Genomic DNA, 72,089 nt, shown 5'->3' with positions numbered 1-72,089 from the left:
ACTTTTAACTTGCTATCATGTCACTATTTTCTTCATTGTTGAACCATCTCTTGCTCTAGGATTAATCTTTGTCTAATCTCATCTTGATTCAGTATCTTCCAACCTCTTTTTCATATTAGTGTTAGAGTCCATATCAGGTTTGGCACAAACTTTGAGGCTTGGTACTTCAAATTCATCCTCTATACCATATACTATGCTAAGTAGTGTCATTCTAGTACCTCCATGGTCCAGGATCACTTCTAGGTGCCTTGTTCCCTAATTGCACCTAGAGTATTCATAGAGGGTATGCCAAACTTGTTATCTAAACTCTGCTTAGAATTACTAGTATCACCATCATCATGACCAACACTCAAACTTGGCAGCTTAGGGGAATCATCAACCTTTTCATTCCCTTTTCTTGATACTTTTGAAGAGCTAGCAGGACTCACTCTTTCATACAACCAGCCACTCCATGGCTTCTCACCATGACCTACACTAGGGGACTATTTGTGTCCCACTCAAAGCCTGCAATTGTGCACCTGCATTTTTTGTAGTTGCATTCTCTCTTCCATCAGTCCCTAAACCATCTTTCACATAAGCATACCAACTTTCCATTTCATCAAAAACAACATCTTTGCTCACCCTCACTTTACCTGTGACATGATTGTGACACGTGTACCCTTTTTGCTCAAGGAAATAGGCAATGAACACACATTTTTTTGCTTTTGGGTGAAGCTTACTTCTTAGTTCATCCAGCACATGCACATAAGAAATACATCCAAACACTCTAAAATTTGATACATCCGGTTTTTCACCACAGAAATTCTCTTTTGGTGTCATATCCTGTACTACAATAGTAGGAGTCATATTCATAACGTAAATACTTGTAGCAATAGCCTCAGCATAATAACAATGAGGTATGTTTGTCTCATTCATCAATGCACTAAAAACTTTTGCAATGTTCATGTTCTTCTGCTCAGTAACCCCAATTTTCCACGGAGTATACTTACATGAAAGTTGCCTCTGAATTTCATGTTTTTTAGAAAACCATTGAATTCATTGGAGAAATATTCTCCCCCTCCAACTGACCTGAAGCACTTTACATGTTTCTCAAAAAAAAAATCAACCATAAACTAGAAGCTCTGAAAGTGCATAAACACCTCACTTTTCTGTTTAGTGAAATAGACCCTTACCTTCTTGTATGGTCATCAGTAAAGCTCACATGATGTCTACATCCACCCATAGATGTAGTCTTTGTCATACTCTATACATCTATATGCGCTAAATCCAATGCATTCCTACTTACATGCTTATCATGAGGAAAGGATGCTTTTGCATGATTTCCAAACTTAAAAGCTTCACAAACTTTCTACATTTTTGCAACTTTAAATGTTGGAAAACTTGTAACCATTTCTTTAGTTTGCATCATCTTCAACCTTTGCAAATTTACGTGACCGATATGTTTCTGCCAAATGTCAATATCTGCAACAACTTATGCACCTTGTGAAAACATGGAAATATTCACCTCGGGCACATTCACATGCAAAGTAAACATCCTACCCACTTTCTTTCCCTGCGCAACCAACCTTCCATTCTTGTTATGCTCTTCGATAAAGAAACCATCAAAGTTAAACCTGATCTACAAGCCCTACTCAACCATCTGCCCAACAGAAACCATATTCTTTGAGATATTGGGTGTACACAATACATCAGCTAAGAACTTTACTTTACCATCAGCCATAGACAATGCTACATTTCTTGTAAGCATAATGGGATGTGCAGTATCATCCCCATTCTCTACATAACCAGGACTTTGCAAGTCTGCATTTCCTCAAACCACTCACCATGATTGGTCATGTGATTTGATGCACTGAAGTCCACATACCAGACATTATCGCGAGATTTTTCCACATTTGCAGACATAGTATTTACCATGTGTTGCACCACAAATAGCCTCTCAAGGCTCATCTACATTCTGGCTAGTGGTTGCATAATTATTTTTTTGCCTCATGTTCAAAGTGACCATGTCTTCCACAACCCCAGTATACTACGTTTTTCGTGTTACCCTGCATTGTTACATTGCGCATTTCCACGACCTCTTCTCGACTCCCCCTGCCTCAAAATTTTCCTCAACCACCTGTATTCTATCTTTGATTGTTATTCTATTGTTGTGCTTGGTAGTTGCCTCTTCCTCGACCTCCTCCATGAATTGTACCACGTCTCTTCCTCTTCCTCTGTTGTTGAAAAAGACATGTTTAGAAGATGGATTCCTGTCTTTAATTGTTTGTATTATGGACCCAAACCTTGCAAAAATACTTTCAATTTATCATCATCATTGAGTGTAACACCAATCAATGCAAGTGACTCACATATATTCTTTATCTTCAATGAATAGTCATTGATAGATAATTTTTTCTTTTGTATTGTGTTCATCTCAGTCTTCAATTGTAGCTTCCTAACCTTTGTGTTGGTCACATCCAATGACAATAAGGTTTCCCAATCCTCCTTAGGGGTGTGAGAATCTCGTACGTGCCCAATCATAGTGTCCTACACACTCACAAAAAGCCAATACATGACCTTTTGATCTCCTTGGTTCCAATCTTTAAACAACTTTATCTGCCCAAAACTTGCACGATAGTGTATGCTCTTCATTAATGTACTCCCAGTAACCTTTACCCATAAGGGCATTGGTCATTCTGAACTTCCAAGAAATTGTTCTTGTCCTGCTTCTCACAAACAATCTGGTTAAGTCTATCATTGTTGATGACATGTTTCCAACCCTTCATCAAGTCCTTCAGCAACCTATTAAAAATAGTCAATTGCCACTTGTAGCCACAATATGCATACATACACTTGTTTCACAATACCAAATGGTATATGTGAGCATTGTAACCAAATTGAAGTTTTTTGCACCTCCAAAATGTTAATCTACAGAATCTTGAACCTTAGCGTTTTTGCATGTGAACGCACTCTAACTCCAAAATGGGGATCCACACACATCCAAAAAGAAAATGTGGCTACATAGTTTTAGTCCAAAGGATTGAATAGAATCCTAAGATACACAATCTCTAAAAATAAGCACCTCAATCAGAGATCATTTGATGATGGCTCTTGAGAATCCCAATACCACTTTCTCTGCTACTCCTACTTGTTGCTCCAAGATCTTCAAACATAATCAGACTTTGATACCATGAGCTCTTGCAAGCGCGCGTACACACACATACATACACACAAAGATGGAGGCAAAACATGTTCTTCTTCTAATTCATTAACTCAAGATAAGAGGTCTACAAAACGTAAGGGAAAATAACAACATAAAAGAAAACTAGTACAATGGTCTAGTGTGAACCGCTAGTGGGTGAGGTGAATAAGTGTGTCATCACTTTAGTAGGTAGACCAACTCGGTGTAGTACAATTGTAGTATCACACGCGAAGATATGTGTATCCACCAAAGCGTTCCAATGATGGTGACTGTTGGTGATAGTCATTTAGGAGTCATACATGTTGAGCTTGACATCTCAACAATTTTCAACTAATTGTATCCACTATATCCATCTAGAAGGATGTACATCTCATGTCTAGCTATGTTATCAAGCATCATATCGATGAAGGGTAATGGAAATGGGTCTTTGATCTTCTTAGCTATAGCCAACATACACTCTAAGCTTGCCATTCTTCCTAGGTACCGCTACTATTAGAAATAGTGTGTCATTGATTGCCACTTCAGTAATGGATCCCACCTTCAAAAGGTTGTCTATCTCCTCCTTGATCTTCTTAGCATAGTTTGGATTCATTCTATATTTTTGTAATTTGATTGGTCTGGCAGGAGGTTTAAGTGGTATTCTATGTTGAAAACAATTTGGATCAAGTGATTCAAGATTTGTATGCTCCCAAGAAAAAACATCTACAGGTTTTTCCTTGATCTCTTACTTCATATGCTTGTTGATCTTTATAATTTTTGGATCTAATTTTGTGTTTAGGTTCCACTCCTCTGCCTCCTGATAAAATGGTAGTAGCCAATTAGGTAGCCCACCTTCCTTATGTCTGTCCATTGATTCTACCTCCTTTTTTTGTATCCTTGTAGCATATTCATTATCATTGTCCGCATTGGTGGCTGGAATCAAATCTCCTTCAGATAATGATTAACCACTTCCTTCTGGTGTCTAGCCATTTGGATTCTTAAACCATGTGTCAGCACTATCTAGTCTAGTCCTTCCAAGGTTATTGCAATCTAAAGCTATCACTGATGTGTGTTTTGATTCTTCTATAGAAGATATTCCATTCAAACTAACTAATTGTTCTCCTTGGTTTGACTTGGTGAAATTCCTAGGGTACTATTGTTGTTGTTCCTATGCTATCGTCTGATCGAGAAGAATTGGGTTCAAGTCAATTTCAACTATCAAAAATATATTCATGGAAACTAGCATATGCTCTATTGTCTTGAAGTGAATCCTTCTAGTTGGCCCTTGTATGGTGAGTTTATGGCTAGCATAATCATGTATGACCCCTGCATTTCTTAGCCACAACCTTCCCAATAACATACTATAAGCACTTTGCACATCCATTATCTAAAAACTCATCTTGAACTTCTTTGAATCCACCTTGACTTGAATCCTTCTAGTTGGCCCTTGTATGGTGAGTTTATGGCTAGCATGATCGTGTATGACCCATGCACTTCTTAGCCACAACCTTCGCAATAGCATACTATAATCTCTTTGCACATCCATTATCAGAAAACTCATCTTGAACTTCTTTGAATCCACCTTGATTTGGAGATTTTCAATCAGACCACTGGCTTGCACAATTCTTTGGTCTACCATTTGAATCATGAATGGTGCAGGCTTTGTTTTGGTTATTCTCAATTTTTGTCCAATATGCTCACCCAAAATGTTTACACTAGCACCCCCGTCCAAAATGACTCTTAATAGTGGCTCCCACTACTTTCGTACCTTATAGTCAATCTCGATGATGGGTACCTCATCATCCTTAATCTCATACCAATCACCTACCATTGCATCAAAATATTTCATTTGCTTCTTGATGAATTGTGACACCTGTGGAAAAGTCTTTTTGATATCATCTAGTTTGATGGTCAGTCTAGATCCTTTCACACACTTTTACACAGATCTTGTCTTGCTCATTTTTAGAACTACTATCTAAAATTGACAATCTTCCTTCTAGAAAGCTATCCTCATAATTCCATCCTTGTGCTAGCCTCCTCAGTCTTCTGGCTCATGGACCTTTGATGGAAAACTAGATTGTTCTTATTAAATAATTTTTGCTTCTAGATCTATTTTATCAGCGCTCTTCACCTTAGGTATGACATGTAAAACTTCATTTGGACCCTTCATGCTAGAACCAATTTTTGGAATATCATATTCCTTCTTAGAGTCTGCTCACTAGAACCAGCCCTTGGGATTCCTACAATCTAGAGAGAGTCTAGACCATCAAAGATTCTATTGAAAGCCTCTAAATGGATCTAGCCAAGACCCGTTACTCCTCCCACTAGTCCACTTCTTTGGTGTTCCATTTAGCCTTCCAGACTACCCTCTACTTTTTTCACTTCTTGCTCTCTTCACTTTTCTTAGATAAAATGATTGACTCCTCTAGAATCTCCTCGATGACAACACCAAACTCTTGGTGATCTCACACACTGGTATTGGCTCTGTTGTCTTCCCCTCAATCACTTGAGCTTTCACATTGTTAGAATATTGTGCTGCAAAGTGCCCTATTTCCCACATGTGCAGCATCTAAAATTTCTTCTAACAAAATCAGCTTTGTCTCTTTTCCATGACTAGAAAAATGTAGATATCTTTCCCTACCATCCATGCCACTGGTGTTGGCTCTGTTATCTAGGTTCTCAATCACCTTCTCTTGCTTGACTGGCTCAGGGTTGGTCAATGCTATCACAAACACGTCCTTCCCCTCCTTCAAATGGTATATCTTGATCTTGCACTTGTTCCATAAATGACCAAATGCAATATGTGCATTGGATACATTCATCTATTTGATGATCTTTGGATTTTCAACTTATGCATTAGGATCCTTTCTTCTTCACTTTGGATAGTTCTTTAGAATAGTTATCCTCAGACAAGCTGGAGCTAGATGATGAATCTCTTGAAGAAGAATATTCACTGGAGATTGAATTGGATTTACCTTTTTGGTCCTTCTCCTTCTTGGCATGTTGCTCCAGTCTTAAAGCTCTCTCAACTAAATCATTAAATTTTCTCATCGGAGTTGGCACCTCTTGCTCTTGAACCCACTAAAAACCATGCTCTTGTCTATTAATCTGATGGGGGTTCATGAAGTTGTCTGGTGAGTTCTTTGATCTTCATTATTAATGATTCTACAGTTTAGAGGATCATTGCCAATGGTCAAAATTACAATTCGATTTTCCCAAAAAACCCGTACCTTGCGCTTTCAGCTTTACTTAGCTGTTTGACTGAGTAGTCAACACTCTCCGACTAGAGAAGCTACCGACATAATGAAATTGGTTAAACAATGTTTTTTTCAAAAAGTTTCTCTTGTACCACATAATTGGTTATCTACCGATAGCACTTGGATCACACTTGACTTTAGCCTAAAAGTTCAAAAACTTGCACAAAAGTGGTTTATTGTTGGTATTGATAAGCAGGGGATGAGTTTGCACTACTTAACTTATCTCCTATTGAGGCCACTACTACCACCTCAAATGACTGCAGTAGTCTCAAAAGCAGTCAGACTACTTAAAAACATCACAAGCATAAATTTTGGTGGATTTTGGACGCCTCAAATGGTATCTTTACAAGTATTACTAAAGACATTACTTTATGGCTGGATCTTGTATCAACTGAGTTTGAATTAGTTTGTGCAAAAAAACATAAAGTATGTTTGGATTTTCTTAAGATCCACTACAATCCATTTTGGCTTTTAAAAAACTTTACAGAGGTAACACTCAACCTCCCCAAACAAATTTCCCATCTTTTTTCTGATGACAATACTCATCAATGATGATATTGGGTTAAAAAACATTTTGAATAAAATGATCAAGATCGCATTTAACAATGCTAAACTGAGAGGTCTTTCTCACTTTCTCTTCCAAATAAATCCAGATGGATCAAAAAGACTAACTTAGCACATATCACTCACTTTGGTGAGAATAAGCTATATGACTTTATTTCATAGCTTCTTGACACATTTTGGTGGCAATTACTATAACCAAAGCCTTGGAATTCCAATGGGATTTTCCTACTCACCCCTTATGTGCAACCTATACCTAGCCCAATTTGAGTATAAATGGTTTCTTAAAACCATGGAAAACAAAAATATCAACCACAACCTTTCCCTTTTTACTCATACCTATAGATACATGGATGATATTCTTAGCCTTAATAATAGAACCTTTCATGATGAAATCACGTCAATATATCCAAACTGCCTTAAAATTGACCCAACTGTGGATAACATTTTTGATACTCCTTCAAGATTCCTTTGTACCTCTATACAATTCCTAAACTTCTCAATTCTACTACACAACGACTGCAATGGTAACTTTGATCTCTGTTTTATTTGGAAAAGGGATAACCTAAATATCTCTACTACCGAGTTTATAAAAAAGAAAAGTAATTGACCACATAAAGTTGCACTGAATACGCGTATTAGTGTACTCTACATGATTTTGTATTCTTCCTTTGATTGGTTCACGGCATGGGAAGATATCAATCATCTCATTAACAAATACTGCCTAAATGGTTCCAAAGGAACCAACTTAATTAACACTATCACTAATGCTATCTCACACAATAATTGGCTTGACTTAAGAATTAATCATACTAATCTCATAACATTAATAATGCAGTAGGCCCATACTCAATGGGCCTATTGTCGATTCATTGAGTATGGTGCCTGGGATAGGGTGGGTACACACACACACACATCACTATCTGCTATGATTTGCCTTTTCTCTGACCTGACCCTGTCAACACACACATACAATCACATAATGCACTATCTTCTGGTAGCCTATTGGAACCTTGGGTCCTTAGCCTAATTCATTCTTGGGCTACCGCTATTTCAGTGATGGAAACTCCCTCTCACTCAGCTAAGTTTTTTACCCCAGTTAATGGGTGGGAGAAAACCCCTATGGATTGTATAGATACTAGCTATTGAATTACTCTTGGTTCTCTTACCGAGTTGGGGAACCACCTGGCCTTTGTTGCTAATAAAAGCCCCCTCTTAACCTTTTGTGGGAACTCAACCCTTAGAGTTCTCTTGGGGTATGATGGGCTCTCCCATGATTGAGTACACCACATTTATCATGGTGATCCCCCCAAGCGGGCTGGGTAATAAATCATTTTACTAGGCTTTTCAATGGAAGTTTCTCTCTCTCTCTCTCTCTCTCTCTCTCTCTCTCTCTCTCTCTCTCTCTCTCTCTCTCTCTCTCTCCGCCCGTACCCCCTGCAGGATGAGTAGCTCATATGCCTTAATGCTTTCATATAACTCTGTTGTGCGGAATTCTCCCTATCCATCTCTCTCTTTCCTACCTATGCCTCTATTATCTACCCCTAGCAACTCGGTTGTGTAACTGACTATCTCAGACCTTCAACCAGTTGTGTAAGCGGATCACATGGAATACTTTACTCAAGAAATTGATGGATGAACCTCTAGGAGCTACTACAAATGAAGGTGAGGGATGCTATGGACCCTCACTTAGCCGGATCTGCATTGTGTGTGTCTAGGAAAGAGAGGTTGAGGGTATTTTTTCTCTATCGAGTACATTGTCCGGTGGATTGTTTAAACTACTTACTTGCATGGAGCTAGTCGAACAAGATGTGGCCTCTTAGGTTGGTGCCTGAACATGCTTGGGGTTTTTAAAAAGAAAAACTTAAAGGACCTTTGGGTTACTACTACTTAACCGGTTTATTTGGTTTTAATGGTATTACTTTGTTGCCTGATGAAAATTGATCTACTTGAGGGTTATGTTTTTTGCCACCTAGACTGTTTGTTATCTAGCTTGAAAACATGATCTTGGACTAATTATTAAACACAATATTACAAAAAAGGGTTTTTTCTTTACTTGAATGTTGGTTTTAACATCATTGGCAATAATTGACATCTAATGATTAATAGGGGAATCACTGCATCCACTTCTGTTGATCGAAAAAGCCATGAGTTTTATTGAGCAAGATGTATAGATCCTTCTCATGATACGGTTATGAAAAATAACTTTGTAATGTTGTTGGCTTTAAGTTCAAAAAGATCACACTCCACTAATTTAGTATGTAAATATACACTATACTTATTGTGCACTTAGATGTATGTAAATGACGCTACAATGTATGTTCTCTCTCAAAGTTTAGCCGATTCTGGTTATTTTTTTGAAACTAATTTTACGAACTCTGTTTTTATTTCCAAATCCGAGTTTAAAATAAAAAATGGCATCCTGGTCGCTTTGTTTGTAATTTGAAAAGTACCCTTAGTTGACATTTCTAAAAATTTTAGTCTAGTTTTACAACTTTGATAGATATTAAGCACTCAAGATACCTTGCCGACTGGTCCAAGAAAACAAATATGATTTATAAACATATGCCTTTAAAATGGATTTGCAACACACTGGACTCTATGTGACAAAAATAGGGATCAGAAGGGGTAGTGTCCTTCTGATCAGAACTTAATCTAAGTGAATAAATATATAAAAATCCTTAAAAGATTGGGGTAATTAATAACCTTTTAATGAACTTATAAATCTCACTTGGATCTAAAAGGAGCGATGATCTTTTTTATTTCAAGTTAAAAAAAATCTAAAAAGAACTAAAAGAAACACTCCTTACACTTAGTCTATTGGGAAATAACTTTATATTTGCAAAAAGACAAGTAAAAAACTCTATATTGATGGTTTCTTTGACATTCACAAAGGATTCGGATAGTAGTTTATGTTTAAAAAGGGTGTAAGTTGGACATGGATAACAACTGATAGGGTTTGTTGACACTTGTACGTATTCAAAGCTAACAAATATGTTGTCTTGTTTACATGGATGCAAGTGAGGAATCTATCTTTTCTTATGATCTTTTTGGCTTAGTTGTTGTCCGTCAGTGATGTTCCTGACCCCTTTTTTACTCTATAGACAAGCATTCTAGGTTACCCCTTGTACAAAAACACTAAAGAATAATACCTCATTCTCACATTAATGTACAAAGATGAGTCAAAGATTGAGTCGTTTTTGTGCTACTCCTTGTCCCTTGTCTAAAGCCAGTTGTCTTTTGAACTGTTATATTCTTTTGTGTATAAGTATTAGTTTAAAAACAACACAACAATACACACAATCATGGAGACTGCATGGCATCTGATATATATATATATATATATATATATATATATATATATATATATATATATATATATATATATATATATATATATATATATATATATATATATATATATTGGAGATTGTGCCTTTAGCAAGGCTTCTCTTTGGTAGTTCTCCTACGGAGACACAAGTGAATCGTCGGTTTGCATGAGCGGAAATCATCTCGCTTGCACTGGAGGCTACAATCACCTACGTTTGCATCTTGAGGGTAAGTCGTTGCCAGTCCTTAGCGACGAGAAGATCGCCCGGGAATGAACCTGGTTCTGAGTATGCACACTTCCTTGGTGCACCACGTTGGGCTCTCTTGCTCTCATCTTTTGATGTGCAACGAACAACATCATTCCCAAGCCAGGGTTAGGAGAGAGAGGGACAGGGTTTGGTAAGGAGAAAGAGGTTGGGTTTGGCATCATCCCAAGGCAAGGTTTGATGTGTTGAGCAAGCAGGGTTTGGTGAAGAGGAGGATGCAAAAGGTGCGGGTAAAGTGGAGAGCGAGAGAATCTTTTTGACTAATGCATTTTCTTTAAGATGGACCCAGTATGTGCCAATCATTTTCTTCAATAGCTCAATTGGAGTTTAGTAAATTCCAATTCCTTATAATCATGCTTCATTTCTTGGATAGTCTTGTTGTATTGTTCATTATTTTCTTGCTCCTCCATAAGAACATTTTGGAGCTTTAGGACTTCATATTTCCAATTGTCCGTGTTTCTAGTCTCCCGTTCCAGTGATTGTTGGAGCTAGGAAAGTACAGTTGACTCCTAGCTATCTTGGGCTTCAATCATTTGTGCAACATCATTTACTATAGCATTCCACCCTTTTTGTGTGGTGGCCATAAGAACATTTTGGAGCTTTAGGAATTCATATTTCCACTTTCTGTGTTTCCAGTCTCCCGTTCCAACTATTGCTGGAGCTGGGTAAGTGCAGTTGACTCCTAGCTCGCTTGGGCTTCAGTCGTTTATGCAACATCATTTACTATAGCATTCGAGCGTGTTTGGGTGGTGGCTATAGAACCATTTTTTATGGAGTCCACATCCTACTTCTCAATGTGAAAGGTCAGCACGCGTGCACGACAGAGGGTAGATGCAGTTTGAGCGAAGTGTCCATTTGCAATTCACCCACAAGAGGTTGTTTCCATTTTGGCAATCATGGTGGTGAGATATAGCTCTTGACAAGAACCACTCTCTCAGGTTATGAATCAAAGTTAGTCAGCAAGATTATATCAGTACGGTTTTTGAAGCATCAAAGCAAGAACCTGATGTACTTTAGCCACGTTGAAGCAAACCCAAACATCAGAGACCCTAATGCACATCGAGCTTCTGAATAATCAAAACAATCACAAAGAAGACATGCAGAGAGGGCTCAAAAATTCTCTCACTCACATTGTTCTTGTCATGCAAATGACAAGGGCAAAACCAAAGGCAACTGTGGAGGTAGTGGAGAGGTAATGAGTCATGCAGCCGGAAGCACACGCGTTCATAATCAATGACCAAACAACGTAGAGGAAAAGAGCCTGCAATAGTTACAAAAACTGATGATGACTACCATGGTAAAGCAAGGAGATGGGAGGCATAAACTGACTACAAGGACAAGCTCAAATGTCGAGAGAATAAAGTAGATCACCATGACAAGCCTAGACATCAAGAGAAGGAAACTGATCATCATGAAAAACCCAAATATAGGGGAAAATGGTATGAAGATAACCTTTACCACATTTAGAGGAAGTAAAAGGGATGATATTGATGTTCATATCCAAGATTTCGAGTTCTGTGTTGAGCTCAAAGACATTGATAAAGATGACTGGGCAGAGTATTTCGCTCAGAATATAAAGGATGCAGCTCAAAATTGGTACTACCATTATCCAACATGTAGGCTAAGAACACACGGCAAGATGAAGAAATCATTTATATTGGAGTATGGTGAGTAACCCAAATCACCAAAGTCTTTACGAAAAGCGTCATACTTTTCACATGAACATTCTGGAATAGCATTGTGCGATAAAAAGTCATTGCTGTAAATTAGATTTTTAATAAGTTGATGATATGTCCAACCTATCAAGACATTTTCTAACAGGTTATGGTTACCAAAAAGTATATCAAAACATTCACTAAAGATAGATTTGGGTGAAAACCAATCGAGGAGTTCATTATGGTATAAACAATATACATAGATATGATTTGACACCGAAGATTTGCTAGGAATACGATTCCTTCCACAGGGGCCAAAAATTACATGCATAGCAAATAAGTTACATGTCAAGGAGGTTTCGGATGAGGGGGTTCCTTCCTCTACCTTTAGTGAAGCTACGAGAGTTTCCTCTATTAAAGCTAGAAGAAGTGCTAGGTGTTAGGAAGGGTGTAAAAGAGCTATTGGGGGTGGTTAGTGAGTTAGATCTTTTGAGAGATGGAGAATCATCATCCTCAATGCATGGTTTGAGTAATCCAGTAGCAATTTTAACACCCTTGTAGTTGGCATAGGTGGTGAGATATGTATCGGGTTCATCTGGTTTGAGTTCGTTAAGAATGTCAAGCATCAAGCTTCAAAAAGTATTGAAAGCAATTTAAGCAATTACCAGGGATTTAGCTTGCCCACCCAGCGAGGAGCAAATAAGTGATAAATGGAAGTCTACATGTCTTTTCGGACAGAGATGTTCCAAATGACTGAGAATGTACCAAATAGCATGATCAAACCACATAATGCTAGACTCACGAAGGCTTTTGGGTTGAGGAATTTGCAAGCACATTTCAAGTAAGGTCAAAAGAAATTCCAGGTTGATTTTGTGTAGAAGTCAAGCTTTCTCTTGGTTGTAAGGATGTATAGGCTTGCATTAGAAGCACATTTAGAGTGATCGATGAAAATGAGGTTAAAAGGGGCCTTAATGAGCTTCCCTTTGTCCAAAAATTGTCCACCTTTTAGTATTTTGAATTTGCAATCCTCAACTATAGAAGCAGGTAGGTTGGCAAGAAAGACCCAAGTTTCACTGAGTTTGAGAAGAAGCCATAGATGATGGTCTACTCCAAAAGATTCTTCTTCAATTTTTCTAACTGGTAGAAATGGGAAGGCTTTGGAGACTTTAGGAACCATCTCTAAAAGGGTAGAGTCACTGAGGGTGCATAAATTATTTTGAAATTATTTAACAGCTTCTAGAGTAGCACAAAAGTGGCCACTAGTTTGTGGGACAATAGAGGTAGTAGGGATACTAACAGAAGCAGGATTGAGGCCACAAAATTTCTTGATAAAATTAGCAAGTTTAGCACCAGAAGAAGAAAATTGAGCAAGATCTTGATTGTATTGTAGCTAATACATGTAGTTGGGCAATATATTGAGAGATCATAGCTACCCCATCAGCGGTCTCTTTGTCTAAAGTAGCCAAAATTTTGACCCAATCGTTGAAGGAGAGCATATGTAAGATATACGATTTTTTGTCAACTGCTAGGACAAAATCATAGATAAGTTGTGATTCATCCAAGTTGCTTATACATCGAAGGACAAGGGAGGTAGCCACATAAAAAGGTTATAATGCTAACTCAAGACCTTGGGAGAGGGATAAGGTCTGTAAAAAAAAGTTTGAAGAATTAGAACGAGTTTATTTTGGATAAGAGATTACATTGATGTTTGGCTTTCTAGCAAGAAAAGGTCTAGTTCTAGGGGAATGGGTTTTTTTAGGGGGGTGATCCTTTCGGTATTATGTAATTTGTCCCATTATCCTTGCATGTTTCAATGGGTCATGGATGACTCTCATGCGAGCAGTCATCTTATCTTGAGTGTGTACCTAAAAAATTATTTAGAATCAAGGTAAGTAAAGATGGATTAACCTACAATCCTAAAACCGTCAAAGTTTAAAGACCATGATAGCCGTAAGCAGGAATCCAGAACTATAGCCTACGACCTAACACCAGTCAACCTAAATAGGAATTATAGGTAGTGGGTCCACCATAGCTCTATAGCCCTAAAAATATCTAAAGCCAACATCTCGATCCCCCAAAAGACTGGGAGAGCCTTGTGTTTAAGACATGTGTGTTGCTATTTTTAAACTAATACTTATACACAAAAGAATATAACAGTTCAAAAGACAACTGGCTTTAGACAAGGGATGAGGAATAGCACAAAAACTACTCAATCTTTGACACATATTTGTACATTAATGTGAGAATGAAGTATCATTCTAGTATTTTTGTACAAGGGGTAATTTGGAATGATTGTCTATAGAGTGAAAAATAGGTTAGGTACATTAATAAAGGATAGCAGCTAAGACAAAAAGATCCTAAGAAAAGATTGATTCATCACCTGCATCCATGTAAACAAGACAACATATTTGTTAGCCTTGAATACGTATTATAGGTGTCGACAAACCCTATTAGTTGTTATCCATGTCCAACTTACAACCTTTTTAAACTTAAACTACTATCCAAATCCTTTGTGAATGTCAAAGAAACCATACATATAAAGTTTGTTACTTGTCTTTTTGCAAATATAAAGTTATTGCCCAACAGACTAAGTGTAAGGAGTGTTTCTTTTAGTTCTTTTTAGATTTGTTTTTAACTTGAAATCAAAAAGGTCATCACTTCTTTTAGATCCAAGTGAGATTTATAGGTTCTAGAAGGCCACTACCCCTTCTGATCCAAGTGTTTCATCCCTATTTTTGTCCCATAGAGTCCAGTGTATTGCAAATCCATTTTAAAGGCATATGTTTATAAACCATAATTGTTTTCTCGAACTAGTCGGCAAGGTATCTTGAGTGCTTAATATCTATCAAAAGCTAAAAAATCAAACTAATTTTTTAGAAATCTCAACTAAGGGTACTTTTCGGATTTCAAACAAAGCAATCAAGCTGCCATTTTTTTAATTTTAAATCGAGATTTAAAAAAAAACAGAGTTTGTAAAATTAGTTTAAAAAATAACCAGAATCGGCTAAAATTTGAGAGAGAACATACATTGTAGTGTCATTTACATACATCTAAATGCACAATAAGTTAGTTAGCTTAATTGGTTTGCACGTTATAAAGCTAGTAATAACCAATAAGATAATAAGGTGTTCCATGATAATTGGCCCCAAAGTTAATGGCTATCAACCCTTCCGAAAACTCCCCAGGCTTTAGCAGGTCACTCATTTTCATACATAAAAAAATAGTGTATATTTATGTACTAAATTAGTGGAGTGTGATCTTCTTAAACTTCAAGCCAATAACAGTACAAAGTTCTTTTTCATAACCATATCATGAGAAGGAGCTACACATCTTGCTCAATCAAATTCATGGCCTTTTCAATCAACAGAACCAAATGTAGTGATTCCCTTATTAATCATTAGATGTCGATTATAGCCAGTAATGTTAAAACCGACATTCAAGTCAAGAAAAATCCCTTTTTTTGAAAACGGTATTTAGTAATTAGACCAAGATCATGTTTTCAAGCTAAATAACGAACAGTCTAGGAGGCAAAATACATAACCCTCAAGGAGATCAGTTTTATCATCAGACAACAAAGTAATACCATTTACACCAAATAAACCGGTTAAGGCAGGAGTAACCGAGAGGTGCTTTAAGTTTTTTAAAAAAACTCCAAGCATGTTGAGGCACCAACCTGAGAGGCCATGCCTTGTTCGGCCAGCTCCATGCAAGTAAGTAGTTTAAACAGTCCACCAGACAATGTACTCGATAGAGAAAAATGCCCTCAACCTCTCTTTCCTAGACACACACAACGCAGTTACGGCTAAGTGAGGGGCTAGAGCATCCCTCACCTTCATTTATAGTAGCTCCCAGAGGTTCACCCAGTGATTTATTGAGTAAAGTATCCCACGTGATCCGCTTACACGATCAGTTCAAGGTCCGAGATAGTCAGTTACCCAACCCATATGCTAGGGGTAGATAATAGAGGCATAGGTAGGAAAGAGAGAGATGGATAGGGAGAATCCCATACAGTGGCGTAGCAGAGCCATATGAAAGCATTAAGGCGTGAAAGCTATTGATCTTGCAGGGGATACGAGGCAGGGAGAGAGAGAGAGAGAGAGAGAGAGAGAGAGAGAGAGAGAGAGAGTGGGAGAAACTTCCACTGAAAAGCCCAGTAAAATGATTTATTACCCAAGCTGCTTGGGGCGATCACCATGATAAATGTGGTGTACTCAATCATGACAAAGCCCATCATACCCCAAGAGAACTCTAAGGGTTAAGTTCCCACGAAAGGTTAAGAGGGTGGTTTTATTAACAATAAAGGCCAGGTGGTTCCCCAACTCGGTAAGAGAACCAAGAGTAATTCAATACCCAGTATCTATACAATCCATAGGGGTTTGCTCCCACCCAATAACTGGGGTGAAAAGCTTAGTTGAGCTGAGAGGTAGTTTCCACCACTGAAATAGAAGTAGCCCAAGAATGAATTAGGCTAAGGGTCCAAGGTTCCAATAGGCTGCCAAGAGATAGTGCATTATGTGAGTGTATGTGTGTGTTAATAGGGTCGGGTCTAAATAAAGGCAAATCATAGCAGATAGTGATGTGTGTGTGTGTGTGTGTGTGTGTGTGAGAGAGAGAGAGAGTGGCCATCAACGAACAAAGAGTCGCCATGCTTACCACTGGCAGAAGGGAAAGAAACAGAGAGGAATGTCAAAAAAATTTAACTAATTCTTTATTTTACAAAATCGTGCAGACATACTGAGAATTAGGATCTCATATAAGATCTAAAAGAGGAAGATTATTGAAATCAAATCTATCATGGACCAAAAATAGACAACGATTGATAGTTTTAAAGCAACAAACAGTGTGATCAAGCAATCAATTATATATAAGTATATCTATCATTCCTTGGTAGATATCAGAGACTCTGAAGGCAATATAAGTTTGAATGTGCAAGAGTTACAAAATTTGGTAGAGAATATGAAAAGTTTGAATGTAGAAGAGCTACAAAACCTAGTAGAGAATATGAAAAGTGACTTGGAGGAATCAACTTCCAAATATGCCAATGAATTGGCCAATCACGTGATGTTGGAACACCTCCAGGAAAGTCAGGACGCAAGCAAAGGCTCTGCTGATGAAGAGCATGAGGACAATGACGACAACACAACAGAGCTGGATCTAGAGTCTAATCCAAAGTCTAACAAGGATGATGATGATGATAATGATATTGATGCCCCATGTCAGAGAGGAGCAACTAGCTAGGTCGAGTATACCTCAGTTCAATCCCAATAATACTCTGACCAAACTCTAGATAACCAATCAAATCAGACTCTAGATACTTAGCAGACTAGAGGGACATAAAACTAGTTGGCTCTGGCACAAAGTGATAAAGGAAAATTTGTTCAAATAGATAAAGATTTAGACGCTAACTCTAAAGTATCAAATAGATTTTTGATTGTGAACAAAAGACTAAGGCAAGAAAAGAAGCTCTAGATCTAGAGTTATCTAAATCATGATGATGGTTACATCAATCTCGAGAGATTTGACATGTTGTTTACTGCACCTTGGAGAATGATAGCCAAATGGAAGCACAAAAATATCATGATGGTGAGAAATTTCAACTATCTTTCCGTCTGAATGATTCAAATACTAGAAAGAATTGCAAAGTATGTGATTCCGCAAGTAGATATCAATGGTAGCCCTCTATTATGAAAAATGACCACTATGAATGTACAAAGACTGGGAATTCAATGCAAGATTATATTAGGGAAAAGGCATGCTCATAACTGCATGAAAGACATCATACATGAGATCAAGGCGACGATTCAAACCATGAAAATTGGTTGAAAAATACTTGACCACAGGGTAGCTTCTCTTCTAGAGAATAATGCATCAAGTAGCAATGGCGAGCTAACCAGAATGTCAGTTAAGAAACAAGGACAGTCCTTGAAACAATTGTTCCATCTGGTTTGAATGATTCAAAAGATGATACAAGCTGAAAATGACATAGTCATGAACTATATTGAGGATGTACCAAATTCACCTGTTTTGATGTATGCCTTGCCTAGTCAACCACCAGCTCCAAAAATGGAATGAGCATAGCAATGCTCGTTGGGTTTCTTGGAAATTAGTGCTTAATGACACTAAAAAGAAAGATACAACTTTTGACTCAAAGATGATCTGGTCAATTTCAAAGGAACGATGAACCAGTGGAAGGCCCAAGTAGGGCAATTGATCAAATACACAAATGATCTTCTTCAATTGTCTATAGAAATGCCCAAAATTCTAGAGAGAGAGTTGGTCAACCAAGCCATTCATGAGCCCTGGGTTTCATAGAAATGTATAAGATTCTCTTGAAAGCCAGAATCAAGGTCAAACATCCTGATCTAGCCGGGTGGATGACAATTGCATTATATGTCACAAGCTGGCAGAGCAAGGTTGACTAAGGGCAACAAGGAAACCCTGTATGATCAAGATACAAAGTAATATTATAATCTCACACCTTATATTGAAGTAGAAATGAGAACAAAGAGAAACTGGAGCAAGAGGCCATCTACATAATAATCATGAAGGAGAATGTAGGTTCCCAGATGCCTGACGGTGACCAGACAAGCACGGACCATTCAAAGTTTTGGGCCACCAACACTATTTACTTAGATGCCACTTGATGCGATTCAGAGACCTACATTAAAAAAGGCACCTGATAAGAGGAAATGTCGATGAAAAAGATGAATCCCTCACACATAAAAATTTTGTTATGATAAAATTTAAGAAAGAGGAGGAGAATGTATATGGGGGGATCAGTCCCTTGTCTACAAGTTGAGGGTTTCTAAAAGTTCCACCAACAGCCAAATGCCATGTGGAGGCAGAAGTCTCATAATGTGTGACTGCATTCACCAACCAGAACCCAGTGTTGATACCTATAAATAGGGCCCGTTCATCTCAATTTTGTCTTCTTGTTCTTTTGCTAGTTCTTGACTCCTAAGATATTACCTTGTAACTCTTTACACTTTGAGAGCTTAGGAGATTTTAGGAGCACTCAACACTGATCCTTGTATTATTTGTACTTTCTAACTCATCAATATAGATTTTCTCAATTTGAACCAGTTGTACTCTAAACCATATGTAATACCTATGGTGGATAGACCAATGAGGCATTCATTAATGTGAGAGCTTCATAACAATAAAGAGTAAGTAGATTAGAGATAGAATTCTCAATAGAAGAAATGAACTTTCTTGATTGATTAGAATAAGAGAGGGTACAAGTTTTGCACAGTGGCCTTATATAAGCTCAATGATGGATTAAGGCAAGAGAGATATGCACCACAAATGAAAAGGGGCAAGTAGCATGTTAGGGATTCCTACGTAGGAGGTTGTATCCATGCACATAGGGGTGCATGCTAGTATGCTTGGCTTTAGGGATGGGTCATGTATTGAGTGTAAGTTGAAGGTTTACCCTATTAGACATCCACATAAGTTGAAACTTACATGAAATGCATGGATTCTAATCAAGGATTCTAATATGGGTTACATAGGGTAACTACATATGGCTCATAAGATGATCTAATGCAAGAGGATAGGTCTTACCACCAAACTTTGGGTATGGAGTAGTATCTAAACCCATTACAATCATCTTCATAGTAGATAGTGTTGACATTCTCTTCTTCTTCTTCTTCTTATACAACAAGTACTTTGCCTTTGGAATCTCTTGGATTCTTTTGGTTCTTAGTCTTATCTTTGAAGAAGCACCAGTTGGATGCATGTCCCTTCTTGTTGCAATGAGGGCACACGTTAATGTGGAAACAATCTTGTGATTCGTGATTGCTTTTGCCACAATGTAAGCAACCTTTTACCTTTGACAACCAATGCATTATTTTGAGGCCTTGTGTAATCACCAATTATTTTTTCTTCATATGAAGGTGTAGGAATGGGATCTTTCTCCTTGAGACGGTTACAATATTATCAAAGCTACTTGGTAGGACTTTAAGAAGGAGGGCTATTTCATCCTCATGTGAAACTTGTATCTCAGCATAAAGTTGGAGGGGAGGCAATTCAGGCAATCTACGAGCACTTTGGGCAGTCTGCACGCAAGCACAGGTAATTCGGGCAAGCATGGGTAGTTCGGGCAGCTCGAGGTTTTTATGCCATGTGCCTCCAAAACGGTTCCTTCTCTACTCCTTAAGAGGTGACTTCCACCCATTTTTGTCCACACAAACATGATTAAGATGGCAATTAGTGTCACTAATCTCCTCCAAACTAGGTGATTGAGGACTCAAATCAAAGCTATAAACAGAGAGCTCCACGCACACACTTTGATGCAACAAGATGAATGCTTCCTCTTGATTCTTGGACCAAGAGTAGCACAAATTAATGCAATCGAAAGCTTGTGGAAGCCTCTATGCACTCACATATATTCCAATGTTCACTTCACACTCTCCAACAATGTAAATTGGCTCGAAGACGACAATAAGAGCAAGAAGCAAAGAACGCACAATCAAGCAAAAGAGAAATAAAAAAACACGCAAACCCTAGAGCTCAATCTTATAGGCTCAATGATGGAAACTCGAATTTAAGGCAAGAGAGACATGCACCACAAATGGAAAAGAGAAAGTAGTATGTGGACTCCATGTAGCATGTGGCTATACACTGTAGTATGTGTAGTATGTGCACATGGCATAAGAAGCATGTGTTAAAGATTCCTATGTAGGAGGTTGCATCCATACACATAGGGGTGCATGCTAGGGATTGGTCATATATTGAGTGTAAGGTAAAGGCTTAGCCCAATACCATATTCTAAGTTGATTTCATTTAGTGTCTCATAATCTCAACTCTCTATTTCACTTCAATCCATTCGTTTATCTGAAAACTGAGTCTTTTATTTGGTCATCTGAATTCATTCAGTCACTCTGAACCAAACTCTAGAATAGCTATCAAGCATTCCCACTCATTCCAAGCTCTATGGACATACATGATTACATTCAAAACTTGTTTAGGCACAAATGAACAACTCCAACCCAAAATCTTGAATCTAAAGAGATTGGAGAGCTAGATATAACATATTCCATTGAGTATATATTGCACATGTTGGAGCACGGTAGAAGGAAGTTCAATGAAGCTTAAAGGATAACTAGCTAAAGAGAGATATGCTTGTTCTCATATATGATTATTGCTTTGATACCAAGAGGGATTTTTTAAATTTTCCTGGATGAGAAGGACTATATGTCATTAGGAAGAATTATGGCAATGGAAACTACAAGTCTCAAGATACATAAGGAGAGTTGCACAAAACTAGAGTGCATGGATAAAGATTGAAGCCATACTTCTAGAGATATGATTTAAGGATGATGATAAGAGCTACTAGAAGAGGAGGACAAGGTCTCTTCTAGCCGTCACCAACAGGAACAAGATACAAGATACATAAGGAAAGTTGCATAAAACTAGAGTGCATGGATAAAGATTGGAGCCATACATCTAGAGATTTTATTCAAGGATGATGATAAGAGCCACCAAAAGAGGAGGACAAAGGCCTCTGCTAGCCGTCAGCAACAAGAACTTAAAGTTTTGGTTAGAGATATAAATACCCCTTAGCTTTAGGCGACGAGTTAATGAGACCAAGTTTTTGTTTAGCACGCCGCAACCCGCAAGAGTTTCTCTCTCTCTCTCTCTCTCTCTCAAACAGCAAACAACCCCCCCCCCCCCCCCGGGGACGAGGGCAGCCCTGTGAGGGGACGTTAAGCCTCAACCTCGCCCTCTCTCACAAAGCAACATCTCCCTGTGACAGCCCTCGTCTCCAAGAAACTCTGCATCTTCAAGTAGTGGACTGCAGCTCCGCGTTTACTAGGGCTGAGAACGGGCGGGTATAGTAGATGCACAGGCAACTCTTCACCCTCATCATCATCCCGGGCCTTGCATCTCAACTCTTTAACCTCCAAGGATGATTAACCTTAAAGCTTAAGAACAAGTTCGCACCCCGACAGTGAACATGTTTCGACAGCTCCTTGTCTGATAAGGCAATGTCCTCCTTTGGGACTCCAACTTCCAACACCGGCTAAAGTTTTCTTGCGGTGGTAGCTGCGCGAAGGAAGGACCCCACCATTCGACAAGAAGCAAGGATTACAGATTTGGAGACCAAGGTTCAAGAACTCATCGAGGAGAATAAAAAACTAAAGAAGCGCTTGCGTAAACTTGAAGATAGAAAGGAATCAGAGAGTTGGGCTATACTTGTTGAAGTAGGCAAAGCCAAAGTTTCCCTCATTGAGACTGTCATGGCCATTGAGAAAGGACCTCACGAGACAGCACATAAGAAGATTAACATCGAGATACAACCCTACAAGAATTCCAACTTCAAGAATCTCTTAGGGTCAAGGTCAGGATTGGGGGCTTGACTCACCATGGTGCACTAAAGAGGACAGTTTAGAAGAAGCAATCATCAAGCTTTACAACATTCTTCAACCAATTAACATCAAGCGTGAAATTCTCTTAGATCAACAACACACAAGCATGTGCCACCCAAGCAAAGAATTTGACCATGGCTCAACTCAAGATCGAAGCAAGCGAACTCAAGAAGATGCACGAAGCTCGTAAGCAAGGAAAATGGGCAATCTATCAAGGTGGGAAAGACATCATCCAAGAATTCCGAAATCCCAAACCAGCTCTCTCCTCACTTGACCCCGTTTCTTTTCTTTTCTTTAACAAGCTGTGTTCACAAATTCAGTTTCAAGAGCCTCGTACGAAGCTTTGGATTTTTGACACTCTGGTGGCTTCCGCGTTGCTCTATGGAGTTCAGATATGGGGGCCTTCATTGGACCATCATGGGAGGTCGGGTCGCACTGATGGGTAGAGAGACATGGAGAAGCCTTTGGTCTCTATGATCTAGCAGCTTATTAGAGCCAAGGCTTCAATACAACATGACATTATTTGAGCAGAGCTAGCTGCCCCCCACTAGTGGTTGAGGCGCTCACCAGATTAGTCTCCTTTATACACTACTTATGGGACCTGCCCAAAGATAGATATGTCCACTTAGCACTTGAGTCCTCTCTACAGTTAGCTATGTAGGGAGATATAGCATGCTGGTATGGGGAGATGACATCATGGTTTCAGGTACAAGTGTTCAGCATTGATAGATTGCCGCCCTTCCAGTACTCATTGGATGCACACCCTCTGAGTCTTACACAGTCCGAGATCAATAGGCTCATCTATCAGGACCTGACGCAGCTAAGAGAACCTCGATACAATTGGCACATGAGCTAGGCACGAAGATGGCTTTCTATACAGAGCATCTTCTCGAGCTTACAAAGGATGGTTTTTTTACGAGGCCCAGATACATGGACACCCACTTATCTCATGGGCTACGATGTGCTATTGGCCAAATACGCACATCTTCACACCAGCTTTGAGTCGAGACTGGTAGATACAGCAGCCTACCGACACAGGCCAGGACATGTCCCCTATGTCACATGGACTCTGAGACAGAGACATGCCATTGCCCAATTTACTATGAGATACGAGGCCAGTTTCACTGCCTGATCAAGGAGGGTTTTGGAACACTCTAGAGTCATGAGGTATGAGTACCAGAGATGTTTGGGACTGTTTTTGCTCGATTTACAGTCAGTCTCAAAGATGGATCACAGACGTCTTTAGAGCGCACAATTGCAACCAGAGGAGCAGCTACCACAATAGAGCTTACATTCTCCTCACACCATAGCCACACTAATTGATTGAGCGACTAAGCTAGGGAGATCCAGATGCCCACAATTGCGGAGGACTACACAGCACCGACGGAGGCTACATTAGAGGATTCGGATCACTTTGGCCTGACATGCATGACACCCGGTCAGACTACGGACCATGGAGGAGATTGATGAGATCCGCTAACGACCAATTATGGATCTCCTGTGATTTAGCTCTTTTTGAGGATACACCCACATTGTGTTGTATTAGCCCTCATTCACTACTCTCACCCCCCAACTCATATCCTACACAATTCCAACTAGCTGCTTCGTTCGCATCTCGCGGTCAGGATTTTATAGTACCCCTTTTTTTTCAGTGCCTTTTATTTTTGGTACTTTTTGGTACTCAAACATTGTATCAGATTCACCACGTAACTTTTTGGTCTCATAGGTCATTTTGGCCTTTTGAAGACGTTAATATAACATTTCATGTCATTTCATCTCTCTCTCTCCATCCATATCCATATTTAAAGTGATACAAAATCAATTCACTCTCTATCTTCCTTATGCATGAACCTTCAAGTAACTAACCATTCTTAACACAGGTAGAAACCTCCAACTATATTCCTTACCCAAACAGGTATTAAGCATCTCATTTTGCCCAATCTCCAATGGCTATTTTTGACAATAAAGGAAGAACTAATCTAGGTCATTAGTTTGGCTGCTCTACTCAAAAGCAATCTCTTGAAATCTGATTAAAAGAAGAGTATCTTTGAAACAGATTCCCACCCTGAGTCAGTAGGATGAACAGTATCCCAATAAAAAGCTTTGTTTGGTTTTGAACACACAGAGTACCAGGGTTTCCCTTTGGCATTTACGAGTCCACAACCTCCATTCTGCTTTGCTTTGCAACACGACTTCCACTGTGACCTGGAATGCTTGAAAATACCTTTACATAAAACTTGGATTCCGTCAATATCAGTATGTTAAGCGAAAAAGCAAACGAATTGACTAGGGACTTCTTATTCCAAAATTTGCAAAATCTTTGATATACATTTTTAGGACTCATGTTACTTTTTTAGGGTTATAGTCCCTTACGAGGTGGCTTGACCTTAGAACAATTATCAGGTCTACAATAAACTAGAAATTGCAATCTATCTCTCTCTCTCTCTCTCTCTCTCTCTCTCTCTCAACGGCCCACTTTTAAGGGTGCTCCCCCCTTCCTTTCTTCCCTTGTTTCAGATTTTCAACATGGGCTTCACATGCAATGGGTCTCCAACCTCGAAACACCACGGGGAGATCTCAACCAAGGAAGGCATTAGGATGCTTGTTTAGCTAAGCATTTGTGCACCCTTTTCTCCACCCTTTTGGCACGTCTCTTGTTGGCTGACCAAATAGGACATTTTATGTACATGGGTGCAAATGTTGTTTGTTTTTTTTCAAAAGCTATGGAGGTATGGAGAAAAATCTACATGTTTCAAAGAAAGAAGAAGGGAATACCTCCCAGGGAGAGAGAGAAAGCCCGTTCCAAGTCCAAAACAGAAATGTCAGTGTCTGGTAAATTGGCCTTGAGCTTTGAGATCTGGGATGCCAGGAGCTTGTTGTGGAATCCACTCTCTTCATTCTCTGTTTTATTGCACTTGGTGTAATTGCTAAGGTAGGTCACTGCAGGAAAACAGCCAAAAGGCTCCAAATTTGATACGGCCAGCCTTCTAAAACCCAGGCCATGCAGAACTTCCAAAGCAGCTACAATCCCTGAAACCACTTTGGCAATAAAGATATTACCGGCCTGCATACAAAAGACAGGTTGATCAAATGACTTCTGATTTTCACAAGTTCCTGTTATAACAATAACTTCTCTATCCCTTGCTCTCAACCTCATGTTTAAATGACCAGGAAAATAGTCCATGAGAAGTCCACCTCTGCATGTGAGCACGTGATTGTGCAAGGGGCAGGCATGTGACGACCATGCAGACTAAAATGGAGTTTTCTACTTGCATACAATTCCACGTCTTTGTGGTTAGTTATATTAGTCAATCCTTATGCCTCAGACTAAACATTCCTTTCATATTATTGATTCCATTATACTAAAAGGTAAACTCATCTATTCAAAAGGTTATGTGCAACCCTGAAAAGGACAGACCTTGCTCATAAGCGACAACTACTGCCTATTTAAAATGACCTTGCACACGAACACCCAAGATTCTTCATTACGTTGGTCCTTTCTATTCCTCTACATATGATGCACACAGTCATTGACAGACGACAAGACACCGTTACACCAAAAAAACATCATAGCTGTTGCAAGATTCTTCAAGCACCAAAACGGGGCCATCTAACTTGAATAGCAGATGAAAGCGCCGAATAATGCAATGACTTAATTTGCATTTCTTTTTGTCATTGGATTGTCTGTGTCTCACACACACACACACACACACACACACACACACACACACACACACAGAGAGAGAGAGAGAGAGAGAGAGAGAGAGAGAGAGAGAGAGAGAGAGAACCTCTTTCTTGGGGTGGAGGAGACCATAGGCAGTATAGTCATTGCCAGCAACAACAAGGAGAGCAGTAGAAGAGTTGGAGATTGAAACCAATCCCTCACTTAGAGAAGCCCTCAACTGATTAATTTGGCCAGAGATAGTGACAAACTGCGAACCAAATGTGGGAAACACACCACTCCCTCCATATGCAAAATTAATTCCCCATGCACATGCAGCTTTCACACGACCAGTGCTGCCATGCCTCTTTAATTGCTTTTGGACCACTCTATAAGTAATAGGAGTCTCAGTTCCCATGTGAGCAGCTGCAAATGACAGATACCAAACCTTTGTGTTAATATAGGTAGAGACATCACTGATAAGAGACAGAGAGAGGGAAAGACATGATTAAGCTCTGACAACTTTAGACTATCAGATAGCATTGCAATTTGCCAACATGCTCAAAACATGCAATTGTATAAAAAATGACGAAATGAACTAAAAAAGTAGGACTAGAGATAGGAGATGGGGGAACTTTAACGATAAGGGCAAGGCTCAGATGCAGCACTACAAGCTTGAGTAATATGATTTTCACTGGCTCCATTATGTACCAAAGTGCAATTTTAATCAACAAACCAAGTTGGTTAGGTACATATTAAACCAAGAAATATATGTTACTCATCAAAACAAGTACATAAGGTACAATAATATTTTTTGTACCATATATAGAAATGCGCCAAAAAGAATGTTGGGTCTAAAAGCCATCTGGCCACCCTTGTATACATTCATTTATTCTTTGGGTGTGAACCACCCCTAGGGTCACTTAAGTGACCCTATAGTGTGTACCCTAAACTTTTAATTAAAGATAACATTGAAAGGTGTGCCGTATAAGCACACGCCAAGACCTGCGTACTATTTCTTTTCTCTCCCCCCTTCGCAACCTGCTCCTATTGTCAGTGCTTCCCTCAAACTAGTATCAGAGCCAAGCTTCGTGCACGTCTCCGCGCCGGGAAGCAACAACAGTTATTTTCTCTCTCTTTGATTTCAGCCCTCCCTCTCTCTCTCTACGATTTTCAGCTTTCTCTCTCCTCTCATTATAGCCCACAGCTTCTTGATGAAGCTTTGAGATTGTGGGGGTCTCATTTCGCGATACAGCAGGGAGTAGCAGGTAAAATCAATCACAGAAGAAAGGGGGATTTTACAGGTGGCTGAAATTTCAGCAATTTCACAACATTTTTGATGCTTTACATGTGGAAAATGCATTTACAGGTTGAGGAAAATTGGGGCTTTTGCTGAAATTACAGAAATTTCAGAAATTAGACCGTCAAAATTTGGGGCTTTTGTTGAAATGTCATTACTTTCCAGACATTTGTGCATGTATTGCAATTTGTGGACAGTTTGAGCAGAGAATTTGAGGTTTATTCTTGAGTTATTCAAGAAATTACGTGAAAATGCACGTTCATACGTATCGGAAAGCTTATGTGGCGCACATTTATGTATTTTACATGCGGGATGCTCGCCATTGAGTTTATGTATTGCTGAAAATACATTTTGCAACAACTTTTAATCCATTTACAGATTTGAGGTTGATGCATATGCATTTTGGTCATACTGCTGAAGTGTGAGTATTCATGCAAGGATTGTATTTCCTATTTGTGTGTTGAAGTTTCAGCTTCTACTGTTGAAATTTATCCTTCTTTACTGCTACACACTTTTGATAAAGTGCCAGTAACACATTATTACCATCCCTTGCTCTTGTACACTGAGTATTGACCCCGTAAGAGGCTAAAATCTCAAGTCTCAACCTGCTGTCATAAAATTACAGCAGTGAATTTTTGAGAAAAAAAATTGTACCGAAATGGCCTCTAATGCGACTACAAGCACTGAGTCGAAGTCCCTCCTTGAAATCAAAAGGTTTGATGGCTTTGGCTTTGACTTGTGGAAAGATAGAATGCAGGGAATCCTATTCCTGAAAGATTGCGATGATGCACTTTTGGAAGTGAAACCTGCAGCTTTGTCAGATGAAGATTGGGCTAGACTTAACCAAGAAAGCAATTGCTTACATCAAGATGGCGGTGTCTGATGATGTGCTCACGGACATTAAGCGTCTTGATACTGCTTATGCTATCTGGAAGAAACTGACAGATACGTATGAGAACACAACTCCTGTGAGTCAAGTGCATCTTATACGAAAGCTTGTAAACATGGAGTTGAATGAGTCCAAGCCTGTATCTGAACACTTCAGTGCTTTCACAGGCGCCTTGAGTCAATTGCAAGACTTTGGTTTGCAACCTTTTGGTGATAAGCTCAATGCTATCTTCTTATTGATGACTTTGCCTGACAGTTGGGAAGCTTTGGTTGTCTCTTTGAGCAACAATGCTACTTTGACATTTGATGGTGTACGAGGTTCTATTCTCAATGAACACATTAGAAGAACGACAAACGGTGAAAGCAACGGATCAGTGTATAACGTAAGAGGCGGGCCTGAAAAGAAGAATAATGCAAACAATAGAGGCAAGAACAAGAGTAGTAACAGGGGTAAGTCCTAGGATGTTACATGCTATCAATGTGGATGCAAAGGGCATTGAAAGCCCGATTGCAGGTCCTACAAGCAGGAACTTGAAAGAAAGAAGTTGCAGGGCAAGAAGAAGGATTCTAATGATGCTAAAAGTGATGATCATGACTCTTCTTCCAAGGAAGTTGCAAAGGCAAATGTTGCTTCGAGTGTTGTCATTGAAGAAATTGTTGATACAGATGATGCACTTGTTGTTGACTCGTGCCTTCATGATGATAGTGTGGCAATGGTCAGTGACATGTATATCACAAAACCAAAGGTAATTGATGCATTCCTTTCAGCACAGGATGGTTTGTCACAATCATGGATAGTAGAAAGTGGTGCTTCGTTTCATGTTACTCCATCTTTGGAGTCGTTTGCTTCATACGCTACAGGTAGTCTAGGTAAAATTTACTTGGGCAATAACCATGCATGTGAGATTGAGGGCGTTGGCACTATATACTTGGCGCTTGAAAATGCTCGAGAGCTGATTTTGCATGATGTTAGGTACGAACCTGGCATCAAGAAAAGTCTACTTTCGGTTGGGCAGCTAGATGTGAAGGGTTATCACACTATGCTCGGTGGTGGCTCTTGGAAAGTGCTTAAAGGATCTATGCTGATTGTAAAGGGCAGCAAGAAGGGAACTCTTTATTATTTACATTGCAAGGCATTACCTAGCGCTATGGTTAAAGTTCATTCTCACAAGGAGCTTTGGCACAAAAGGCTTGGCCATATGAGTGAAAAATGGCTTGATGTTCTCTCCTCTTTGGGGAAGTTTGATGTAAAAGGCCTTGGCCTTAATTTTTGTAATGATTGTATCTATGGAAAGCAAGAGAAGTTCTCTTAGTCCTCTAGTGTCGCTCGCAAATTGCATGTTCTTGATATTCCTGTGCCTATGAATTCACATGGAGGTGTACGGTACTTTGTGTCTTTCATTGATGATCACAGTTGTAAGGTGCAGTGGAATGAATGTTTGCGCTTTGCTAAAGATGAGTGCTCCGAACTGTGCTCAAGGTTCCTTTTGTTCTTATGGAAGGTAGAGCCTTCCGTTCTTAATGAGAGAGTGCTATGATTACAAACAAAGTGAGTGGATATTGTGCGTGCAAGTGTATGAGACTGAGAGATAGAGAGAGAAGAGAGATACGACACCAAAGACGTTGTAAAACCCTCCTCCGAAGGCCCCACTCTCGTCGGCGAGAGTGGTCTACTTATGATTGCACAAACTGGTACAAACGGTATGCATGAGACTGATACAACTCTAGGCTATGTCGACGACAACGACGGGGATGACGACAACGACCTAAGGGCTGAAATCTGCAATCTTTTATCTGCTGTCCAAAAACGCTATGGGCTGAAATCTGCGGCAATCCAAAAACGTTGGCTTTTGGGGCTGATTCTGCTGATCTTTGTCGCTGAAATTCTGCAGGCCTTAGGGCTGAAAACTGAACTTCTTTTATGGCTGAAAACGCTGATTCGATGTTGCTTTACTGCTGAAAAACGCCAGCCAAAAAGGGAGGGCGATTTGGTGTGCGAAACGCTAGTGCTGCCATCTGGAAACGCTAGGTGCTGGGACTTTTTGCGGTGAAGGTCTTCATGATGAAAACGCTAGGTTGATGCAGATGAGAAAAACGCTAGGGGAGGTGGTCTTTGGCGATGATGTCTTTGCTTGGAGAAAAGTCCACCAAGGGTCTTGCTTGAGAAGTTGCCTGTTGAGCTTGGCTCCTGTTGCCTCTTTTGCCATTTACTGCTGGTCTAGGTTTGCTTTAATACAAACTTACTCAATTTGCCCTACCTACTTTCCAACAAAAGTCACTTAAAAATAATAAGTGAAAAATGTCAAAAATAAGTGAAATAGGCTAAATGCACTGGAAAATTCCCCAGGTGGATTCTGATGGGAATGCTTATGATCATGCTGTGTGCAACCGGAGGATATGCATCTACACTAAGTGACTGGGCATGCACGGTCTACAAATAGACTCGCTAGATCACTTCTAATCTAAACTGACTGGATTGACGGAACCCTTGTTATGTTGTAGCTTGTCCACGGATACATAGGGTTGGATATGTCATGTGACAACAGTAGAAAGACATGGGTGTATGTACTAAAAAGTAAAAGTGATGTACTTGACTCATTCTAAAATTTTCATGCATTTGTGACCACACAAAAGGACTTGAAGTTAAAAGCTATTAGGATGGATAATGGAGGAGAGTATGTATCACGTGAGTTCAAAAGTTTTTGTGAGCTGTATAGTATTAAGCGAGAATTGATAGCCCCTTATAATCCATCATCTAATGGTGTGGGTAAAAGATATAATCGCACACTTTGTGAGAGAGTGAGATGCATGTTGTCCACGGCTAATCTCCCTCTAGAGTTTTGGAGAGAGGCTCTTAAAACTGCAGTTCATGTGCACAATGTGACAAATTGCTGACGTGTCGACCTACTAAAGAACGGAGCTACCAGCCGAGGGGCCTAAACCCTAAGAAGAACAAGCAACAGAGGAAGTGTCACAGAGTGATGACGTGGTTGCCCGAGTGCAGAAAAACCCTAACCCTAATTTCTGCCAGAAACCCTAATTGCTGAAACCCTAATTCTGGAAACCCTAACCCTAAAACCTGCAAACCCTAATTTCTGCCAGAAACCCTAATTGCTGCAAACCCTAATTCTGAAAACCCTAACCCTAAAACCTGCAAACCCTAATTTCTGCCAGAAACCCTAACCCTAACCCTAAGGTAGCAGACAAATTCCGAAAATTGCACTGACATGATGACGCGGCACGCTGTACGGATTTCCGTAAATTACGCTGGCAGCTTTTGGCATTGCTTTTTGGACCATAAGCTTTTGAGTTTGAAAGTTTTTCATGTAAACTGTTTTTTGGACCAGAAGCTTTTGAGTTTTAAAGGCTTTTTACTATAATTGCTTTTCAGGCCAAGGGCCTTTAAATATGAGGCTAGGGCTCATTCTCTGGCATGCTTCCTGGAGAAGGTGCAGAGTTTGGAGTACCGGCTTGTACTTTGATGATGCAATATAAAGAAATACCGAAAGGGGCGCCAAGGTTTGGGGCCAATACTCTCTGGGGTGGAATTCCGCCACTCCGTGTCGCGTGTCGTCTCTCTCTTTCAGTTCAGTTGTTATTGAAGTGCCAAAAGTCTGTTCAGTCTGTTCTTTTCTATTGGCACGTGGTGCCCGCATTTGTGACAGTGGTATCAGAGCATCAGGCGTGTGCTTTTCTAAAAGCATACCGGTCCTACAAAAGAGCAGACAGAGCTATTGGAATTTGATTCGAGGTATCTTCGCCCTCCAATCCAGACTTATTAGCCACTCCCACCCTTACTTCATCGCGCATCGGGCGCGCTCCCGTCTTCACCGCAGTGTCTTACAGGGCATAAGCCAATTAAGATCACTTGCAAGAGAAGGATCCAGATTTGTTTCAAGTCACTGTTTTTCTCAGAAGTAGTGCTATGCAGATGTTGATTTCTACAGCTACCAAGCAGCATACTCCAAGTACTTGGCAAGCTTTCAAGAAAATTTTTGCCCGAAGTTGTATGGTTTCTGACATCTTCCTTCGGAGTGCAACTTCTGGCAAAGTGGGGTATCCTGAAATGCTTGCCATGGAAACTGAAACCGGCCCGTAGAGTGGTAGGCGTTGGCTTTCACCCGAAATTCTTTACTTTAAACACACACACAGAGCACTTTGCAAAGAGAACCTGCGACGGGAGTTAACACTTGAATACACACACGGCTTGGAAGCTAGAATGCTCCGAGCAAACGCCGACAACCTGTAGGCCCCAAAATTGGCGCCCCTTTCGGTATTTCTTTATTCTTTAGGAGGGTAAATTACAAGGTAAGGTCCTGGGAATCCTTCACGTGTATCCACCTAGATACCATTTGATTTGGCCAAATTTCGGCAACATAACAGCCCCAAAACTTGCGCGAAACCAATTCCCTTGCTGGAACTCGCTTGCACTGTCGTATACCCTCTGATTCTTGTCCAAAAACAGTAAATTCAGCATGCTGTATTTACTGGTTTTTGCCCTGTTTTCAGCAACAAACAGTCCCCTAACTGTCCTCTGCCAGTGGGACACGATTCCCAATGGTCCTGGCGTCCGTATGGCTGAAAAACAGTGAATTTACAGCGCATACACAGCGCTGATTTTGCACCTGTACGGTGAGGTTATGACCCTCACCAGTGCCTGCTTTGGAGCAGCAGTTAGCTACCCCTGTTCCTGCTCAAGGAGGCTCTTGCCTCAGCACAAAAGCATGAACCCACACAACTATACATCACTCAAATGAGTAGCCCTCTTGTGGGGCATCACATAACTGCACGTAGGGGAGAGAGAGAGCAGTGTATAGTGTGCAGGGCATCACTCCTAGCACCACACTGTACATGAGAGGGAAAGGAAGCACTCCATAGCTCTTAACCTGTGACAAATGCTGAAATGAGGCCTCTCCCAGCTTAAAAATCAGCGCCCATTTTTCTGCAAGAGGAAAGTTCACGAAAATGTGACACTTGGCGCATTTTCAAGCATTTTCCCGTTTCGGGTTCGCCGCTTAAAAATATCCCAACCGACGCGTCAGTTGACTTCGCGGCAGAGTTATAAAGTGTTCCCCTAGTCATACCGGAGGTAATGACGCGAACACATTTCACGGCCCAAAATAGCAGTTCCCTAAATTTTAGGAGATGCTTCCGTTGGGCTCCCACTGGTCTTCTGACCATCTATCCTCATTGGAACCGCATCCAAAATGCAATGTGGCCCAACTGTCGGATACTTTTTGTTGGTAGTCCCACCTTGACTTTACGCCTTAATTGAGTTCACTTCCTAGTATCCACCAACTTGCTAAGTGCGACGGGGGGACCTATATGATCTTGCTCTGAGCCTAGACATCCTCTTACCATACGACTTCCAGTGCCGACCACTTCCCGTCTGCGGGTGAATCTACCGTTCACATTGGCCATACAATGTCCGACCGTTTGCTACTTCAAAAAGAGGGTCTCAAAACAAATAAAATAAACCCCATTGGAAAGAAACCAACAACCAAGGTTAGCAGTTGCCACATCTCTGTGACATGGTTAATAACTGCCACGTCCTCGTGACAGAAACCCTAGAAGATTATAAATTGAAATTTCTCGACATCTCTCAGTAGATGTCTCTTCACGAGCAGATGACCTTGGAGGTTCAGTGTGATTGCTATCTCTTGGGACTACCATCGCCGCCAAAGAAACACTGTCTGTCCAAGAGCTGATGGACCATGTTGTGCTCGGCTACGACCTCATGGAAGGAACCTAACCCTAATTTTTGGTGCAGGTTTCAAGATGGAAAGTCAGTCGACTTTTCGAGCTTGATTGATGTCGAGATTGCTTTTTAAGTTTAAGTTCTGTTTGATCTTGTTTGGTGATCCTGTTTGGAATTTGTTTGAAATGGATGATATCTGTTTTGAACCTGTTTTGGTGCCGATTTGAATTGTTTGACTCTGGTTTGATACTGGTTTCAATGATTGGTGATTTTACTCCCGGGTGGAGAAGTGAGAAATACTGTTTTGGTATTGTTTGAACCTCGGAACGACGCAGGCCGATGCCTGGGGAGCGTTTCGTTGTATGTTTGAAAACCTCTGAACGACGCAGGCCGATGCCTTGGGAGCATTTGGTTGTATGCTTGTAAAATAATTGTTGGTGTGACTCCCGGCCCGGACCTGGATGGTTATGCGGGAGGAGTATTAAGAAGTCTGAGCAGTGGTTACTCTCAGCACCTCCAAACGACGCAGGCTGCGGCCTGGGGGGCGTTTGGTTGTAAAAGGCCTCTATATCTCCCGGCCCGGACCTTTCTAGGTTATGCGGGAGGAGTGATGAGGGAGTCGTTGAATATCTCCCGGCCCGGACCTTGTTAGGTTATGCGGGAGGAGTGTTCATCGGCGGCTTTATGTTTCTATGTCCTGTAACATGCATATGTGAGCATTTGTGTTGCATTGTGATGTGCCAACCACTGAATATTCCTAATTGGATGAGATTGCCTGGGTATGTTATTTTAGTGCATCAAGACACTCGAGGAAGATCAGTACTGTCTGGGTGTGATGGCTAATTTTACTACGCCGGAATATCAAGAGTTCCGATCTGGACGAAAGGAGAAGCTAACTCCTTGATCAAAACAGCCGATAGGAGCAGCTAACTCCTTGATCAAAAGAGCAGAAAGGAGAAGCTAACTTCTTAATAAAAAGAGCAAATTGATTGTCCCTCGGAATGACCCTCGGAAATTTTTGAACTAACTTGAGTTGTTTTGCAGATATGCTGTAATCGCGGACGATTACTCTCTTTCAAGAAGGGGAGATGTGACAAATTGCTGACGTGTCGACCTACTAAAGAACGGAGCTACCGGGCGAGGGGCCTAAACCCTAAGAAGAACAAGCAACAGAGGAAGTGTCACAGAGTGATGACGTGGTTGCCTGAGTGCAGAAAAACCCTAACCCTAATTTCTGCCAGAAACCCTAATTTCAGAAACCCTAATTCTGGAAACCCTAACCCTAAAACCTGCAAACCCTAATTTCTGCCAGAAACCCTAATTGCTGCAAACCCTAATTTCTGCCAGAAACCCTAATTGCTGCAAACCCTAATTCTGAAAACCCTAACCCTAAAACCTGCAAACCCTAATTTCTGCCAGAAACCTTAACCTTAACCCTAACCCTAAGGCAGCAGACAAATTCCGAAAATTGCACTGACATGATGACGTGGCAGGCTGTATGGATTTCCGTAAATTACGCTGGCAGCTTTTGGCATTGCTTTTTGGCATAGTTACCCGGAACGCGGAACGGGAACGGCGACGGGATCCCCCGCGGAACGGGGGAAAGGTGAGGGGTCCGGAACGGGAACGGCGCGGAACGGGAGGCATAAAAACACCCAAATAATGCAATTTTAAGCTCTATGTGATTCAAATATAGTAGTGTCAGAGTCCTTTGACTCTAATACTCACAGAAAACTTGATTTGAAGACCATTCAACCTTACTATGGCCAACGTATGTCGTATAGGCTTGAGAGCTTGAGGGGGGAGGGACGCGGAGAGAGAGAGAGAGAGAGAGAGAGAGAGAGAGAGAGCTTAAAAGTGGGAGACTCGACTCTCGAGAGAGCTTGAGAGAGAGGGGGAGAGGGAGAGAGCCTTGCCGACTAACAAGGCTAGAGCTTGAGAGTCAAGACTCGAGACTCGAGAGGGTAGAGCTTGAGCTTTCACCCTTGAGAGCTTGTGTGCACTGTGAAGGTAAGGGGTGGGGGGAAGGGCATTTAAGAAGGGGGAGCCTCACAAGATAAAGCTCAAAAATCTGAAAATCTGCCATTCCCAGCCGTTCCGGGCCGTTCCGGGCTGGCAGTTCCGGTACCAAAAACCCCTGCGGAACGTCTGGCCGTTCCGGGCCGTTCCGGGCCATGAAGACCCTCCGGAACGCCGTTCCGGCGTTCCCAACCCACAGGGAGGCGTTCCCTGACCATAAGCTTTTGAGTTTGAAAGTTTTTCATGTAAACTGCTTTTTGGACCAGAAGCTTTGGAGTTTTAAAGGCTTTTTACTATAACTGCTTTTCAGGCCAAGGGCCTTTAAATATGAGGCTAGGGCTCATTCTCTGGCATGCTTCCTGAAGAAGGTGCAGAGTTTGGAGTACCGGCTTGTACTTTGATGATGCAATATAAAGAAATACCGAAAGGGGCGCCAAGGTTTGGGGCCAATACTCTCTGGGGTGGAATTCCGCCACTCCGTGTCGCGTGTCGTCTCTCTCTTTCAGTTCAGTTGTTATTGAAGTGCTAAAAGTCTGTTCAGTCTGTTCTTTTCTATTGGCACGTGGTGCCCGCATTTGTGACACACAATCACTCTCCGAATCGCGCATTTAGATAATGACATCCTTGAAGAGGTTTCGTCTGGCAAACCGGCTTCATATGACCATTTACAAGTGTTTGGTTACGATGCATTTGTGAATGTACCTGTTGATAAGGGGACCAAACTTGACATGAAATCTGTCAAGGGCGTCTTCATGGGATATGGAGATGAGGGAGAGATGGGTTACCGAGTTTAAATACCTCAGTACAGGAAGATAATACGCAGCCGAGATGTAGTTTTCAATGAGGTTAAATTGCTGAAACATGCTACACATGTAGACAGTGACAAAAAGAAGGTCAAGTTTCAGCAAAATCAGCCAGCCATAAAGCCACCTTTGGCTGAAAATCCGACCCCTTCTGATGTTGAAAATGAGCAGCAACCTATTGAGCAATTGCCAGAAGAGAATGAACAACAAATAGATGCACAAAATGAGATTAGACCACATGACCAGCATGCTGAAAATGAATTACAGCAGTGTGGTAATGCTGAAAATCAGCCGCCGATTGATGGTGTGCACATTCCGGACGATGTAGACCCAATACCAGTTGATACAGATCATTGGGTGAGAAGGTCTACACGTGTTAGAAGGCAACCACAGAGGTTTCAACCATCTATGGATTGCACCATCTATGGATTGCATTTTGTTGATAGATGAAGGGGAGCCTCTTACATACAAAGAGGCCCAGTTTTGTGAAGACAAAAGTAAGTGGGAGCTTGCTATGAAATCTGAGATGCAGTCACTGTATGCAAACAATACATGGAGCTTGTGCCTTTGCCCAAAGGTAGGAAGGCTAAAACTAACAAGTGGGTTTATAAGGTCAAATGTGTTGATGACAAACCCAAGTACAAAGCACGTTTGGTTGCTAAGGGTTATGCACAGAAGGAAGGCATAGACTTCCAAGAGATCTTTTCGCTTGTGGTGAAGATGACTACGCTCTGGGTTTTGTTTGCCTTATGTGCTCTCTTGGATTTAGAGTTGGATCAAATGGATGTAATTACTGCTTTCTTACATGGTGACTTGGATGAGGAGCTATACATGTTGCAGCTTGATTGCAGACAGATGGGCAATCTGAGATTGCAAATTCAGTCGTATTGGATATATTGAAGTCTTACATTTCTGATCAAAAGACTCGATCGGAAAAAAATTTACCCTTGGTGGAATTTGCCTACAATAACACGATGCACTCTTCAACGGGAAAGGCGCCATTTGAGAGCATTGAAGGTGCTTCGAAGGTTCCACCCTTCCTTAGCACGAAAGGTAAGATTTTTGAAGCCAATCAGTACATGAGGGACTTAGACACTGTTTTTGCCAAGGTCCGAGAGGCTTTACCGAAATCTCAGGAAAGACACAAGAAGGCAGCAGAACGACACCGTCGCGATTTGAAATTGAAGGAAGACGATTGGGTGCTCTTACGTTTTGAGAAGGCATGCCTAAGAAAGAAAAAGGGAATGGAGCAGCTTTTTCCAAAGCTTAGCATGAGATACTATGGCCCTTTCCAGATAAAAGAAAAGATAAATGATGTCCCCTTTAGACTGAAGTTGCCCGATACTTGGAAGATTCACAAATGTATTTCATGTGAATTTATTGAAGCCTTTTAAAGGCGATGTGCCCGATGATGGGGAGCCAAATGAGCAACCCGAAGTGGAGGAAAGCGAGGAGATACTCGTTCCAGAACAGATATTGGCACACAAGGATAGAAAGATTAAAGGTAAAGTGATTAAGCGGTTCTTGGTTAAATTCAAGAACTATCCTGCATTGAATGCGAAGTGGATGGAGGAGGACCTCGCAGATACTCCTCAGATTTTGGAACTTTACCTTGAAGCATTCGGTTTAGCATAGTCTACTCCGATAGAACCCCGATTTCAGCATGGGTGAATCTAGTGCAGCGGGCATGCACAAGAGGGGAGTCACTCCGCTTCTTTGTCCACAAATTACCTCAATTTTGAATAATCACTGATGTCCCTATTGGGTTTCAGGGATACTGATGGGCTGACAGTATTCTGCTGTATGACTTTATGAACTGGAATTCCCGAAAATGAAAATAATTGATTTGTACTTGACTTGTTTGAGTGCAGAACTGAAAGACAAAAAGACTGCAGCATTTCGGTCTCATAAATCTCTATAGACATGATTGCAATAAGGATTAGTTAATTGGGCATCTGTGAGGTCCCGACTGCATCTAGATGCGATTACTAAATACGTTGCCGATTAAACGTGTTTTGAGATTTGGAATGAATTTGTATGTGATTTGTCATGTGATGTCATGTAATATGCAGTGATGTGACTGTCGATTTGTACAAGTGCTAAATATGTTGTATCTAGTGCGTCTGTAATAACAGTCAGTGTCTATTAAGACAGTTTATCGCCTCTGCATGTTTTGCAGGCATAATCGAGGGCGATTACAATTCTTTCAAGAGGGGGTATGTCACAAACTGGTGACGTGGCAACCCTATAAGTTGTCCCAACTTATGGCCAAGTGAGGAGGGGACCCCAGGGACACAAAAAATTAAAGCAAAGCGATTGTTGACATGGCTGGCGTACAAATTTCTGCAAAATACAAATCAGCAGCCAAATATGGCATTTCCAGGTCAAGTTAATAGCGGCCAAGGAACACAGATGAACCCTAATAGTGTTCCCATGTTTCGGTCACTTCCATATGACAATTTAACGCCGCTGGAGAGGCCAACTGCGTACAAAGAAGGTGGCAAAGGTGTGTCATTCACGACCTTTACAGGGTTTGATGACAGGAAGAAGACTCTCTCATTCCTCCAGCAGTTTGACAAGGCCTATGCAGGGGGAAACTTTACAGAGGCTTCAAAGGTCTAAAAGGCAGCCACTTTCTTGACAGGGAATGCGGGACAATGGTGGACAACTTTATTGCTGCAAGGGTAAGCTTCGTCCACATGGATTTACTTCAAGCAGATTTTTGCAGCAGCATGGTTATCTGATGACTTTGAAGCAGATGTCATGACAGAATGGCACCAGCTTAATACTGTCACTTGCAAGAATCTTGATGACTACAATAGGAAGTTTTGGAAAGCTCTACTTCCAGTAACTTCCTATAGGTTTGTGTCATTGACAGAACAGATTGAAAAATAATGTTGTGGCCTACCCAAAGGATTGAGAAAGTACTGCACGAAGACCAAAGTCACTACTTTGACGCAGCTCATCGAGGTAGCAAACACTGGCAATAGTTTGCTCAAGGGAGAAGATTGTGAATTCAATACTGGCGTCAAGGAAGGATCAGCCAAGAAAAATTCAGCGAAGAAGCACATTCCCAATGAGGTTCCTAAAGGGACTCAGGAGCCAGCCAACGCAGGGAAAGGCAAAGCTACAGCTGAATCAGAAAAAGGACCAGCAAAGAAATGGAAAAGACGTTTTCCTCGCAAGTCAGAAGAGCAAAAGAAGGTCCTGAGGACAGAGAACAAATGCTTTATATGTGAGCAGCCTGGCCACATTGCTTACAACTGTCCTACAAAGAAAAGGCCAGCTGATTCTGAAGACAAGGAAGACAAGAAAGGAAAGAAGCCCATGGCTGGTCTAGTGCCAGATATGGTGGGCGACAAGCCAAATTCAGATGCAAGTGAGCTTTGCAGAGCATGGGGAAAGGTCAGGGATCAAACAGTGCTTATCTTCTTTGATCCAGGTGCCAAAGCCAACTTTATTTCCCCAGAATTGGCTTCAAAGTTGGGAATCAGACCTGAAGAGATGGGGTATACAGCAGAGGCAGGTTTGGCATGTCCTGGCCATACAGAGGCTGTGACACCCATCATGGGAAAGTTGCGTCTACATATCCAGTCCTATGTAGATGCTGAAGAATTTTACATCATGCCACTGGACGGATGTGATGTGTTGTTAGGTATTCCTTGGTTGTTTCGTGTACAGGGAATCATGGATGCCTACAACAAAAAGATCACTGTACAGAGCAGGGGAAAGACTCACATTCTGGATGTAAAGCTTAAAGGGGAGTCTATTCCTACTGTATCAGCTTCTGGTACAGGTGAATTCAGAGAGGTTTCACGCCAGATTTCTCGTCCGATTCAAAGGGCAAGTAGCCCTACAGGTGCGGGAGCTCGAGGACTTGCTACGGATGCGACCGGCACGCGAAACGGAGCCCGAAACAGTAAATTACAGCCTGCTGTGTATTTTTGCAGGTTTAGGGTTTTGGCCTTAAACGGACCCTAATATCCCCAGGAGGTTCGGGGACGCAAGGGGACCGCTGTACAGGTGATCTGGCGCATTTTCAGGGCTGAAAACAGAGAATTCAGCGTGCTGCAGATTCTCGCCAGGTTTTGCAAAGTGCCCGTATGCGTCGGGAAAGTCAGTCAATGCGTGGGAATACTGACTGTGAAGGGTCCTAGTACAGTTATGCTGCCGAAATCAGGCCGGAACAGTTGAAATTCAGCCAAGTTTGTGCGGGGCAGCTTGTAGGGATCCACAACATTTATTCCCTCTTTTAAAGAATAAAGAAATACCGAAAGGGGCGCCTAAGTTAGGGGCCAATCTGGTGTCGGTCTTATCATACAGGTGCATTCTAGCATCTGTATCCCATTCCCCTCTCTTGTGTCACTATAGCGCAGGTATAATAGACGACTAATAATGGGTGAAAGCTAAATCAAGGTTTGAAGTAAAGTCTACCGCCCTTTTTGGATTGAACAGGCCGGTTTCCCTGTACGGATCTCCGCAAATAGCGTGACTGCCGTACGGATCTACCGGAAATTACGCTGACTGCTTTTTTGTAGAATTTGGAAGACCAGTTGCTTTTGGAAATTATTGCTTTTGAGTTTGAAGCTTTTGGGGGCTCTGCTTTTAGCAACCCTATGTAATCTTTATAAGTGTCCTTAGGGGCTCACTTCTCTGAGCATCTGGATGTAGAGTCTGAGAGTGAGCATCGACAAGCTCTCTTTGTACTTTGCATACAAATTAATATAAAAAGAAATACCAAAAGGGGCACCAGTCTTTAGGGCCAATACCTAAATTGGGCCGTGTCGTCTTTGTGAACTGTTTTGAAGTGAATCTCTGTTGTGTCACGGTAGAATCTTGACTTGGGGTGTCCAAGTTTGTTCCACCTCTACAGGGTTAAACAATGACCGTTGTAGTGTGACCCCTTTCTAAATGTCGATGGTGTCAAAAGTGGAGTGGAGAAGGTGAATTGGGGGGTGGTGGAACTTCGCCACTCCCCATCTATTGTGTTGTGCATCTCTTTCAGTTCAGTTGTTATTTGAAGTGCTTAAAGTTGTTTAGTCTATTCTTTTCCGTTGGCACGTGGTGCACGTCCCCATGATGTGATAAATAACAAGGGCGCCCAATAAATATGCCACATCATCTACTGAAACCGGCCTGTACTTTCCAAATAGGGCGGTAGACCTTATACTTAAACCTTATTTGCTTTCACCCATTTAATTTGTCGCCCACTTTACCTGTACTTTCAAGACACAACAAAGGGGAAAGGGATACAGGCTGCTAGAATGCACCTGTATGAGAAGACCGACACCAGATTGGCCCCTAACTTAGGCGCCCCTTTCGGTATTTCTTTGTTGTTTAAAAGAGGGAATAATCGCTGTGGTTCCCTACAAGCTGCCCCACACAAGCTTGGCTCAATTTCAACTGTTCCGGCCCGATTTCGGCAACATAACTGTACTAGGACCCTTCACAGTCAATATTCCCACGCATTGAATGACTTTCCCGACTCATACAGGCACTTAACAAAACCTGGCGAGAATCTGCAACACGCTGAATTCTCTGTTTTCACCCCCGAAAATGCGCCAGATCACCTGTACAGCGGTCCCCTCGCGTCCCCGAACCTCCTAGGGGTATTAGGGTCCGTTTAGGGCCAAAACTCTAAACCTGCAAAAATACACAGCAGGCTGTAATTTACTGTTTCGGGCTCCATTTCGCATGCCGGTCGCATCTGTAGCAAGTCCTCGAGCTCCCGCACTTGTAGGGCTACTTGCCCTTTGAATCGGACGAGATTTCTGACGTGAAACCCCTCCGAATTCACCTGTACCTGCGGGGGATTAGGCGCTAGCTAATCCAGTACCTGTGCAAGAGGCTCTTGCCTCGGCAATCGCGCATGAACCCACATAACTGTACATTGGTCAAATGAAAAGCCCACTAGAGGGGCATAACATACTGCCATAGGGGAGAGAGAGGGCAGTGCGTAGCGTGCAGGGCATCACTCCTGGCACCGCACTGTACATAGGAGGGAAAGGAAGCACTCCATAGCTCTTAACCTGTGACAAAAACTGCAAATGAGCCCCTCTCTCCTTCAAATTCAGCGCCACTTCTTCATGCATGAGGAAAGTGCACAGAAATGTGCCACTTGGCACATTTACAGCCTATTTCCCGTTTCGGGGTTGCCGCCTAAAAATCTCCCGACCGGTTGCCCAGTTGACTTCACGACAGAGTAATAAAATGTTCCCCTTGTCATTCCGGAGGTAATGACGCAAACACATTTTCAGGTCCCAAAATAACAGTTCCCTAAATTTTAGATGCTGCCATTGTATCTTTCTAGGTCATCTAACCCCCTTTGTACATTGCAGCCACATCAAAAACTGAAATGTAGCTCCTGTAGCAAAGGATTCCACTTTGGCTAGTCAATGACCCCCCTTTGGCTAACCATAGTCCTTGTCAAACCTTAGTGCTCTCTTGCCCTCAAGCCTGGACTCCCTCTGAACAGTTCCACACTAGCTATGCAATGCAGGGCAGTTAGATTTCCCGAGGGGTGTTTCCAAAAAGTGAAAGTAAATAAAAAATAAGAAAGAAATCAACAAAAAAGATAGATAGTAGTCACACGCTGATGACATACCCCCCTCTTGAAATCTCAAACGTCCTCGTTTGCATCTATGTCGTACATGCTTACAGTCAACACTGATGTATTCAACACTTGTCGACACATGTACGACACATAGATGCTCATTGTCAACCGTGGTGTATTCAACACCTTGTCGACACATGTATTGCCTGCGTGTGAATCCTGTCCCAATGACATAGTGGTAGCTTCGCACTGTGCCATTGCTTGGAGTCAGTAACTTTCCAATGACAAAATGGTAGCTACATATTTTGCCACTGTCTTAATAGTACACGTTGGGCCCAGTAACACTTTCGAGCATACCCAAACCGACAGTTTAAGAATGCAGTTACACATGTACCCTTTAATAGAAGCAATTACTGTATCCTTGACAAACTGACAAGAAATACTCACTTCTATAGCACTAACCAAACTTTTGGACATTCCATAAGAGCAATTGCCAAACTGACAATCTGTATAGCTCTAACATTCATGTAACATGTACTTGATTTGAGCTCACTTTAAATACCATGTACATCATTTGTTTCAGAAGCCATTGTCACACTGACAATCCATGTAGCTTTGAAACTCAAGGGCTTCAAGGTAAAGTGATAACACAGTTGGTGACTCTGCAAGTTCACCTTCTTCCATTCACTTAGCATCCATTGGTGGATAGTTTCTGAACTTTACCAAGTAACGCCTAGCAACCTTGCCTTTCACTTTTCTTTCTTTATGTGCCAAAATCTGTTCCGGGACCAAGATCTCGTCAAGTTCCTCGACTTCCGGCTGATCTTCAGCTGGCATATCCTCTGGCACATCACCCACATAGGGTCTGAGAAGACTCACATGAAACGCATTGTGAATCTTCCAACTCTCAGGCAATTTCAGCCTATATGCAACATCATTAATTATGTCGCATACTTGAAAAGGCCCATAGTAACGCATGCTGAGCTTTGGAAACAGTCTTTCCTTGCCCTTCATCTTCTTTAACCTAGCCTTTTCAAAGCGTAGAAGCACCCAATCACCAAGTGAAAATACCACTTCACAACGGTGACAATCAGTTGCTTTCTTTTGCTTTGCCTGAGTCTTTTCCAAGGCCACTTTGACCTTCTTGTACATTTCATCCATGTCCTAAACATACTTATCTGCTTCAAATATCTTGTCCTTTGTATGCAGTATGGGAGGAACTTGACACGTAGCACTTAGCAGATCTAGGACAGTAGAATTTGCCTCTTCTGACTGCCCATCTCTTTGAGGATGAAATGACGAAGAGAATTTGAGCGTGGTACCCATATTCTCAAACAAGCCTCTCCAGAACAAACTTGTCATGAGTGGATCACGGTCGCTAACAATCGACTGTGGCATGCCATGATACTTGAAAATATTGCTCATAAACAAGCGTGCCATCTGATCTGGCTTTATCTTCTTCTTGACATGAATAAAATGAGCCTGCTTGCTGAATCTGCAAATGATGGTCCAAATACCATCGTTTCCTGTCTGCGTTCTCAGAAGATCAAAGATAAAATCCATAGCAATACTTTCCCATGGTTTATCTGGAATAGGTAGTGGTTGCAATAACCCTGGTGCCTTTTGCCTGTCAAACTTGACCTTCTGGCAAATTAGGCATTCTCACACAAAGGCATCCACATCTCTTCTCAATGTAGGCCAGTAGAAGAATGTCTCAACCGCTTTAACTGTAGCATCGATACCACGATGCCCTGCATACGGTGGGACATGACTCTCTTCCATAACTTTGCGTCGCAATGGCTTTGTGACACACAATCTGCCATGCATCATCATGAACCCATCTTTGAGAAGATAGTGTTCATGACGTTGTCCATCCATTAGCTGCTCGAAGACCCTTGCAAAATCTTCATCATTTGCATACTGTTCCCTCATATCATCAAGTTCATGATGATAAGGAATTGACACAGCTGAAATTTGTGGCTTCCTTGACAAGGCATCAGCCACAACGTTCTTCTTGCCTTCCACATGCACAATCTGAAAGTGGAACATGGACAAGATATTTGCCCATCGCATATGCTTCTCAGATAACTTTGCCTGTGTCAAGAAGTATCGCAAGGTCTGATGGTCCGTTTGGACAACAAAGTCTGCACCTAGCAGGTAGTGTTTCCAACTTAAGAGCGCATGAATCACAGCCTACAGTTCTTTTTCATAGACTTGCATAGTCTTTTCTGGCCCTTGCAAGATTCTACTCTCATAGGCTACTACCCTGCCATCTTGCATTAGCACTGCACCAATGCTACTACCGCAGGCGTCGCACTGGACCACAAATGACTTCCTAAGATCTGGCAAAACAATGACTAGATCTGAAGTCATCTTTTCCTTTAAGAGATTAAAAGCTGAAATCTCTTTCTGTGTCCATCTAAAGGTGACTGCCTTCTTTTGAAGAGCATGTAAAGGTGAAGCAATCTCAGCGAAATTTCAGATAAACCTTCTGTAATAGGAGCATAGTCCCAAGAAACTTCGGACATCGTGCACTGTCTTCAAATCTGGCCATGACTTGATCGCTTCAACTTTTGTAGGATCCATTCTGACACCATCCTTTGAGACAATGTGTCCCAGAAAGTGAATCTCTTCCAGAAAAAATTCACTTTTCTTTGTATTGATGAGCAACCTATGACTACGTAGCTCTTTGAACACAATGGCCAAGTGATGCCTATGCTCCTCTTCATTCTTTGAGTAGACTATCATGTCATCAAAGAATGTACCAACAAACTGCTGGTGTGGACGGAAAATTCTGTCCATCATCCTATTGAACGTAGCAGGAGCATTTGTGAGACCATAGGGCATCACTGAAAATTCGTAAAGGCCAAACGTCGTTCTAAAAGCAGTCTTGTGCACATCCTCTGATCTAATGCGGATCTGATGGTACCCGCTCTTTAGATCTATCCTGCTAAACATAGCTGCTCCTTCTAATTTGTCCAGAATATCATCAATTCTAGGTATAGGGAACCTATTCTTGATGGTATTCTTGTTCAGTGCACGGTAGTCGATGCACATACGCCATGAGCCATCCTTTTTCTGCACCAACAACACTGGAGAACAGAATGGGGATGAACTGGGCTGAATCAGCCCCTTTTCTAACAACTCCTGTACTTGGCTCATTATCTCTTTCTGCTGAGCCGCACTAACCCTGTACGGAGGCTTATTTGATGGGCTACTGCCTGACACCAAATCTATCGCATGGTCCTCGGGTCTCTCTGGCGGTAATTGAGACGGTAATGAATCGGAAAAACAGTCACTATACTGTTGTAAAAACATTGATCTTTCTTTATCTAGCACAGATAAATTTGATTCATCACAATCTGACACTTCACGTGCAAAAACCAAGTACAAAGATGCTTTTTCATTACAAAAGTAATAGCAGAAGCTGATACAGTGGGAATAGACTCCCCTTTAAGCTTTACATCCAGAATGTGAGTCTTTCCCCTGCTCTGTACAGTAATCTTTTTGTTGTAGACATCCATGATTCCCTGTACACGAAATAACCAAGGAATACCTAACAACACATCACATCCGTCCAGTGGCATGATGTAAAATTCTTCAGCATCTACATAGGACTGGATATGTAGGCGCAACTTTCCGATGATGGGTGTCACAGCCTCTGTATGGCCAGGACATGCCAAACCTGCCTCTGCTATATACCCCATCTCTTCAGGTCTGATTCCCAACTTTGAAGCCAATTCTGGGGAAATGAAGTTGGCTTTGGCACCTGGATCAAAGAAGATAAGCACTGTTTGATCCCTGACCTTTCCCCATGCTCTGCAAAGCTCACTTGCATCTGAATTTGGCTTGTCGCCCACCATATCTGGCACTAGACCAGCCATGGGCTTCTTTCCTTTCCTGTCCTCCTTGTCTTCAGAATCAGCTGGCCTTTTCTTTGTAGGACAATTGTAAGCAATGCGGCCAGGCTGCTCACAGATGAAGCATTTGTTCTCTGACCTCAGGACCTTCTTTTGCTCTTCCGACTTGCGAGGAAAACGTCTTTTCCATTTCTTTGCTGGTCCCTTTTCTGATTCAGCCGTAGCTTTGCCTTTCCCTGCGTTGGCTGGCTCCTGAGTCCCTTTAGGAACCTCATTGGGAACGTGCTTCTTCGCTGAATTTTTCTTGGCTGATCCTTCCTTGACGCCAGTATTGAATTCACAATCTTCTCCCTTGAGCAAACTATTGCCAGTGTTTGCTACCTCGATGAGCTGCGTCAAAGTAGTGACTTTGGTCTTCGTGCAGTACTTTCTCAATCCTTTGGGTAGGCCACAACAGTATTTTTCAATCTGTTCTGTCAATGACACAAACCTATAGGAAGTTACTGGAAGTAGAGCTTTCCAAAACTTCCTATTGTAGTCATCGAGATTCTTACAAGTGGCAGCATTAAGCTGGTGCCATTCTGTCATGACATCTGCTTCAAAGTCATCAGATAACCATGCTGCTGCAAAAATCTGCTTGAAGTAAATCCATGTGGACGAAGCTTACCCTTGCAGCAATAAAGTTGTCCACCATTGTCCCGCATTCCCTGTCAAGAAAGTGGCTGCCTTGCGGACCTTTGAAGCCTCTGTAAAGTTTCCCCCGGCATAGGCCTTGTCAAACTACTGGAGGAATGAGAGAGCCTTCTTCCTGTCATCAAACCCTGTAAAGGTCATGAATGTCACACCTTTGCCACCTTTTTTGTACGGAGTTGGCCTCTCCAGCGGCGTTAAGTTGTCATATGGAAGTGACTGAAACATGGGAACACTGTTAGGGTTCATTTGTGTTCCCTGACCGCAATTAAGTTGACCTGGAAATGCCATATTTGGCTGCTGATTTGTAATTCTAGCCATACCAAAATTTGCCGGTGGCATCCCAAATTGGCCATGAGTGCTTTGAAACCCTGGTAGCATGCCCGTGACACCATACATGGGGTTAGACATCATCGTTTGAGCACCCCCGAACACTGTTCCTGGCGTGTAAAACTGATTTCCAGGTGCATGACCAGCCATGCTCTGGAATACCAATCCACCTCCAAAATAGCCAGGGTGTACTGAAGGTGGTGGGAAGACTTGTTGCATAGCCTGTAAGTTGCTTCCCTGCCCATTAGAACCAGCTATAGGCTGCTGAAAAGTGGCTGGCTGAACTGGTACAGCTTGAAAGACTGGCATCTCAGCCACCTGTTCTTGCATCTTAGGCACAGGTCGTGGAGACTGCATGTTCTCCGTCAAGTGTACAGGTGTTTCCATTGACTCTGCAGTATGAGTCACCTGTGCTCGAGCCTTAACAGGCTTTTGAATATGATCCAGTGACCCAACTTGCTGAGACGGAAGAGAAGGTTGCAGAAAGGCTAAAAACCTCGGGTTCTGCATTACTTGTGTGAACATAGCCACAGCAGTAGCCAACTGGGTCCTGAATATATCATCATCCGTCTGTGGTGGTCTTGAGGACTCACCCACTTCATGTGTCTGTTGACCCTGTGAGGAGGAAACCTCTTCAGTCACATCATCTGGTCTGTCAGCCATAATTGCAATTTCCTGTGTCTGGTCTATAATCCCCTGTGTCTTCAAGCCCAAACTGACCAAGGCTCACTTCTATGGGAAAAAGTGATTTAATCCCGACGATAGAAAAGATGAAACCGGCCTGTACTTTCCAAATAGGGTTGTAGACCTTAGACTTTAACCTTATTTGCTTTCACCCATTTAATTTGTCGCCCACTTTACCTGTACTTTCAAGACACAACAAAGGGGAAAGGGATACAGGCTGCTAGAATGCACCTGTATGAGAAGACCGACACCAGATTGGCCCCTAACTTAGGCGCCCCTTTCGGTATTTCTTTATTGCTTAAAAGAGGGAATAAACGCTGTGGTTCCCTACAAGCTACCCCGCACAAGCTTGGCTCAATTTCAACTGTTCCGACCCGATTTCGGCAACATAACTGTACTAGGACCCTTCACAGTCAGTATTCCCACACATTGAATGACTTTCCCGACGCATACGGGCACTTTGCAAAACCTGGCGAGAATCTGCAGCACGCTGAATTCTCTGTTTTCAGCCCCGAAAATGCGCCAGATCACCTGTACAGCGGTCCCCTCGCGTCCCCGAACCTCCTGGGGGTATTGGGGTCCGTTTAGGGCCAAAACCCTAAACCTGCAAAAATACACAGTAGGCTGTAATTTACTGTTTCGGGCTCCATTTCGCGTGCCGGTCGCATCCGTAGCAAGTCCTCAAGCTCCCGCACTTTTAGGGCTACTTGCCCTTTAAATCGGACGAGATTTCTGACGTGAAACCCCTCCGAATTCACCTGTACCTGCGGGGGATTAGCCGCTAGCTAATCCAATACCTGTGCAAGAGGCTCTTGCCTCGGCAATCGCGCATGAACCCACATAACTGTACATTGGTCAAATGAAAAGCCCACTAGAGGGGCATAACATACTGCCATAGGGGAGAGAGAGAGGGCAGTGCGTAGCGTGCAGGGCATCACTCCTGGCACCGCACTGTACATAGGAGGGAAAAGAAGCACTCCGTAGCTTTTAACCTGTGACAAAAACTGCAAATGAGCCCCTCTCTCCTTCAAATTCAGCACAACTTCTTCATGCATGAGGAAAGTGCACAGAAATGTGCCACTTGGCACATTTACAGCCTATTTCCCGTTTCGGGGTTGCCGCCTAAAAATCTCTAGACCGGTTGCCCAGTTGACTTCACGGCAGAGTAATAAAATGTTCCCCTTGTCATTCCGGAGGTAATGACGTAATGACGCAAACACATTTTCAGGTCCCAAAATAGCAGTTCCCTAAATTTTAGGAGATGCTGCCATTGTATCTTTCTAGGTCATCTGACCCCCTTTGTACACTGCAGCCACATCAAAAACTGAAATGTAGCTCCTGTAGCAAAGGATTCCACTTTGGCTAGTCAATGACCCCCCTTTGGCTAACCATAGTCCTTGTCCAACCTTAGTGCTCTCTTGCCCTCAGGCCTGGACTCCCTCTGAACAGTTCCACACTAGCTATGCAATGCAGGGCAGTTAGATTTTCCGAGGGGTGTTTCCAAAAAGTGAAAGTAAATAAATAATAAGAAAGAAATCAACAAAAGGGGATAGATAGTAGTCACACGCTGATGACATCTACACTAATAATAATCTAGCCCAAGGAACCAAACCTGGTCCCCGCCAAGCATAGAAGGGGAAAATGCAAATAATTAGAGACTCTGTGTAGCTAAATTGGCTTTATCTGACAGGAAAATAATTATAAATGAATTATTGGATTTATAAGTGAGAGGGTTTTCTCGCTTGGAACACCAAGAAAAATAATTCTAAATGAATTATTGGAATTTTAAATGAGAGGGTTTTTCTCACTGGAGACATCCGAGTACAAAGTATCCCTAGTGCGTCATTCAAAGTAATGACAGGAGCATTGTGAATGGGAATACCTATAAGGCCACCACGAACGGGTACTTCTGATGCATCACATCGGATGGGTGAAAGGGAGCATCAGTAAGAAGTATCCGACCATCCGGGAACGAACATCTCTGATGCGTCATAGGATGGGTGACATAGAGCATCGTGAAGGGGATTGTACCGTAAGTTCGGTAGGAAAGGACTAGGTGATGGGTATTCCTGATGCGTCACAAGGTGGGTGACGGGTGCATCGGAAAGGGGATATCCATAGTCGAGAGGAAATCCGAACTAGAAAAGAGGAATACGCGTAAAGACGCAAGCACAAGAATAAAGATGGGTTCTGAGAAGCTTTTCTTAAAAAGCGGAAAATTTTAACGAGTTTTCCGGGAAGAGCAAACGCTTTTCCCGCGAGGAATCTATGTCTGCATTGCATTTGTGCATGTGGTTGCATCCATGGACGCCTGGGAAGTGTTGTGAAAAGCATTGTTTTAAACTTATGAGATTTTATTGAGTTTTTGGGCAGGTTCATACCAATTTTAAAATATGCCGGTCGTCCACTTAATAAGTGGGCAGCCACTTAGAAAATAAAGCAACAAAACCAGCCAGCGAATTCTCTCTCCCTATTTCGGGTAGAACAAGGGGAAAAAAAAAAAAAAAAACGGCCGCAATCTCTACGCGAGCAACTATTCGTGCCGTGGTCAAGGAGCTATAAAAGCACCACATGCCCTCACTGAAAAGAAGTTACCAACGTCAACAAAAGAAGACTTTGCCGCCAGATAACGCAAGAGATCGCGAGACTACAAAGTCACTTTTCCCGCGCAAGAGCGACACGTATCTATTGTGGATTCGCCATACGAATTGTTGTCGTGTGTTTGTGTGTGTGTTTGCAGGTACTTCATCGCGAAGGAGAAGCGAGAAGGCTTCGGCCTACGCTTGGGAATTCCGGAAACGGAATTCGGAAATTGTCTGCGGAGTCTCAACTCCGAGTTCAGACGGAAAAAGGATTGAGAGCTCGTCTCTCGGATTTCCCTTACGGGAAGGAACGACCATCGAGTCAGAGATTTAGAACGGAGGGGTTTTCTCCGGTTCTTGTGCTTGTAAAAAGATTCTCCCTAATAAAGGATTCTCTTTAAGGGGGGGGGGACCAGCCCATCTTCTGGTCCCAGTACTATGTCGATCTTCTCACTCTCTCTCTCTCTCTATCTATCTATTTCTCTCTATATCCTTTGGCTTCAGTATTAAGTGATAAATTCTATTTATCCGAGTATATTTTATATTGTTATGCGCTCCCGTTTGTGACAGTGGTATCAGAGCATGGTCTCCTCTCTTTCTCTGTAAAGGAGACGACTCTGGGAAGATATGAGAAGAAGCCATGACAAGCCAAGAGAGAAGTAAGCAGGCGGAAACCTAAGTCCTGCAGGAAAAAGCCATGTGTGGATTTTACCATCCTTGTGTGGATACCAGCTTATCATCCTGTGTAGATATTGCATCTTCAATATTTTGTCTTAGTCCAAACCTCAAGGGGAGGATTGTAAAGTGTGAGCTTTGTCCTAAAGTCTGCATGAAGAAGTGAAGAGGAGGAATTATCCCACATGTAATGGAGTCAAGCTGTAGAGCTACTTAAAGCTCACTTTCATGAATAAACTACACAGTTCAAGTTTGCACTACATGCTTGTCTATGGTGAACCTGTGCTAAGCTAAGTCAATACTCAAAATTGTGTTTATGAGTCCAAGCTAATTCTATCTTGGAACCTGCTTACACATACTCACACACTTGCACTATGTTTCTCTTTCATCCACCCTAGCTAGCACGATCCCATTCCTATCACATACAAGCGAATTACCATCTCATTCCATCCCAAAAGAGTAACAATTGGCTCTAGAACAAGTCGGAGACACCACCAAATCAAATGTACATGTGTCTATGATGGCCATTTTGTGAATTCGTGATGGAGATGTAGCCTTCTTGAATGTGTCGACCATCCAGCTTGAAATTCATGTTAAAACATGCCATAGAGGAGAGAAAAAAGACGTACATATTCTTTTGTGCCTATTTTTAGTTAGTGTATGGGTTGCATGGGTCCTTTCAGTAAAGAGCCACATTGACTTCCTTTCAATTGGGTTTCAAAATGCCCAATCATTTGGTAGAAAGCTGGAATTTGACAAAGCAAGCCTTACAAAATAGACTTTATGAATTGCTAGAGTCCAATGAGTACGAAGATGTAGCGCAGGGGGTCCTTTTAAGAAAAGGACAAGATCGTAGGATCCATCCCAGGAGAAGCCAGCCAAGTAATGTTCTATGTTACTCAAACTTTAAATATTGAGACAAGGACTACAATGTTTGGCGAAACGCTAGACAGTAATGCTCCTTACTGCCCAAAATTTCAGAGCCTAAACCAAGAGACCATGAAAATTTGTTAAATCAACAATTTTTTTAGAAAAGGAGACAAGGTTCCCCATACATGCATAATCTATAAACTGTTATCCTCCAAGTGGGGAAAGACTAATAGTGCAGTTCTTTCTTTCCAGAGGTAAACAAGAAAAGCACAATGTGTGTGTGTGTGTGTGTGTGTGTGTGTGTGTGTGTGTGTGTGTGTGTGTGAGAGAGAGAGAGAGAGAGAGAGAGAGAGAAGAAGAAGAAGAAGAAGAAGAGAGTTTTAACGTGGTAGGAAACTATCCCAAGAGACCTTAAAGATCTAGCTGACGAGGAGTTGAACTCAAGACCTGTTATTCAAGAGGGAAATGGTATAACAAGAGAGAGAGAGAGAGAGAGAGAGAGAGAGAGAGAGAGAAAATTAGCTAGCAACCTATCAATGAACTAGTAATGAGAGGAATGAACTAGTAAGAGGAAGCTGACCAAAAAAATCAGTGAGGACGCGCCCATCAGAAAACCGGCCAGAAGGATGACCAGGCCATGTCAAACCGTACGGCTTGCTCCATGATGTCTTCACAGCTGGATCCAAAGGGTCATGGTTGCCTGTGTCTGCATACGAATCCCCAAACACAAACAATGTTTTGGCATTCTTTCCACTGCCCTGCACATCTGGGGCAAGTAAACAGATCCAGTAAGCAAGAAAAGAGACAAACACACATACGTGAATGGTATTACAAGTTGAAGCGAGCACTCCGAGGAGAATACTGGAGTGAAAGGACACTATGTGTGTGTAAAATGCAGATCATTGAAATACTTGTAGCGAGCAGAAAGTATTTTTAAGCATGGGTGTGTGAAATGCAGATCATTGAAGTACTTGTAGCAAGCAGAAAGTGTTTGTAAGCATCAAACGTGATTCATGTCGCATTTGCTAAGAGGTCCAAAGAGCTCCTTGTGCGTGCAAGGGCAAGTCACGTCTTTTCTGGTAATCCATCGAAGCCAACTGCAAGACTAGAATTGCCCAGCTTATCCAGCTAACGATGAGAACTTACAATTCTAACGTTTACAGGAGCCCAACTGACTTGAAAAGAAGTAATGCAGAAGAAGGGACTTCATGTTGACAGCTACAACATACAATACGATATCATCAAGAGAGTGAGTGTGTGTGCAAAACATTACGCACAGGAGGGGGTAAAAGAAAGGGCCATGAGAAGCAGCAGCAAGTAGAAATCCATGGCACCTCCTCCTCCCAACTTGCTGCATGTATCTATATCTACATCTATATATCTATATGGACTTGACATAAACAGCAGGGAGTGAGCCTTTTGTTACCTGTAACGGAACAGCAGTAGTGGGAGTGCGCCTAGCTCCTTTTCCAAGCTCTACCCCTTTTCAAAGGTGGAGCCCGCCACTTGAGTCTCGTCCTTCATGTAAATTCTCTCTCTCTCTCTCTCTCTCTCTCTCTCTCTCTCTGTGTGTGTGTGTGTGTCGCAGATCTGTCCAATACCTATCATGACCCCAACTGAGGGCAAGGGATAATAAGCCTAATGATAAGTCCACTCCCTCTCTCGATCCATCCCTACAACAAGTCAGCGACACCACCAAAGCAAATGTACATGCGCCTAAGACCGCCATTTTGTGAACGAGTACGGCCAACCGCCGAAGGCGGCCTCTCTTTCTCTTTTTCGCTCCCCCTCTTTATCGCGTGCACATGAGCTTCTTTCACTTTTTTGCATTTAGCTTTCATCTCCCATCTTGTGCCACGTGTAAAGGGCACTCCCCTCCGCCATATTATGTTAAATTCACACTTTCATTCCATCCCAAGAGAGTAGCAATTGGCTCTACAACAAGTCCTAGACACCACCAAAGCAAATGTACGTGTCCCTAAGACGACCATTTTGTGAATTCTTGAATGTGTCGACCATCCACCTTGAAATTCGTGTTAAAACATGCCATAGAGGAGAAAGGAAAAGACATTCTTTTGTACCTTTTTTAAGTTAGTGTATGGGTTGGATGCGTCCCTTAGTAAAGAGCCACATTGACCTCTTTTCGATTGGGTTTCAAAATGCTGAGGCTTCACATTGCTATTCAAAATAAGCAATCATAGGTGAGTCATCGTGGAAATATTCACTGCCAATTGGTTATAAGGAGTTAATTCACAAATTACCCTTACATTAAAGCAGTGTTTAGGCTAACAGCTCAAAAGGTAAGGCAAGGGTGTTATATATCGGACCCACCAAAAACATGGGCAATATGCTATCATAAAAAACAAGGTCTTTCACTCAACTTTTCAATGAACAACATGAAAGAGCAAATCAACTAGCCACAAGATCCAAACCAACTAGTTGTTTCTACATCAACAACTTCAAGCAGTCAGAATAGGAGGGAGGACCTTTTGGCAAAGTGTGCAATCTTAGAGAGGCCTATGGCTATGGTTCCTTACGCACTCTAGCAACCCTAAGGTTCCTCCCCACTCCAATACAAACAACTCTACTCTCCTTGTCATCCAACACTCTTGAGTCCAATCACACTAACAATCTCCTCATAATAAGCTTTCCAAACAATTATCTTGTTCACACCCAAAAAACAAAAAGGCTCAACAAGTACCAATCAATGTTAAGGTAAGCAAAGTAGGAAAACGAGGGGAGAGGCTTGCCCATCACATAAGACATTGGAGATTATAAAAAACAATCAACAACAATGTAAGGGCCTTCATGCTAGAGAGAGAGAGAGAGAGAGAGAGAGAGAGAGAGAGGTCCTTTCCTCCTCCCCGTCCCCCCTTTTTTTTCAATAAAAAAAATTAAATTAAAAGTTTAAATGGCCTTCCTTTTATATTATAGAGAAAGAGAAAAAATAAAACATAAACTAAAAAATTTATACTAAAAATAAACTAGTTCTCTCTCTCTCTCTCTCTCTCTCTCTCTCTCACACACACACACACACATAACAAATTCATTTTGGTCTTTTTTTTAAAGCTAAAAGAAAATAAACATCAAATTTAAAGGAAAATTAATCATGTTTCTTTAGAGAGGAACAAGAGAAAGCACTAAACTCTTTTCATTTAGTAATATTTTGAGTTTAAGGAATGGCTCACATCATAACTCCTCATGGACATAAATCTTATATCAAATTGATCATTATTTGAGTTGAGAAATCAACTCACAACCTCATAATCATTTTGAACTCAAGTAAAAAAATTGCATCCCCATAAAGGATCCATCCCCCACATATAGTCCCTTCCAAAGGACTTCAAACAAGGTGAAGACTTTCGAGTGGCTTTCAAAAGGCAATAAGGTGAGCACTGAGTCACAAGAGTTAAAATTCTATTTAAAAAAAGTGTAAACTCATGATGGTGTGTGTGTGTGTGTGTTATGGAGAGAGAGAGAGAGAGAGAGAGAGAGAGAGATAGTGCTTTAAAAAACCTGTTACTTAGCATTTACTGAAAGGGTAGGTTTACAAAATATACAGTATTAATTGCTATTTATGATTCAAAGTGCGCAAACTCTAGACTTGAAAATTAAAATACAAGAAAATATCAATGGGTATTTTGTCTTTTTGATTGAAAAAATTACTTACAAAGCTTAAAAATTCACATGTTAAACAAGGTAAGTAATTTTTAAGAAGGCTTCTTTTTGGGTTTCTAAAAGAAGCCTTAGAGAAGTGTTGGGTTAGGCATACTCTCAATGTTTTCAGTGATGATTAAGATTTATCTTAAATGTTATTTTGGTTTTACAATAGTAAATGGATATTTTTATTTTACCTTTTGTTTTACTTCCTCACATGGCTTGACTTCTCTTGCATTTCATTCTTTTAGAATGATAAAGTGAAGCTTCACCTTGCATAATTCTAGTAAGTTATATATATATATATATATATATATATATATATATATATATATATATATATATATATATATATATATATATATATATATATATTAATGAACAAAACATGGTAAAGAGAAGAAAAACTGGTGCAATGATGTCAAAACTTAGTTCAAAAATCTTACAAATTTCAAAAAAATTGACAATATTTTTTGTTTGCTTCTTTGCGAGGAGGATACTCGATCGCTTAATAAAAGAGACGTTCATGAACACTGCTTCACCTTTATAATTCTAGTTAAACTCAACCTAATGATTTTATCACTTTATTATTGTTTTAGAAAGCCATCGTGACCCTTTCACTTGTTACTTTTGAGTCCTTGTATTTAAGGACTTCACAAAGATTCGTTTCATTACATTGTTAAATTGTTTTATTTTCTCTATACTTATTAAATGTATCTTTTTTTTATGGAGGCATTAATATATTCTATTGTTTTAGTTTTTTAATATAAAATTTTATTTTTTATTGATTTTATTTTAGTTTTTTCAATTTATTTTGTTTTTAAATGATAATGTGTATAAACCATTTGTGATTATGGTCGGGTTCACAAGAGTTGATAAAAGACATTCAAAAGGGAGCATGCCTCCACCATGGAGGTTGTCCATTGGCACAAAAGAAAATTGCACTTCTCTGGACCCACAAAAAATTTAGCAAGCCTCCCTTTCCCTCCCTCAGAAGAGCAGTTCTACCACTTTTCAACACGAATCGTTGATCAACGCGATTGAACTGAATCCAGCGCCTATGTGGTCAACAACACTACCACTACACTACAAGTCATTCGATGTCAAACTCTTGCAGAATAAATTCTATAGAGCTGTCTCCATTCCTTGTGAATGAAGGGAGAGGTAGAAGAAAGAGTGCGAGGTTTTTTCCGTCAACTCTTGTGAATCTAGCTTGTGTATGTATAATAAAGACTATAATGTAGATTTTTATCTTATTCTCTTTTCATTTTATTTTATTTTCAAATGATAATGTGCAATGTGCAATATTATAGGTACTCGTTTAAACTTACTTTTCGTAAATCTCATTCCCTCCTTAATAAGCTAAGCAGGCCTATGTGCCTCTTCACCTTGTTATATTTGATAGTATTGTTTCTTATGTTTTTCTCTACGTCACTCTATACTCATTTTCTTGAATGATGGTGACCACTTGGATGGTGAGAGATTTGCACATTATTGCAATTTTGCAACCTCTCCTCTATGGCCTTCTCCTTGCCAAAAAGGCATATCATAATCAAATTGATTCTAATGTTCACTTTTGGTCATGATAGGATATTTTGAGTGAATATCATTTGAGTTTCCATGTAATGACTCCTAGTACCTACCGTTCCACCACTGGGGAAAATTCGGGAAAATTCTATTAGACTTACATAAGGCCTAAAGACTTAGAAAAGTATGAAACACTTGGCATCATTTGTTTTTCACCATTGCGTAAAGGTTGTTGGCTGGGGTGCTTGGCAAATTAGTGATGGCAAACCTTTTTATATTTCTTTTTCTTGTGTAGGAGGGACATAGTATTGCATTAACTAAGACCATGGTCGCACGATCCATCGTAATACTAGTTTGGTACCAAAACAAAACACCTAAGTGTCCTTTTTTCAATGTTTTGATGCCATGTTAATCTAAAAAATAATTTCCAAAATTACTTATTTAGGGTCTTTTGTACAATAACCATAGAGTTTTTAAGAAAACCTACTCTATACTTTTAAGCTTCTTTTGATAGAGAATTGGGCCCATAAAGAGTGCTCGTACAAAACTGCATGTAAGCAATACAAAGGATATCTCAAAGAACTTTAAGCTCGAAATGACAAAATCATGGATTATAGTGGGCAGAAACGGGCATGTGGATGGGCAAAAGAGCTTAGAACATTCATTTTTCTCTTCAAAAATCCTAAAAGAGGTTAAATCTCCACGTTCATACTCTCATACTTTGAATTCTTTCACCTCCTCTTAGAAATTCAAAGTAAATAGGTGAGCCTCTAGCCTCTCCTATAGCTTGTTCCATCCTATGTCTTTGCTTATGTAGGTTGCAGAGAGTCATAGCCCTCTCTCTCTCTCTCTCTCTCTCTCTCTCTCTCTCTCTCTCTCTCTCTCTCTCTCTGCGTTGTCAAAAGCAAGATGCCATAGCTTGGAGCTTCCTTTTACACCTTGGGTGGCCTTTGGGGTATAATCGTTAGTGACCACCTTATGGCCACCCCTTCCAAGCGGGTTATTCTTGCATACAAGAAGGCTTCAAATCATCCATAAGCTCAAATATTTGCCAAAGCTAGCTATTTGAGATTTATCTCAAGAGGGAAAAGATCGGCAAGCATATTTTTAGAAACTAATTTTTTATTTTTTCAAGTTTTTGCAGAAGAATATGCATACACATAGGGTAAGATGTTGGTGGATCAACCTCTTCCATCCAGTCACAACTTCGATTTTGAAATCGCTCCGCCTTTGGGGATTGGGGATGGTTGTAGCCATGGCGAACGTACGGGCTAAGGATGGATGATCTTCATGGCGCAACCATGGGGTTTGTTGGTTTCAGGAGTTTGACATGCTTCTTCAACGCACGGATCAAATGGAGAAGAACATAGTGGCCATCAAGTCAAACTTAATGATGCTCATAGAGCTAGCTAACAGATTCATGATCTCTTCTGGCGAGGCACAAGAACCAAAAGAGTTCATCATGGATGAAGGACTTAAAGTCATGGTGTGCAAAGGCGAAGATGGAGAGAGGAACAAAGCTTTTGTGAATACATTTTTGTGCAAGTGGACAGATGTTCATCCTCTACGTGCAACTCTAGATATATTTTTTTCCCTCAAAAAAAGTTTAACACTTGAAGGCAAGGCCTACTATATTTCTTGAGATAGAGAAGTGATCCTCAAGCTAAATAATATCAATGAATTTCACGAAGTGCAAGGATTCCTACGAGGACTACGCCCAAAAGTTAAAGCAAAGATAACTCACATGCATCCTAAAAGTTTGGAAGATGCTATTTTCAAAGCATTGGTCTATGTTGCGAATGAGAACGTGCTACTAGCTACCCTACAATAGATAATCGATCTTCTTCTTACAAAAATAACCATAAATGCAAGGCGTCTTCAAATGATCAAGAGGTTGCAAAGAAGGTTAAGGTTCCTCGAAGTTCTTTGTCTATGGCAAATTTTGTCAAAGCAAAGAAGGATAATTTGTGCTTCAAGTGTCTAATCCAACAAGCATACCAAGTGGGATTGTCCTTTGAATAAAATCGTAGAGCAAGTTAAGGCCAAAGTCAATGACAAAGAGGCAATAAAATGTAAGTATAGGGCCTTGCACATTGTCCAATTAGTACAGCTAAATCTATCTTCTCAATGTCCTCTAATGGAAGTCTCTCACTCCATAGAGGTACATGCGTGTTTTGCTTACAATTTCAACGTGGCAACAACTAGTGGGTCCTCATGATTTATTCCACCTTTATGGATATATTAATGGGTACAAGGTGTGCATACTTATCGAGGGATGAGGCAACTCATAAATTTCTTAATTATGCTTTGGTGAAACGATTGAAGCTTCCACAAACAAAGAGTACATGCAATTACACCGAATTATTAAGCAAGGGCAAGGCTCAGAAGTTTGGGATACTATGGTTAAGGATCTACTGTTTGAAGTCTAGGGCCATCCAATGACAATTAATTTTCAGATTACGAACATGTCAAGAGCTGATGTCATGTGTGGGTATGAGTGGTTGTATAGCCTAGGGCTTACTCTAAAGCGTAGGTATCAACTTTCCAGTTTGAGGGCTATTGGTAATCATGTTTTACTTTTTGGAGAGCAAAGTGTCCCCTCTTCTCGTATCATATGTATAGCCAAGTTGTAGTTATTGCATAAGGAAAAGGAAAGAGAGAATATATATTTGTGTTACTACTTGTCTAACTTCTCTATACATGAAGATAGAAAGTCTGATTTTGCTTCTCAAAGTAATGAATTTATGAAGTTTTGCACAAAAATAAAGATGTCTTTTTGAATGATTTACCTTTGATTTTACCTCCAAAAAAGCTAAGGAATCACAACACCAATTAGCTAAGTATATCAGTAAAGGATTCATTAGACTAGTTCTTCTCCATGGACGTCTCAATGCTCTTGGTGAAGAAGAAGGATGGTTCTATGCGCATGTGTATAGATTACTAAGGTCTGAAGAAGATTACCATAAAAAATAAGTATCCTATGACTAGAGTTGATGAGCTTTTTGATCAACTCTATGGGGCTTTATACATCACAAAGATTGATCTGAGATTTGGATATCATCAATTACAAATTGACTCAAATGATAAACCTAAGAAATCTTTCCAAACATAGTTTGAATATTTTGAGTTTCTTGTTATTCCCTTTGGATTGACAAATGCTCCAACTCTGCTTATGACACTCATGGACACGGTCCTATGGCCTTACTTGGATAAATTTTTAGTTGTCTTCTTAGGCAACATACTTTTTTATAGCAGTTCTTAGGAAGAACACTTGGAACATCTATAAAAGGTTTTTGATCTACTTAGATAGTCTACCTTATATGCCAAGAAGGGAAAACGTGCTTTTATGAAAAGAGTTGTGCAATATCTTGGCCATATTATTTCAACTAAGGGTCTCAAGAACGATCCTAGTAAAGTGGAGTCTATGTTGAAATGGCCTTCTCCCATAAAATTTAAAAACTTTAAATTTTCTTGGATATGGATGGCTATTATTACAAGTTTTTTGGGGTTCATGCCAACTGACTGGACACCCGTTATCAACCCATCATTACTAACTCACTTATTCTTTACTTGAATATAGAATAAGGAGCAAGAGAGGATAACTTGCTCTCTATGCTTCACCCACTCCATGCTCTCCATGCTCACACATCACTGCACTCATGCATCTGTGCATACGCACTCTTCAAGTGGTATTGGAGCCGAACGTTGTGGTGCTACTCCTCTCCCAGTGTTTCCCTCTTCTCGGCGAGCTTCACATCGGCTACATTGGCAAATGGATCAAAGCTTGGAGCTTTCATGGCTATGAAGGCATTGTGAGCTTGACACATAGAGATCGTGTATCAAGGTAGCAAGGGGTTGAACTCCACAAACTACAAGGGGAGAGAGATTGAGATTTATGTGAGCTCAAAGAGAGAGAGAGAGAGAGAAGCAAGTCGCTTAGTTCACGAAAGATTTACAACAGGTCATTGTTTTGCTCATAACTTGAGCTAGAAAACTTTTTTTCATCAAAACGAAGCTCTCTTTGAGGTCTATGACTTTGTAAAATAATTGATCAGTTGAGTTTGAGTGAAGGTATGTTTGAATTAAAAAACACAGAGGTTGTTTTCTAAGGACTGATTGTGTAGTTAAGAGAGAGAAAAAGATAGCTTCATCTCAACTTCAACATTGAAGGCCTCGAGGATACACACAATGGAGTAGAGAGGGTGGGGGAGGGGAGAGAGAGAGAGAGAGAGAGAGAGAGAGAGAGAGAGAGAGAGAGAGAGAGAGAGAGAGAGAGAGAGAGAGAGAGACTATTGGACAAACACTTTCGACATCGACAAATTTAACATAGTGAGAGTGTAGCTCTTTGGTTGCAACTATACATAGAGAGAGAGAGCAAGCATAGCTCTGCGACCTCATTATAGGTCAAAGACAGAGACAGGGACATAAACATACAAGCATACTGGTTGTGCTTTAGTGGAGCATGGTTATCTCTTGGCTTGAGAGAGGTTTGATTATGCCATATGCATTTTGGACATGATGTATACACTTGTGGTTTACTTTAGATATTGCGATCTCCATATCTCTATTTGCAATTGTCTTACACTCATAGGGTCTATAGCAAATTGACACACGTTTTTTGCATCATTCCAGTTCCAATGGGAGTTTCATGTGTGTGGTTTTTTGCATGTGATAACACAGGTTTAGTGTTGTGAGCTCTTTTGAGAGCGTTATCCCTACAAAGATCTATTTTGCTTACGTATTTGTTGGCGCTTGTTTTTGTGCATATCCTACACTTTGTAGCGATTTTATGACTCATATACGTTGTGTTGCGGATACTACCTCTGTACGTTGTTGTGGAGCCTATTTTGGATTGATTTAGCAGTTATCCAACTATTTTTGAGACTTGGCCCAGAAGAGCCCTTTTTGAGACTGTGGCTAGTCATTGTGTTTGCTTACTTTGGAGGGACCTAAGTGAGGTTTTATTGAGCTAGGATGTTCTCAAATGTATGAGACACCTTTAATGATACATGTTGCTAGAGATTCCCCTACTCGTAACCACACCGCCATAGGACTTGTATAGAGGTGTGTAGGTGCTTCTAATGCCTAGTTGGTAGTCCTTTTGAATTGTTTTTTCAGCAGTTTATGCGCTTTGATGCCCTGATAGCACTCTTTTATGGTTTATGTGTTGATTTTCTTGTTTCAAGGTTGAGAGTTTGACCTCTGTACAAAGGAGACTGCCAAAAATTTTGCAAACATTTTGCCATAAATCCTTATCTCTCTCTCTCTCTCTCTCTCTCTCTCTCTCTCTCTCTCTCTCTCTCTCTCTCTCTCTCTCTCTTGCATTTGCTCGTGTCAATTATGGTGGTTGGATCTTCTGAAAAGAAGAGTACTATATCAAAAAGTTTGATGGCACAAACTTCACAATATGGAAGCAGTGTATGCTTGATGGCTTGGTCAATAAGGGCATTGCAGTGCCATTGAAAGAGAGCGGAGAGGGTGTTTACAATGGTAATTAGTGGAAGGAGATTGATGCTCATGCTATGGTGACCATTTGCCTGCGATTTGGCAAAGAGTTCGTTTTTTTTTAATGATTATGGACAAGACTTTTGCAAAGGATTTATGGGAACCACTATGCTCAACTTGGGATGGCAAGATGCCTCATTAAAAAAAAATATTATGAAAAAGCTCATGTGTTTGAATATTGAAGAGCACAATAGTGTCAATTTACACTTAAATGAGTTCAGCAGCTTGTTTACACAACTTATATCTAAGGGACTTAATTTCAATGATGAATTGAAAGCTATTTTTTTGCTATATTCTTTGCCTTTGTCACGGGACACACTTAACATTGCCATTAGTAACTCTGCACCTGGCAGTAAGCTTGCTTTCATTGATGTTACTAGTGCTTCACTCACAAAAGAGATTAGATGTCAATCTCTTGACACTAGTGGGCATGGTGATGCATATATGGCCGGTGATGGTCATCACAATCAAAGAGGTTGTCATAGTCACGGTCGATCATAAAATTGCAAGAATGCTTGTAGCAAGAGTCATGGATGTGACCAGCAAAATGTAGAACACTAGCGTTGCTACAAGAAAGGCCATTTAAAGAAAAATTGCCACATTTTGAAACATAAAAAGGATAAATCCATTGTCAATTCTAACCCTCCTAAGAGCGATGTGAAGATCGAGGAGCTCAATGTAGTTGAGTCTCCACCAGCTGAGATGTTTCTGACGTGCCACAAACTTCGAACTTCTTGATATTCATTGTTGACTTGAGTCCAGATACATTATTGGATCTTGATGAGTGTTATGCATAAAATTTGACCATTGACTCATATGCCACTTTCCATCTTACTCCCCATAGGGAATGGTTTTCTAGTTATGCTCATATGCATGGTTCGATCAAGCTAGGTGACTTGTAACAGATTGACATTCGTGGCATTGGAGATGTGAAATTATGTACGTGTAACAACACTAATTTTATGCTTTGAGGTGTCATACATGTGCTAAAGTTGACTAAGAGTTTAGTGTCAGCCAATCAACTTGATTATTTTGTACTAATATATAGTATTTATCAATGGTTTTTGGATTATTCACAAGGAAAATTTGGTTATCTTGAAGGACCAAAATTATGGCTCATTGTACTCTTAGCATGTCTCTTCAGTGAAAGAGAGTTAGATTTATGTCTTTGAGTTGCTTTCTATTGAGTTGTGGCATAGCCGGATTGGTCATATGCACTAGAAAGAAATAAAACAAACTTAGTGTTTGGGCTACTTACCTGTGAAAGAAAATTTTGGCTCATTGTACTCTTTGCATGTCTTTTCAGTGAAAGAGAATTCTATTTATGTTGTCGAGTTTCCTTCTATTGAGTTGTGGCATAGCTAGATTGGTCCTATGAGTCAGAAAGAAATGAAGCAACTTTAGTGTATTCTAATTTTATCTTGTGTGAGCATTGCATTTATGGAGAACAGACTAGGATTACCTCTTTGCCATTGAATAAATAGTTAGTAAATCCTTTAGACTTAGTACATAATGAATTACGTGGACCTATGCCAAATAAATTTCTAACGGAGGCATTATATTTCCTAACATTCATAGATGATCCCTGCTAGGAAGGTGTGGGTCTACCTCTTGAAGAGGAAAGACGAAGGTTTTGCTATGTTTCAAAAATTCCTTGCAATGGTAGAGAACTAATCAGGCAAGAAGCTAAAGGTTTGGTGCACTAACAATGGGGGAGAGTACGCCTCCACTAAGTTCAAGAGTTTTGTTAGCAGAAGAGGTACTAGATGACAGTTTACTATGTCGTACACACATGCTCAGAATGGCATTGCTAAGTATATGAATAGGACAATCCAAGAGAGAGTCACAACCATGTTGTCTATGGAAAACTTACCTCCAGATTTTTGAGGAGAGATTATCATGACAACAATTTACATCATCAATCGATAACCTAATACACCACTGAACTATAAGATTTCACAGGAGATGTGGAATGGCAAGAAGCCAAACTATGATAGATTACGTGTATTTGGTTGATTATGGAAAATGAGACTTGGGAACCGACAGAGTTGCCAGAGGGCAAACAAGCCTTGAACTGCGAGTGGGTGAATAAGAAGAAATACACAACAAAAGATCTCGAGCTTAAGTATAAGGCTAGAGTAGTTGCTAAGGAATTCAAACAAAAGAAATGCATGGACTTTAATGAAATTTTCTCTCCAATAGTCAAGATGACTACATTGCATCTTGTGCTTGGACTTGTAGCCACCAAAAACATGTAACGAGCATGGAACTTATCCAAATGTAAGTGAAGACTACTTTCCTTCATAGGGATCTAGAAGAAGACGTCTACATGAAACAACCAGAGGGTTTTGAAGTTAAGCCCATAAAGCCTACCAAGGCAAAACTAGTGTGTAGACTGCTTAAGGCATTGTATGGCCTAAAGCAAGGCTCAACTTGGCAGTGTTACCAAAAATTTAGCCAGTACATGTAGTCCCAAGGGATATGGAGCCAAGAAGATCATTGCTTGTATAATCGAGAGTTGATTATCATCTTGATACTTTACAATGATGATATGCTCACATTTTTTAGAATTCTAAAGACAAGATTGCCATCTTGAAGTCACTGAGCATGCAATTTGCTATCTATAAAGGATTATGAAGATGCAAGTCACTTTCTTGGTATGCGTATCAAGAGGAATAGAAAACGTGGAATATTGGAGTTCTCTTATGAAACATATATCCACAAGGTCTTACATAGTTTTAATATGTAGGGAGGGAAGGCTACATTGAGTACCCCAATGCTTGCATATCCAAAACTTAGCAAGAATGTTGCTCTTAAATCTGATGCTGAGAAAATGAAAATGGAAAAGGTGCCATATTCTTTAGTAATAGGCGGTCTTATGTATGCCATAATAGCCACCAGACCAAATATTGCATTTGCAGTGGGAGTGGTTAGCAAATTTATGGAAAATTCTAGCAAGAAGCATGGGAAAGTAGTGAAGCACGTTTTGAGATACCTTAAGGATACAACAAGCAAATGCTTATGTTTTGGGAGTAGTGGTGCATCCATAGTGTGTTACACAGATGCAGACTATGCAAGTTGTGTGGATAGTCAAAGATCTATGTTTGGCTATGTATTCCTATTTTCTGGAGCAATCGTGTCATGGAGATCATGTCTCTAGGATTGCACTTGTCTTTTATCGTAGAGGGCAGCGCATGTCACAATTTTTGGTGCTAGCAAGGAAGCTGTATGGTTAGCTCGTCTAGTGGGATACCTTGGCATTTATCAGATTCCATTGTTATATTGTGATAGATATCTATTGCGTTAGCGAAGAACCCCGTACACTCCAAGTCAAAACACATAGAGACTAGGTATCATGTCATACGAGACATACTAGCTAGCAAGCGCATTAAGATAGCCAAAGCATACAGATGGCAACATTATAGATGCTCTCATAAAGAGTCTAGCCTCAGAGAGGTTTGCACATTGCATTGAGATGATGGGTGTAGGGTGAAGCCATTGGAATGCTTCATGGTTGTACAAGTCATACATACATAGTCCACTTGGGCCACGTTGACCTTCAAGTGGGAGATTGTTGGGGTGTTCAAGCCAACTAGCGAGATGCTCATTACTAATTCACTTATTCTTTATTTGAATATAGAATAAGGATCAAGAGAGGATACACACTCTCTGTGCTTCACCCACTTTGTGCTCTCCATCCTCACACAGTATTGCACTCACACATCTGCACACGTGCACTCTTCAAAGTTCATTCAAAATCCTGGCAAGATAATTGTGCCTATGACTGACCAATTGAAGGGTAGTTTACTTAGCAAGTAGATCAACAAAGTAGATTTGACAAGCTAAAGATAGCTTTAGCTACTACTCCTCTATTGAACATCTTTGATCCAAAAAAAACTTTTGTTTTGGAGATTGATGCTAGCAATAATGCCACTGGTGTAGTACAAATTCAAGATGGTAGACTAGTTGCCTTTGAAAGTAAGAAATTAGATAGTGCTCAACAAAATTACTCTACATAGAAGCATGATTTATATGCCATTATACAATAACCCAAAGGAATACAAAAGTTGGGAAAAATCTCCCTGATGGAAATAGGGTTGCATGGAAACACACATCACTTGGAAAAGATGAAGAAGCTCAAGGCACACAATAGAGAGTATATTGCTTAGTGCACAAATAAAAGATAAGTTAGCCCTAGAATGATGGGTGTATATAAAATGCACGGGGAAAAAACATCCTAGTGAGGGGAAAAATGCCCCAACAGTCCTAAGTGTATTCACACACATCACTACCACATAATGGTAACAAAACCCCCCTGGGAGTGATGCGGTAAACGAGAGATAGCACATAGTGTATAGGGAAGTGCCATGCCCTAAGGACATGATCAATCCACAAAGGGAAGTAATCCCAAATATTTGCAAAAAGCTTTGAACTTCATACGAGGCAATGTCTTCGTAAAAATATTTGCAAGGTTGTCCTATGTCTACACATAAGCCAAGCTGACCTCTTTAGCTGAGAGTCTGTCTCTAACATAGTGGCAATGTACCTCACTGTGCTTTGTGTGAGTGAAAAATTGGGTTCCATTGTTAATGCGCTCTAACTGTTAGTGTAGACAATGTTGGCATTGTCCTATCCAACACCCAAATCAGCCATAAGGCGTCTGAGCCATACACACTCAACCGTAGGTGTGAAGGCTGCCTTGTACTTAGACTCACAACTGGAAGTGGCCACAGTAGGTTTCTTCTTGCTCAACCATGACATGCATGAACTTCTGAGCATGAAACAAAAACCATTTGTGGACACTTGCGTGTCAAAACAACTAGTCCAATCGGAGTCCAAAAACCACTTGTTTTGACACTCGCATAGTCAAAGTCTAAAAACCACTTGTGTTTGCTGCTAAACTAACCAGAGCTGGAGAAAGAGCATCAAAAGGGATGCCACTCATTTTAAAAGCCAATTGAATGTATTAAATCACTTTGCATCACTAAAAAATCCCGCAAAGTCCAAAGCCATCGTAATATTACCAATTGTCAATGAGTCTAAAGGGGTTGAGGGCCTCCAAGTTTGTAATCATATGCAGTTTCCAAGCCTTATATTGAGCCAAATAGCTAGAAATCCATTCTTTGAACCTTGGCTAAGGTATAAATTCCAACCTTTGTAATTAAACACCTAAGCTTTTGGACAATGAAAGTAAGCATTTGTTGCAGAAGCTCAACGTGAGTCTACCATTTCTTTGAATCTTCGTGTCTCTCTTGTACATTGTTGCATTGCTATTCCAAGCATACCAACGCATTTGCAGGTGAAAGCTCTTCCATTTAACGTAAGTTTCTCGCGATGAAAATGTGAATTTAATCGTGATGTCTACAACCTGATTTTGCTCCCTATGCACCATACATGCATCAGAACTGGTTTTTGACCTTAAGAATAGGTAGAGCACGCCTAGAGGAAGCTATAGAGTGCTTTAGAGTCCGAAATTGACTGACCTAAAATAGGTTGTTTATCTTAGGCACGATTTTTTCGAGTGTTAAAAATGACATTTAAGTACATGGGAGTGTTAAGGATACTCTGCTCATGCTAGGCATAAAGTTTCGTTGCATTCGAAGACTCATAGCTATACCAAATCATCAAAACAAGCTTGCAGTAAGGAAAATAGCTTTTGATGTATGGCGCACATTTGAGATCGATCTAGGTGAGAGCACACTAGACTTGGGTTTTCCAAGAGATTGGCCATCTCTTGTAGCCTCCATGCACTAGTCGGGTCAGCTACATCCCACGGATTGACATTATATGTATGTGGTTCTCAAATTGTGAGCATTGATATGGTGAGGCTTGGTAGTTGGCCGACATTTTTGGAGTCGTTGCCAGGGATGAGGCAACCTAGACTAGAGAAAAACCCAAAGTATTTACTTAAATTTCCATCACTTCCTCTAGTCTCGGCTAGAGTAACACCTTTTTTGACTTTATCATGGCTGAGAGGTGCTTGAGAGTAGGGATACTTTGTAAGGACCTCAGGAGCTTTAGTTTAGTAAGAAGATAGGTAGAGGGTCCTTGAGACGAGCTAGTGGTCGGTAAGGGCATCACCTAAGTAGGAAGTAGAGATTTCAGACTGAAGGTTGAACTTTTTACCTTTTGTATTCTCTTTTCATTTTCAGTAAGACTAGGGTAAGTAGAAAACCATCAGGATTGCATTTGATTTGAGGTGCACTGAGGAAACCATAAAAATAGTCAGACCTATCTTAGGCACGCCAAAGATAGAAAGAGGATTTGAGATTGACATGGTACAATTGAACATGCAAGGTGGTAGACCAACTTGATTAGACTACCCCTGTTGATTTTGGAAACATTTGGATCACTAAAACACTATGTCAATACCAAAATTGGAAAAAAAAAACGCAGACTTTTGAAAAAATTCACATGGAAAACCCAAATCAAGCTAAAACTTGAAATCAGGGTGTGGACAAATCCTAAAACACGCGGGAAAAATAATCTATGAAGAAAAAGATGAAAAATGTGTAAACCTGAAAGATTTGTATCTTAGGCGCATCGAAGATAGTAAACTCTCTAGAGGGGTATTACAACAAAACTTCAACTCATAGAGTCTAATTAGACCATAAGACAACTCTTGAGCAAGTTTCATCAAATTTGGACTTGTGTAAGGGTACAAACACCGAGAAAATAGGGAAACCAAGCCATGGGATCAAAAACAGTGATAAAAACATTGGTGAATGATCCAAACTTTGTGAAACTCATTATACAAGCTTAAAATCACATGTAGAATCCACTCTAAGTCACAACATCCAAAAATATGTCTAAATAGAAAAAATTTATCTTAGGCGAGCCGAAGATAAATCTTTCACCAAGAAAGCATTTTTGACATTTTGACACGAGGATTGACTTTGTCAGGCTGTGGAAACCCTGATAGAAATTGAGATAGACCCTACAAATAGGTGCAGTCATCTTAGGCATGCTTAAGATACAATGAGCAGAATTTCACTTTTTTTGCACATAAGGTCTATTGGGCACTATAGAAAGGATTTTTTGTATATTTTGTGATCAAGGATTGACAAATTCTAGAATCACATACGGCTTTAAGTGTTGTCGTGCAGGGAACTGCAACTTTGTAAAGGACAGGAGAGCAAACGGCAAAAGCATTGTGTTTGAAACCAGAGACAACCTTCCAGGTTTGGAGTATCAATTCAATTAAGTTGCGTAAATCCATATATAAAACAAAGATCTGGTAGAGTTTTGGTGGGTTACTCGATTGACTTAGGAGAGAATAGGAGTAGAGCGTCCACAAAAGAGAGTGTCAACCAAGGGAGACCATTAGAAACTATTGCAAAAGAAGTGTCAGACACTTACTTCAATTCAAGCTCCGACATGTCTTCTTTTTTGACACAATCAGGAATTGGGACCTCTCTCAAGTTCAAGCACATCTTGACTTATTTCAAGACCAACAAGTATGTAGCCCAGATCGATGAGGATAGATGACCATACCATTGATTTTGAAGAGGAGGTTAGGGCAAACAAACAAGATGACTTGTATGTAGACCAAAATGGAGTACAACATCGCAAGATACAAGACCCTGATTCAATGGATAAAGGGGATTAGAGGTTGATACTCTAATACGAGATAAGACTGTAAAGGAGGGACCTCCAGTGTTATAATTAAAAGGGTATGAGTTAATAGATGCTAAACCATTGAAACGCATCCCCAGTGATAACCCAAGACTTAGAGTCTATTGTTGGGAATAAAAAAATATTAAGGATTTGGTATGGACTACACATGCCAGATTAGGACAACTAACACCCTTGAAAATTGTGTACATTTTCAAAATCAAGGAAAAGGGACTAGCAGAACATCCCACTCATCTCTTTGGGGATTGTTCTAACAATAATTTTGTCATGATGACTCTGAAGGAGATTGAACAAACCAAGTACCAAGGACATTGAATCCATGAAGTGATCATGGGAACTGTACAAGACATTAATTCGGATGTGGATCCAAAGGCTAGATCTTATGACAACATGGCCAACCAACAAGGAAGCATAGCAAGGAGTAGCCACCTCAATGGTACCAACAGAGAAATAAAGGCAAAAACCACCTAAAACAGGGGAGAAATGAGTGACATGAGGACAAGAAGAGGTCCACATGAGTCACACTTACCAAACAGCTGGTTTGAGGGATTAA

General features: G+C 40.8%; 1 protein-coding gene across 1 annotated transcript; it reads right to left on the bottom strand.

Annotated features, from left to right (window-relative positions):
- Window positions 1-24,478: 24,478 nt before the first annotated feature.
- On the bottom strand, window positions 24,479-54,632 carry LOC147441792 (GDSL esterase/lipase At5g03610-like). Its single transcript, XM_086528180.1, has 5 exons — window positions 54,490-54,632; window positions 53,793-53,978; window positions 26,388-26,686; window positions 25,375-25,663; window positions 24,479-24,823 (listed from the first exon to the last, which is right to left on the bottom strand). Exons 1-5 carry the CDS (start codon window positions 54,608-54,610, stop codon window positions 24,630-24,632), a joined length of 1,089 nt encoding a protein of 362 aa, XP_086384306.1. The 5' UTR covers window positions 54,611-54,632; the 3' UTR covers window positions 24,479-24,629.
- Between the last annotated feature and the right edge of the window lie 17,457 nt (window positions 54,633-72,089).

This window comes from Adiantum capillus-veneris, chromosome 14, assembly GCF_014529385.1.
Source record: "Adiantum capillus-veneris isolate H3 chromosome 14, ASM1452938v2, whole genome shotgun sequence".
Taxonomy (NCBI): Eukaryota; Viridiplantae; Streptophyta; class Polypodiopsida; order Polypodiales; family Pteridaceae; genus Adiantum; species Adiantum capillus-veneris.
The sequence above is the reverse complement of the archived record's forward strand: the minus strand, read 5'-3'. Positions and strand labels throughout refer to the sequence as shown.

Excerpts from the sequence above, each read along its gene's own strand:
- LOC147441792 (XM_086528180.1), bottom strand. The coding sequence starts at position 54,610 with ATGTCAAGTCCATATAGATATATAGATGTAGATATAGATACATGCAGC. Across the intron at positions 26,687-53,792 it reads CGTCCTCACTGATTTTTTTG|CTGCTCACATGGGAACTGAG; the intron begins GTCAGCTTCCTC and ends TGTCATTTGCAG. Across the intron at positions 24,824-25,374 it reads TTTCTCTCTCTCCCTGGGAG|GTATTTTCAAGCATTCCAGG; the intron begins GTATTCCCTTCT and ends TTTTATGTAAAG.